General features: G+C 30.5%; 4 protein-coding genes and 1 long non-coding RNA gene across 5 annotated transcripts; 2 read left to right on the top strand and 3 right to left on the bottom strand.

The window, feature by feature from the left end:
* Nucleotides 1-5,783: 5,783 nt before the first annotated feature.
* LOC130807752 (uncharacterized) lies at nucleotides 5,784-8,449 on the bottom strand. Its single transcript, XR_009040648.1, has 3 exons — nucleotides 8,184-8,449; nucleotides 6,909-6,975; nucleotides 5,784-6,495 (listed from the first exon to the last, which is right to left on the bottom strand). It is a non-coding gene; the product is annotated as an uncharacterized LOC130807752 (long non-coding RNA).
* A 5,343-nt stretch (nucleotides 8,450-13,792) lies between these two features.
* On the bottom strand, nucleotides 13,793-14,660 carry LOC130807751 (classical arabinogalactan protein 4-like). Its single transcript, XM_057673072.1, has one exon. The coding sequence runs from the start codon at nucleotides 14,484-14,486 to the stop codon at nucleotides 14,055-14,057; it is 432 nt and encodes a 143-aa protein (XP_057529055.1). The 5' UTR covers nucleotides 14,487-14,660; the 3' UTR covers nucleotides 13,793-14,054.
* Nucleotides 14,661-18,258: 3,598 nt separating this feature from the next.
* LOC130808494 (transcription factor MYB65-like) lies at nucleotides 18,259-20,122 on the bottom strand. The gene is made up of 2 exons (XM_057673963.1): nucleotides 19,763-20,122; nucleotides 18,259-19,506 (listed from the first exon to the last, which is right to left on the bottom strand). Exons 1-2 carry the CDS (start codon nucleotides 20,120-20,122, stop codon nucleotides 18,259-18,261), a joined length of 1,608 nt encoding a protein of 535 aa, XP_057529946.1.
* Nucleotides 20,123-39,827: 19,705 nt separating this feature from the next.
* On the top strand, nucleotides 39,828-49,083 carry LOC130807750 (GLABRA2 expression modulator). The gene is made up of 4 exons (XM_057673071.1): nucleotides 39,828-40,332; nucleotides 40,446-40,547; nucleotides 44,238-44,509; nucleotides 48,296-49,083. The coding sequence occupies exons 1-4, from the start codon at nucleotides 40,026-40,028 to the stop codon at nucleotides 48,482-48,484; spliced, it is 870 nt and encodes a 289-aa protein (XP_057529054.1). The 5' UTR covers nucleotides 39,828-40,025; the 3' UTR covers nucleotides 48,485-49,083.
* A 17,115-nt stretch (nucleotides 49,084-66,198) lies between these two features.
* LOC130807749 (zinc-finger homeodomain protein 1-like) lies at nucleotides 66,199-67,455 on the top strand. The gene has a single exon (XM_057673070.1). It carries the CDS (start codon nucleotides 66,379-66,381, stop codon nucleotides 67,114-67,116), a length of 738 nt encoding a protein of 245 aa, XP_057529053.1. The 5' UTR covers nucleotides 66,199-66,378; the 3' UTR covers nucleotides 67,117-67,455.
* The last annotated feature ends 4,634 nt before the right edge of the window (nucleotides 67,456-72,089 follow it).

Raw genomic sequence — 72,089 nt, 5'->3', positions numbered from 1 at the left:
CACAAAAGTATCACGTAAAATTATCAACTAAACAAATAAATCATACATCGCTTCCCTGGCAACAACGCCAAAAAACTTGATGTGCAAATTATAAATTAACCGCAAGCGCATGGTGTACATTTAGCTATATAAGTCGAACTTAGGGAAGCGAGTTAACAAATTCGTTTTGTTTATAACTACAAGATACGGATTAACAATATAACCGGTTTGAGAATCTAACACTAATATGAACAAAAATCAAAATGATGCAAATGAAACTAATAAATAAAGCTAAGACAATAATTAATATGAAGACGATGATAATAAAGCAAATCTAGGATGTCGGGAATCATCTAATTCTAACATGGGAGTCAATTACTCTCATAATTGTAAGAAATTGAGTCTTTGGGATGATTAAACGTGATCTAATTAATCTCAAGTTTTCGTTCTATTGATCAATATTGGTTTAAGACCTTACTAGTATTAATCCTCAAACTTTCGTTTTATTGGTTAAACTAATAGGAATTTAACTTAAATATACCTCAATCCTAAATTAATCCTAGTCACAAACTTCCGTTTTATTGAAAAAGTTAATAAAGATGTTTAAACTAACATAGGTTTAATCATAGGCCCAAATTTCACACAACTAATCGATCAAATATCATTCCATGCTTTGAATTAGGGTCAATCTCTTAATCCTAGAAGGAAAATCTACTCACTAAACATAATAACTAACATGAAATTAACAATAAGCAAAACCCTAATTAAGATTGTGAACATGATGAAAATAATAAATAAAAGACAATTTAATGAATAATTAAAGGAGAAGATAGAGTAACTGTAACGCATGCGATTTTTAGCTCCTAAATTACCGTTTTAAGCTAAAATTATTATAATTAATCAACAATATTAACTTTTTGAAATTTTGTAAATGTTTTAAAGATTTTATTCAAATAAACTAATAGATTTTATATGATTTGAATAATTCGGGGAAGTTATATTGTGTTTATTTATAAAGTTCATCCACCCCAAACTTCTTATTCTGAAGTAGTATGATACACTTCATTCCCACCATCTTCAAAATCCATCAGACCAGCCAGATGAGCGGCCCCTCCGCCGTTTTCGTCACCAACGAATTGCGGTCAACCGTACTGCCGCCAAGTGTCAACCTAACCATGGCTTCTTTTACTCGACCAACACACAAATTGTTAGTCTCTTCTCCATTAGTAAGATTGAAGAGAAGAAGATGATGTGAAGGAATTAGTCATGAAATTTGAAAGAGTTGTATGTTTGAGGTACACTCCTACTCAAACAAATTTAATTGCTTGATTTTAAAATCTTTAATAGGTGAAATTTTATGCTTTATATTTGAATTATGTGGAAACTATAGAAACTAGGTCAATTATTAATTGTTGGGTTTTAATTTGTTAGATTGAAGATGAAGACAAGTTAAATTAGCAATCGGTGAACTAAATCCAAAGAGTATGAATTGATATTTGTGGTACACAGCTTTATTTGTATGTGTAGATAAAAAAAAAATGTTGTAAATTGTTGAGAGGTGATATTATTGGCATTAAACTATAAATGGATGAATGTTATTTGAAAGTTGAGATTTTAGTTGGTCTTTTTTTAGTTTAGGTTTATTTAGAATTGTTAGAAGAAATGGGGAAACAAAATTCAGTTGTTCATGATTAGAGCTAATCGTAGAGGATTATTCAATATTAAATTGATTTTTGATGCAAATTGAGTTTTTACGTGTTTGCCTTTAAACGATTATAAATTGAAGTATAGAAGTACTTCTTGTTGTTGTCGGTCTATTGAAGAATAATGTTGAATTGGGTATAATTTAAGAGACAGTGAGTTGATTAGAAATGGAATTATGAACAACAGTTGAAAATGAATTGTACTTGTAATTGTTTAAGAAGTGGAAAGAGTTGGAGTTAGATTTAATATGGATAAGCATTAAAGATTAAATAAATAAGTATGAATCAATTGCTATGAGTTGGTTTATTGTGTCAATGACGATTAGCATTTTCTGGTTAGGTTTTTATGGGTTGATTTCATTAGTTGTGGTTATGAGGTGATTTGTTTAGTTGAGTCATGTATTGATCTTGTTTAGTTAAGCATTAGGTGATTAAATTCGTAAGTTAAGATAATGAGTTTGGGTGGCTAGTTTGGATTTATAAATTATTTTTTTGTTCAGATATGAGTTGATTTTATTTAGTTTGAACAATGAGTTGATTATCGGTTAGTATTGTGAAGTAAACTATAAAGTTAGTCATATGGTTAAAATTAAGTTAAGTTGTAGAAATGAATACAAATTGTATGTTAATTGACTAAATTAAATAAATGTTATCCCCACATTGTTCATAAGTTTAATCTTGTTTACGAGTATGTATATAATATTATTGATTATATATTAATCAAAATGATTAGAAGAACATTGAATCAAGAACTAAGAAAAGGTGATGCTCGAGTTAAAGGGGAATTGGTTGTTTCAGTAAATAAGATATATGGATTTTTTTATCTTAAAGTTTAAAAAGTTGTTGTTTTATAATCAAAGTTCAGCAAAGCTTATTAGCAAGTTAAGTCAAATTTATTGTTAGTCATTGTTAAACAATATATGTTTATATTGAAGATTTCGATTTCATTGAGAAACCGTATTGACTTCTTACTGTAATCGAAAAGGTTGAATTTTTTTTTACTCAAATCTTTAATAGTTACGAAAAAGGATTACAAAGGTATGTGCTTCACTTGAGGTGAGATTGATTTTAATATAGGGAAATGTTCTTTCTAATATAGAAAGTTATTTTTTTCCAACCTTGAATTCGTAGAATAGTTACAGGACGGATATAGATGGTTCAATGTTTTGAGACGGTTGGGATTACCTCTGTGGTGTCTCAAGGAATTGGAACCTCGTCGAGATTATATCGACACTACATAATAGTTGGGGGTATGTTGATCAGTACCTCGGACTTAGATCTTCTACTATGGTTTGGGGGTATGTTGATCAGTACCTCGGACTTAGATCTTCTACTATGGTTTGGCCGTATTGGGGGTGTGCATACTAGGAATCTTTGTCTAATAGTTACTCGGAGGGCCTAGCTAACCCGATGGAAAAGAAAGTTTGTTCCATTCCATAGATTTATGATTTAAAAACTTCAAAAGGAAAAGTTTTAGTAAAGAAATTAGAAAAGAAAGTTCTATCCATTGAATGGTGATTTCTAATCTTGAAAGAAAATGTTTTGGCCAAGAAAGTGGAAAGATATTTGATTTATAAAAACAAATAAATAAAAAATAAAGAAGAATGTTTTATAATGTATTTATATAGTGTTCTGTTTGCAAAAATAAATGTTTTGAAGGATATGATTAATAAATTCTACATACAAATATATTCAGATTTATAGTATGGTATCTAGCTCAGTCCGTTTAGCTAATACTACATGCCGGTACATGACCTACCTGAAGGATTGAGTTGTTGTACAGTCAGAAAGCAGTGCCCAATCATTTTGTGTAAATATAGTTATAAGATTTCTTTTTCGCTATATGTTATATATAATCAGTATTTTGGTTGGGTTGTGGAGAGGATTTAAACTATGTTAAATGCTACTGAACATAAGCTGACTATGTGGTTTTGTTCTTTGAACCTGTCTTGGTGGGGGGGACAGATTTTGAGAAAATTAAGAGTGACGAAATCAATGGCAGGTGAAAGCGTAAAGATTAGTAATCAACAAAGTAATCTCAACCAATCACATAAACGATGTATGTAAAGGAAGTCTTTTATTTAAAATTATTTTAGCACTTATTTTGAATTTTTGGAGAAAAGATTCCACCCTACTAGTTGATGTGATTTCGGAATGTTTGGCTGGTTGTTATTACAATGTTGGTTTTGAACTTGCAGGGTGACTTTAAGTCAAAAGGAAAAATTTTAGTTTATCCTATTTACAAACGATACTCTGTCGAATTTTCTGCAGAAATTCATATATTTTAAATCGTTTCAAATAATTCTTATAATGTAATTTCCTTACATCTTTCAAATGTTGTGAACTCTAATATTTTAATTTTTTCGATATATGTCTAGTAAATAATATAATCAGTTGAGTAATTGATTATATTATCAACGTAATAGCCCAATATAAGTATTAAGCTTGCGCATTAGTTTAAATCTTGTTTAATCAGCTGATTAATTTCGGGTTGTTATAGAAACTTACAAATTGGAACTTAAACAAATCATAGAATGCATAAATAATTTCCAATGAAAACATTATTAAAAAAAAAAAAAAAAAAAAAAAAAAAAAAAAAAAAAACTAAGCTTAATAAACTAAAAATTGAAAACTAGAGCTTTAGGGCATCTAGGCAACTAAAAGCACAAATAAAATGAAATATATTAATGATTATTAATATTAAGGTTACTTGGGGAACAATCTCCCCAAAAATAACCGATTTCTAATAATATAATAAAGCTAAAATAAATAAAACCACTAAAATAGTGAAAAAAAACCAGTCAAATGTGGATATCAGCAGTTGGAGGCAAGTCGTAGCTTTCAGGCGACGACTCGTCGTTTTGCTTCTGACTGGCGAACTTTAAACAGCCGCCATTTCTTGCTCGGTTGTCGAAATGGACATATAATATACTGTTGGAAAGCTCTTCTTTCCGATGCCGCAAACCTTGCATTAATGCGATCTTTCTATCAAAAATTATGACCAAAAGAGTGAGCATGTATCAAATTTCACCTCAAAATTTTTGCATTTTAAACATTTTTCAACTCTTTTGCTCATCTTCATTGTAAAATATCTTCAAACGAGCAATAATTTCCTTAGTAAACTCCATCATTAAAACCATAAAAATTATACTTAAAATGATCAAAACCGTTCAAAATCAACATGAATAACAAAAATGGGTAGAGTAGCATAAATTTTCAAAATTAGCACAAAATTACTAACAATAATCATCACTAGGAATGATATAAATAAGTGCAAATAACTGCACTTGTCAGTGATGATTGGGGAAATATTGAAAGATTCTTAATGAATTAATTATTATGTATGTAGTTATTAACATTTATTGGCGAATATATATAAAATGAAAAAAAAAAAGAAAAAATATATATGCACTATATGCTGCAGTTCTAGGTGAACCACAACATATAGTCTTTTATATGCTGCATATAATATTGTGTCAATGCTATGCTGTCACAAGTGTTGCGGGTCAAAACTGCAACATATAACAAGGATAACCGTAGCATATAAGCTTTTTTCCACTAGTGCTATGACATTTTTAAAAAAAATTTTGAACATTTGTTCTCACACAGTTTGGCCTTTCTATTAAAACTTTTCAATGTGATCACGGGTGAATTTAATAATGGGCCTTTCCCAAATTTTTGTGTTCAAAGTGCCATTAGCAGAATTTTTGAAATTCTTGAGTGAAAAAAAAAAAAATTAATTAAATAAACTAACATTTAAACTTTTTCCAAAAGTAAGCGTCCAAACCCCAAAGCTGTGCTTTGGAGCTGTCCGCAGTTACTAACTGCGAACAGCATATAAGACAAACTAGCTGTTCGCAGTTGGTAACTGCGAATAGTTCAAAAAACACAAAATAGCTGTTCGCAGTTAGACTGCGAACAGCAAAAAGACAAAATAGTTGTTCGCAGTTACTAACTGCGAACAGAAAAAAAAAAAAAAAAATTCTTTTTTTTTTTTTTTTCTATTCGCAGTTAGTAACTGCAAACAGTTATTTTGTCTTTTTTGACCTGTTCGCAGTTAGTTACTAACTGCGAACAGCTCCAAAGCACAGCTTTGGGGTTTGGACGCTTACTTTTAGAAAAAGTTTAAATGTTTGTTTATTTAATTAATTTTTTTTTTTCACTCAAGAATTTCAAAAATTCCCATTAGCATGCATGTCTCTTATCTAGACACTTCCTCACAAAACAACAAATTCAAATGCAAAATTCACTCTATTAATTGTGCCATACTTCTCTTCCTCCTTCTCTTTGGCATCACGCCTTGGAAACTACCACTTACCTTCTTAATATTTTGCCCTCTAAACTATTGGTCAATCTCACCCTGACTCATATCCTCCATCAAAAAGCTCCCACTAATACCCACATACCGGTATGTATAGTTGCAAGTCTACCTCTACTTTTGTGGCTACCACTTAGCAAACTTAGCTTGGTTGTAACAACCCGACTTACCGTTGACTAGGTAAATAGGGTCATCACTAAGTTCGTTTTCTAAGAAACTGAAATCACACTTCCAAAACTCAAGCAAAGGGGTCACAAGCTCTTCAACGTGACTAACTCAGCTAAATCCCAAAACCAACATCTAACTAATACACAAGATAATCATACAATTCTCTACAAGTCCGATATAACCAGCACAGCCAAAACAAATATACATTTATCCAAAATCCTAATACAAATCTACAAATTCCTACTTGCTCAGCTCAATATACATCCTTGGAACGCTATTCAACACCGCTAACCCATCGTTCCCGACCGGTTCCGATCTGTAATCAGACTAAAAGATGGAAACAACAGAGGATCAGATTAAACTGAGTGAGAAGTAACAATCCAAAACAACAAAACACAGTAATTCATATCATGGGTTTAAAAGCAACATCAGTTCTCTAGATCTATGTACGCACAGGGAGTCTAGTTTGAGAGGTGCCCCATAGCTCTAAGGCTATGTCGCTCTCGGGTGAAGCTAGTCAATATCTCAATGACAATTCGCTTCAAAAACAGGGAGTAGGGAACCATGTTCCTCAACTCCGTCAATGACCAGCTCGCAAGCCCGATCCATTGACCATATCAATCTTAGCATAATCATTCATAAACATTTATCACATTCATATAAATTTCACAAACTTTAAATAAACATTTTACAAATGATAGCCTGGCCAGACCCCTTTTTAAGGGACTGTTACTACTCACCAACGATGTCGCTTCAAGGTAACGAATCCAGCTATCAACTAGAAGGGTTCTTTGATGATATCGTCTCCTAGAGCATAACAAGATCACAACATCATTAGAGAGCGTTCGATACTACTACACTAACATATAACTTATTACATCTCCTTCTAAGACCGCAGCTTAACCAAGAGTTATGCTAGCATTCTAACCTTTAAAATCTTACAGTCGATTCAAGAATATCAATTACCCAATAATTTCTTATAAACAACCATGTTCCACCAATTTCGTAAATTCAATATCCATCTATCTCATACTTACATATCAAGATTCACAAGGATTTAAGGTTACACCAAGACCCTTAATCTATTAGAATGTATTTGATTAAACACAAAAGTCATTGTTCTTCCTACAATCAACAAGTCTCAACAGAATCAAATACTTCATCCAAAAATATTTAATTATCCAATTAATTTCCATATCTCTTGATCCCAAGTTAGGAATCCCGTAATGGTTTTAGGACACCTCTTACTAAAACAGGCATAACTCACTCATACGGAAACCAAATGAGACGATTTAAGTGGCTACGCGACCATTACTCAGAGCTCTACTATTCTTATTCAGATACTAAAACCCAGAAACAATTAAAACGATCCCAAAATAGCCAAAACAGAAGGTTCGTTATGGATTTTTAAGACAGCCTGCTAGTATTTCACTATTTTGAACATATCTCTCTCATATAAACTTATTTTGGAGCGATTCAAGTGCCCACGTGATCGCGACTCGAAGCTCTACAAATCTCATGAAGACACCAAAACCCCAAAACGACTCTAACTATTTCAAAAACAGCAACACAAATTCGGACAGCACAAAACGGAACCTCATTGTCGATCTTTATGACAGTCTACTAGTATTTTGGACATAACTTCCTCATACGAACTCATCTCGGGGTGATTCAAGTGTCTACACGACCGCGACTCAAAGTTCTACAAATCTCAAGAAGACATAAGAACTCAAAAACAATCAGAACTATCCCCAAAATAGCCAAAACAGAAAGTTCAGTTTATGAACTGAAATTTCAGAATCCCAATTACTCAATTTGATACTAGAACTCAAATAACCCAAATAACCAATTCTAATCGACACTAAAAACAACTCAATTACTAATTAAACTTATATACTCTAATTAAATTCAAGTTGATGCTTAAATTTGATTTAAAAACCCCAAATTGAATCCACAAATAGCAAACTACTTTAAAACATTCAATTAATACTTAAATAGTATAGCTTGTAGATTACCTCAATCACCATTGAAGGAAGAGGAAAGAGTGTATGGTGGTGTGGTGACACAGGTCAGCCCAACGGACCCGGTGGTGGTCCTAGGCCTAGACGCCTGCTGCTGCCGTGGGAACAGCCACAAAACGCGGCTGCTGCTGCTTGGGGGTCGCGGCTGCTGCAGGGAAGGAGGAGTGTGTGTCTGCGGGTGGCTACGATGGAGGCGTGGCCTGGTGGAGCTGGGGTTGCTACTGAACTGTGAGGGAGATGGAGAATGAGTGAGTCCAGTGTGAGGGAGGAAGAGAAATGGATGAGTATAAGGGTTTATAATTAAGGAGTTAACGTAATGAGTCATGAATTACGTGGCGAAATTACGGTGACTCAACTTCATACTCATATTCACGAAAATATGAGATGGGTAATACATTTATATTTTTCGTCGTATAATTTATTTTTCAATACTTTATTTAAATTTATTTTTATAAAGATAAGATAGTAATCAATTAATAAAATATAATCAAAATATATTTTTATCGAAGTATTCTTTATACAAATTTTATACATTAAATAAAATATCTCTTTCTTGAAAATGTTAACAAATCAAATACTTGAGTCAATATTATCAAAATAATAATATTATTACTCGAATTAACTTACTTAATAACCCCAATCAGCTTAATAAACTTATAATTAAGCTTTATTAAATGTAGTCTATTTCATTGGTGGTGATTCTAGTGCTCCTTATGAAAACCCTGCATTGTATTGATGATGCTTGGTTGGTGTTCTATAGTATCTTACTTTCCTAAACTCAATATTTCTTATGTTGTACAACAGGTTTGCCAATTTATGCATGATCCGAAAATTGAACATATGGTTGCACTTCATCGCATTCTTCGATACCTCAAAGCTGTGATACCCCGAATTAAGCTTTAAACAAGGATTGATAAACTACTCATATCGACAAGGTGAATCTTCTTTTCATGGAAGCTCATTTGTTAAGAAATTTACAGTTAAGCGTGCTTGTTCTGGAGCAATCTTAGGATGGGTGACCTCTTGGGATGTTTTCTCGGGCGCGCATGAGTGAGGCCAAAGTGCGCTGGAAAGACTTGTGTTGGTTTGTGGGCCAGTCTACAGTCTCCATGAGTAGTCACCGGCGGTTCGAAGGGCCGGGGTGTTGCAAAAGCTATCCTTGATCATGGTCTTTAATTGTATAGGTATCCCATTTCTTTCTTACTATCTTATATAGATAATGATTGGGGTGGTTGTCCTGACACTCGTTGCTCCACATCTGGCTATTGTGTTTTTCTTAGGGACATTCCAATCTCTTGGTCCTCCGAATGGAAACCCACCTTGTTTAAGTATAGTGCTAAAGCGGAGTATCGCGGTGGTGCTAATGTTGTTTCTGATACACGTTGCTTCATAATTACTTCTTAAGTGGCTTTGTCCTATTATAAAGGTCACCTTGGTTTAATGTGATAATGTGAGTATTGTCAATCTTTTTGCAATCATGTTCACCACGAAAACTCCAAACACATTGAAATGGATATTCATTTTGTTCAAGAAAAGTTGAAAAAGAGTGAAGTTCGTGTTCTCATGTTCCCTTCCAATATTAGATTCTAGATATTTTTATTACAATGGGGCTTCTTAAGATTTTATTTAATGATTTTCATGCAGGGGGTGTGATAGTAGATATAAATATGTAAATATTTTATCTTGTTTGTATATATACTTTGATAACCCTAGGTTTAGGTTAAACCTTTTATATATATATATATATATATATATATATATATATATATATATATATATATATATATATATATATATATATATATATATATATATATATATATATATATATATATATATATATGTACATATATATATATATATGTACATATATATATATATATGTACATATATAATATATATATGTACATATATATATATATATGTACATATATATATATATATGTACATATATATATATATGTATATACATATATATATATATATATATATATATTATATATGTACATATATATATATATGTATATACATATATATATATATATGTATATACATATATATATATATATATATATATATATATATATATATTAATGAGAATTAATACAAAAGCCAAATATTCTAAAACTTGGTTCATCCATAAGATAAAATCTGATCTCTTTGTCTTCTATTATTTGCGTTTATTGATAAATGTAGACGTATTACTCCCTTTGTTACTTCTTTATTGCCCTATTTAAAATATCTTAAACACGATATTTTTAAATTTTAAAATTTAACCTGATGTATAATATACAAAAAATTATCAAAACTATCTAATAAAATTTTTTATTTTAAATTAACTAATAAAAATCTCTTTGTTAAAAGTTACCAGATGACGATTTTTTTATCCATTGACACAAAAATGAGACTCGACAATCCGCCCGACCTGTTATGTAAATGGAGGTATGATTAATCATTGTTGGTATACTAGAAAATTAAAATTTTAGGAAAAGTTTAAACAAAAAAGAAAATTTTGTCATAAAAATATAAGTGACTTACATAAAGATAGTTACAACCTAAATCATATTAGTATTAAACATTGTTTTTAAGTAACCAATTGTATAAATAACCAAAAAATCCTAATAAAAGTATATTATGTTTTAACCATTTCAAAATATCTAATACACTAAATAATACTCATTTAATAAATAAAATTAAGAAGATTTTATAAATAATTGGAAAAAAAAATTGTATATATTTTTTTAATATATTAAATGATGTGGCATAAAAGATATAGAATTGATCAATATGGATAATATTATAATCATAGTTAGATCATAATAAAATCAAAGATATAAATAGTTGTCATAATATAAAAGACATCACCATTAAGTGTTGGACGAAAAATTAAATATTAATAATATTATCAGTGTTTGATTTTAGTAATAATTAAGATAATTAAGATAGACTCTGTCATTTTCTAATAGGGAAGAGTGTATCATTTATCAACTACCAAGTAACAACTACGGAACAAAGTTTCTCCCAATGGACCCCTCTTTTTAATCTACTACTATAACAACTATGATAAATAAACTTAGCCAACTCAATATTGCAATATTTCCAGCTACGAATCCTTCTATTCTGCTGCCTTAATCATCTTTTCTTGTTTTCATCTTTTGCTCTACTATTCCAACTTTGCCACATCTTTGAATTCCATAATTTTTTATCAACAAAAAAAGGAAATTATTTGACCTGTTGCCTCTTACAATAATGGGATGTATGACAAAAAGTTATTTGTCGTTGGTTGTTAGTTATTTTTATTGGTTTATTTAATTAATTGAAAGTATTGTTTGGCTAAAAAACTATTGACAAGTTAACTGTTCAAAGAGATGTTTAGTAAAATTATATATTAATAGTGTCTATTTATTAAACAGAAAGCAAACCAATAAGCTAACAGCCAATGAAATAAATAACTAAAATAACTTTTTCATTTTAACTTAAAAATCAACTAAAAAAAGTCATTTACTAAATGTTTTTTTTTCTTGTTAACTAACTGCTAAGAACCAAACGTAAACTAAAGAAGACACCCCTAAGCTATCTACCAAACACCCTAGTATGATTAGCTCAATTTAGTTTCTCTTCAATTCAGTTTAATAGTCTTATTTTCTTATTTGGATAATTTATTTTTGAAAAAAAAAAACAACCAACAAAATGTCCAGAAGTTATATAACTTCATCAAATTTCAGTTATATTCGAATTCTCACACATACTCAAGTCTCAAGTGGTTTCAACCATGGCGCAAAATAAATGAAACCAATAAATTAAATGGAAGAAGTATTTTTGAGGAAAAGACTTTTTTTTTTGAGGAATAGACTTTATGACCCTCATTAGTGATATTTCTCATTTATAAGACTTATTAATCAATTATTGACATCAAATTATAATATTTTGATATTTACATGCATAAATTTTTTTTACGACTTACAAATATAACTTTTTTTAAAGGAAATATTGTTACTACCAACTTTACATTTCCTCTCAAAATCTTTTACGACCGTTTGATTAATGATATTAAATGGTGATTATAGGAATAATTTTTAGTATAAAATTTCATCAAAAATTTCATATCATTCCCATTGTAATGAAACTCTAATCATAAAAAAGTTTTTTTGTTTATAAATTTTCATTACCATCTAAAACCATCTCTCTCAATCGTGATGCATTGAAATAAATTTATGAAGAAAATAAGAAGAATAAAATTAGACAAACATAACCATCAAGGTAATAAAGAAATTTTTCAATCAAAATTATACTAATTTTTCATTTCCATTGCTATCGTTTATTACCACGTAACAAATAGACCGTTAATTAATTTTACCACATTGATATACTTCCCGACCAAATATTATACCCAAATCAATCGAACTCCCACTATTGTTTTTGCATTTACGGCCCGTTTGGTTGATGGTAATAAAGTAATGGGAATAAAATGTTGTAGTGGCAATAGTAATGAAAGAATGGATATGAGAATTGGTAATGAAAATTTTTTTGTTTGGTGTGCATGACTAAAAAATGGTAATGGAAGATAATATTCCATTGATTGCATTTGGTTGTTAGTAATAAAAAATGGTAATGACTCTTAGTTTCATTATTGTATATTTGTATTTAAAAGCATTATTGTATCTAAATTATTCTATCTAATGATTCTTTTTTTAATGATAAATATTTTTTTGGATAATTACATACATTACCTTTTTTTTTCTTTATTATTTTTTTCTTCAGCTCGAAACAACATTACTTTATTTTATTACCACAGTAATACTTCATTACCATTACAATCTAATACTAGGTTGTTTGATGGTAATAAAAATGGCCCTTTTTGGTTCATTACCTTATTTTATTACCATCCATTAACATTGAAGGCATCCAAACAACCAAATTTTTTATTACTTAATTTTATTACCATTACCGCCCTCTAATACCATGTACCAAACGGGCTGTCAATGCTAGCGGCTATAATTAGCATGAATATATTTGAATAAAAACAAGGGAAGAAACGAAACATCATGGTTATGTTTATGTATCATCATATTACATGTTTTCCTAACTTAATAACATAATTGCTCACCAATTATAACTTTATTCATTATACATAATCATAATTGTTCACCAAAGTACTTACGTATGGGAAAATAGTTGACTTTTTATTTAAATTTGACTTATTTTATTCTAATTATCTCATACTTTGTGGAAGGTATATTTTCTCATGTTATTGCTAAATCGTAAAACAAGTTTACAAGAATTTAAAATGAAATTTCAAATTTAAAGCAACTTGGAGTTAACAATCTGTATCCTCAAAGAGAAAAAAAAAAAAAAAAAAAAAAAAAAAAAAAAAAAAAAAAAAAAAAAAACCTGATAATTTAAACTCTTAAAATACAATTTGCCAAAATCCAACACAATTCAATGCTTTTCTAGAGTATAATTATTTAATTCTGGATCATTTCAATAATTTTATTTCAAAAGCATAGTTTATTTGTAAATATGTAAAAAAATTTAACAAACTATATTCAGAAGAGTGAAAAAAAATTGAAAGAACAAACAAAATTACTGAAAAAAAAAATATTAAAAAAAAAATATTGAAAAAAAAATGATGAAACTTATTAGAAGTCCATGTACATGGGATTCGTTACAAAAGAATTTCTACATCAGTATTCAGCACCATACAGAATCCATGAATAACAAATATACATCCACTATCAGCTCAAAACCATTATCAGTAAACTTTCAAATTTAATTAAATTAAGAAAAAAAAAAAACCAAAAAAACCGCCAAATTTAAACAAAAAAATGAAGAAAAATGACAAAATGAAAAAAATAAAAATTAAATTTAAATCATCAAAGCAGCAACGTAGCCACCGAATAAAACGGCACCAGCAAAAACAGATCTACCAGCAGCGTTTGATGGGTTATTGTCAGCGGCAGGTCCAGCAGTAGGGCCTGAAACAGGGCCTGCAGCGGATGCGGGACCCTCGGTGGAAGGGACAGTCGGGACAGAGGGAGTTGGAGCAGTGACGGTTGGTGGTTCGACAGGGGATTCAGTTGGTGTAGCGACTGGAGCGGGAGTTGGGGAAACGGTTGGTGTAGCGACGGGGGTGGGAGTTGGAGAGACGGTGGGTGGCGCAACGGGGGAAGGATTGGTGGCCGTAGGAGCAGCCGCAGGTGCGGGAGTTGCGACGGGTGTAGGTGATGGGGCTTGGGCCATACAAGTGGCTACCAAAAGAGAAAGGATGAAGAAAATTTGGGTTTTAGAGAATGCCATTTGTGAGATTTGAGAGAGAAACACGAATTGTAATTTGTAAAATTGTTTAAGAGATTAGAAAGTTGAGTTTGTGTTGGAGTGAAATTCCCAAGGAATGGATTAAAGTATTTATAAAGGGGGAGTAGGAAGGAAGGGGTGGAATGAGTTGGAAATTGCGGTGGCCGGTGAGGTTTGTTTGGGTCATCATTTGTGATTTGTGAACTACTATGACCCAGCCTTGCATTCAATTTTATATTTTTGTTTAAAAATTTGATGGTGGTAATCCTGAGTTTTTAGGTTTTTTAGTAAGTGTTTTTTTAAATTCACGTGGTGACTTTGAAATTTGAATTTTGAACTTTTTCATGCGGTAGATAAAATATTAAATTTTTGGTTAAATTAGTGTTTTTTCGACTGAATTTCGAAATATGTGGTAAATTAGGGTGATCATGACGTTTATTTTTTGAAAAAAGTCATTAGTTGGATAAAAATAGCGTAAAATTTTTTTAAAAAGTTTTCTTTTGTCTATTACGCGAAAAATTTGGAAGGTCAAGGTCATTATGTGGATTAAAAAAAGGTTTGTCTACCACTCAAAAGCCGAAAGTTTAGAGTTACCATATGAAATCTCTTATTTTTATAATATCTTTTACATATTGTGGCTAGTATATTATAAAAGTATAGTGACGCGAGATTTTTTTTTATTTTTTTCGCTGCATATTTTTGTAAAATGAAATTTTTATAATTTTTAGTAATGTAAAATTGTATATATAATCGACATGATAAATGAGAAAAAAAGTAATTGGAGCAACTAAACAAAGGGAGCAAGTAGTATATTTTCTTACAAAATTAATTGAGGGTGTATTTTCTTTCCTTTTATTCTTAGAATTAAAATTGTTCTTATTGTCTTCTTTTCTTCCCTCATTAAATAACAATAATGCACCATTCTTTATTTAGGTTATAATAATAATAATAATAATAATAATAATAATAATAATAATAATAATAATAATAATAATAATATATTTAATTCTTTTATTTTAGGTATGTATCATAATCATAATTTCAAACAATCATACTACCTATTCAAAAGAATGTAATATTCCAAGTGGCACTCATTGGGAGTTTTGCCACATGGATATATAAGATTTGCTAAAATTTAATTATTTGGCAAGTTATTTTTACACTCTGTTATTTTCAATCTATTAAAATAAAAAAAATTAAAATCAAACATCTAATTAGTTATGTTTATATGGAACTAATTCAATAAAATATAGATTTGCTTTTATTATATAACAAATATAATGTATTTAAATAAGGTGTGATAATCAAATAATTTTATTGTAATGAATTTAATTAGTTTCCTATTTACTGTAAATATTTTTAAGAAAATCAAAACATTAACCACCGATTGAATTCTAATATATGTAGCTAAATAAACTAAGTAAGATGTTGTTTTAATTGGTTCCGATTGATTTAAACAATAGTAAATTTTTAACTGATAAGTGTAATTATTTGTACTTATTTATATTATTTTATACGCCTTAATGATGGTCGTTGTTAGTAATTCTGTGCTTATTTTGAAGATTTATGTTACTTTACGTGTTTTGGTTATTCATGCTGATTTTGAGCGGTTTTGATTGTTTTAATCATTATTCTTATGGTTTTAATGATGATGGAGTTTACTAAGGAGATTATTACTTGGTTGAAGATGTTTTATAATGAAGATGGGCAAAAGAGTAGAAAAATGTTTAAAATGCAAAAGTTTTGAGGTGAATTTAATACATTTTCACTCTTTTGGTCATAACTTTTATAGGAAGATTGTATTAATGCAATGTTTACAACATTGAAAAGTAGACTTCAACAGCTTTCCAACGGTATATCATATGTCCAATTCCGAAAACTGAGTAAGAAACAGTTTTCCAACGGTATATCATATGTTCACACATAAGCAAAAATGCGACGAGCCGTCGCCTAAAAGTTGCGACTCGCCGCTTTGTTTCTGAAGCCAATTTTTGCAGGCAGAATGTATGCAACGAGTCGCCTTTCATGAGCTACGATTCGCATTCGAGCCAAAATACGCGTTTTTCTTTGTTAATTTTATATTATATTATTTTAATTTACCTTTATTTAATTAAGCTTATTAGGTTAAATTTAGTTATTTTGAGGAGATTGTTCCCGAAGTAACCATAGAATATAAATAGGTAGTTTTATTTTTAAATTTTAGTTAGGTTTAAATTTATGTTTTATGCCCTAATTTCTTAGTTTTGAGTTCTTAGTTAGCAATTCAGTTTTTTTTTTTGTGTGTGTGTTTCTTATTGCTACTTTCATTATTCTCATGCAATTCATAGTTTTTTTTATGTTCCAATTAGTAAGTTTCTTCATCTTATCCTTTAATTATTTCATTAATTATCTTTAATCATTTATTTTCATCAAATTTAGCATTATAATTAGGTTTTTACTTATTGTTAATTTTATGTTCATCATTATGTCTAGTGAGTAAATTTTCTTTTTAGGATTGAGGGATTGACCCTAATTTGATGTATGGAATGATTTTATTTGATTAATTGTTTGAAATTTGAATATACAATTAAATTTATGCTTAATGAACCTTAGTTTAAATATCTTTATTAACCTTTTGGATAGAACGAAAGTTTGAAATTAGGATTAATTTAGGATTGACGTATATTTAAGTTAAATTTATACTAGTTTAGCCAACAAAACGGAAGTTTGAGGATTACTATTAGTAAGGTCTTAAAAAGATATTAATCTATAAAGAGGAAGCTTGAGATTAATTAGATCACTTTTAATCATGTCAAAGATAATCAGGAGAATAATTGATTTTCATGCTAGAATTAGGTGATTTTCGACATCCTAAATTTGCTTTATCATTGTTATCTTCATATCTAATTATTATCTTTGCTTTATTTATTTGTTTTAATTGCATCATTTTAATTATTTGTCATAGTAGTATTAAATTAAACATCAATTACATTTACTTAGCTTGTTTGGTATCCCGTGATTATTATTTGAACAAATTCATTAACTCACTTCCCTGAGTTCGACTTGTACAACTACATATACACCGTGTGCTTGCGATTAAAATAAAATTTACAATTATTCATATCTTCACTTATAAAATTTATCACAATCACATTGTATCATTATTTTTATATCTATTATTGTATTTCATTTATATATATCTACACATTTATACATCTGTACATTGCACGGGCATATAGTATAAATATGTTTGTCATAAATTGCAACCAAAACAATAAAACCTAAAAATACAATTATATATTTAATTATAAACATGTTTATTCATTGGTCTCGTCCCCCAAAGAGAACGGACGGATAGTGATAAATAAAGTGAACGTATAAGCTAATAACCAAAAGGGTCTTAATGGGATAACTATAGCGGTAATTTCTTTAATTTATTAGTTATGATGATGATGTAATTAAACATGGAAAGTAAATCAATTTATGAAAAAAAGATATTATTAGAAGATGAATCTTTATGCAAATAAAAATGAGTTGAGTATTTCTATAAATATTTTTCCCTATTAATTTTATCATTCAATAAATTAATATCTCTTAACATTTAAAATATCTAACTTTTCTTTATTTCTATAACATTACATCAAATAAAAATGGAGAGAGTATATCAATATGATTCCTTTGTAATTATTATTTTTTCAATTTAACATATATATATATATATATATATATATATATATATATATATATATATATATATATATATATATATATATATATATTGATTAAAATAAAATAATTATAAAATAAAATCTCCTTGGAGTTTAGTTTTGTCAAAATAAAACGACTGGATGCAAGCATCAACATCCTCATGTGAAGGCGACCAGGGTTGAATTGTTGAAGTATTAACATACTGATGTTGGATTGTCGTAGTATCATACTCTTGTGGGATTATTGAAGTATTAACATACTGATGTTGGATCGTCGTAGTATCATACTCTTGTGGGATTGTTGAAGTATTAACATACTGATGTTGGATTGTCGTAGTATCATACTCTTGTGGGATTGTTGAAGTATTAACATACTGATGTTGGATTGTCGTAGTATCATACTCTTGTGGGATTGTTGAAGTATTAACATACTGATGTTGGATTGTCGTAGTATCATACTCTTGTGGGATTGTTGAAGTATTAACATACTGATGTTGGATTGTCGTAGTATCATACTCTTGTGGGATTGTTGAAGTATTAACATACTGATGTTGGATTGTCGTAGTATCATACTCTTGTGGGATTGTTGAAGTATTAACATACTGATGTTGGATTGTCGTAGTATCATACTCTTGTGGGATTGTTGAAGTATTAACATACTGATGTTGGATTGTCGTAGTATCATACTCTTGTGGGATTGTTGAAGTATTAACATACTGATGTTGGATTGTCGTAGTATCATACTCTTGTGGGATTGTTGAAGTATTAACATACTGATGTTGGATTGTCGTAGTATCATACTCTTGTGGGATTGTTGAAGTATTAACATACTGATGTTGGATTGTCGTAGTATCATACTCTTGTGGGATTGTTGAAGTATTAACATACTGATGTTGGATTGTCGTAGTATCATACTCTTGTGGGATTGTTGTAGTATTAACATACTGATGTTGGATTGAAGGGAGCTCATCATGCTTGATGACCTCGAGATTGGGCTTAAAAGAATGATTCATGACTCGTAATATCAACTCATTTATTCTATTACTTGAGCTCGTACCATCAATTTTAAGAATTCTAGATAGATAAGATTTAATTTCTTGATCGGACTGTAAATGTTTGAATTTCAAACGAGGAATATTGGTATCACCATTTATTTGTAAGGCCTCACTGTGGTAATTATCTCCATTTTCGTATGAGATCATTCCATCACGTTGTTGATTCTCAGTCTTTGTTGGTGAACAAATATCAGTGGGAAAAATGGATTCACCAGTGCGTTGTGCCCTCTTGAGTCTTGTGTTCCAAAAGTTCTTTATCTCGTTATCAGTACGTCCAGGCAGCTGAAAGGATGTATTGATAAACAATGAGATAAGTTAGATATTGTAATTAAGTAACCAAAACATAGACGCCAATAATGCAACAATGACAATGCCAAAGCCTCAAACTGAACTTAAATATTAAGTTGCTTTCGACTAGAAAACATACCATACTAACAAGAAAACTACCTTAAGATAAAAACTAATCTTGATCAAAATTCAAGATTTAAAAAAACATGAAAAGAATTCAAGTAAAAAAGAAACATTCAAATAATAGTACCTCAGCTGCTATAAGGGACCACTTGGGTCCCTTTTCATAATATTGTTTTATGATATGATCTTTTTCTTCACTGGTGAAAGGCCCTTTTTTTAGATCGGGGCGCAAGTGGTTGAGCCATCGCAAACGACAGCTTTTTCCACTACGTAAAAGTCTTGTATATTTCTTGACATCCTCCCATTTTATCGCACCAAACTTCAAGACATATGCTTTTAATATTTCATCCTCTGTAGAACTCCATGGTCCTTTTTTAAAGAGAATACCCCCTGAAGAGTTCTCATCACTCGAGACCTCTTCTGTGGCTGGGGATTTTTCTTGACATTCTGCAAATTTTCTTTTCTTAGTGTCACTTGCCATATCCATCGTCTCAAGAACCTGTCATATGTTGAAACAATAATATGTTAAATGAGTCATTCGGTTATTAGTATTGAACATTAAGAATAGTAATGAAAATGTAACGTAATCTTCCTTTTCTTTACAAAATATATTGTTATCTATTAACACTTGGAGAGAATAGGAAATTCAATTTGAGATTCTTATGATATAAACCGTTACAAATGAATATGCAATCTAATAGTCACTCTATGATCCCAGCACAAATTGTTGTTTGCGGATTATTACGACGGTTTCACTGTGAGATACGCTTCATATATGGGTTTAATAACCTAATTCATACTATCATTAATTTGTTATTATATTTTCATATTCTTTTCCTTTCAAAGTTCTCTTTCTAAATTTATATTTGAGTTATTTTTACTTTTCATGTGGATATGTCAATCTGACTCGGTCAATTTGATATATAACAATTCACTTCACCCTACAATTTAGTATAACACTATTTCTTATTCATTATATTGTAATTCCCTTTTGTAACATATTTTATTTTCATCATTCATCATACATTTAAATACTAAGTAAAAAGATTACTTCTATTATTATATTAAGTATCAATGTCAGTCGTTAGTCCTCTTCTTTGGTAAAGGAGTAGCAGTATAGCTAATGAAGCCGAATAAATTTGATGGATAGTTAAATACCTGAAAATAATCAGAATACAATTACATTTATATAGTCCAAATCTTATATAAAAGAGTCCAAGAGCCAAGGGGTAAGGGCGTAAAATATTATATATTTAATATATGAATTGTAATAAAATTATAAATAAAGTAAATAAAAAGTGTTCAGAGAGAAAAAAAAAAGTATTTAGAGAGAAGAGAGGTTATGACTTATTTGTCCAAGTCTCTTTTACTAACTTAACTTATAATTAACTTTTTTTCTATAATTAAATTTTTTCCAAATAAAATATATAATAATTTTTTGTTTCTATAGAAAATATTTTTTATATAGAAATGGTTCAACTATTTTAGTGCTAAAACCAGGGAAAAAAGTGAACTAAACTTATCCCCTTTTTAGTGAACTAAACTTGGAAATCACTACAAATATTAGAAAATTATTGAAATAAAATTAGTGGGAAAAAAGTGTGGACTAAAGTCTTATAAAATGTATCATTAAAATAAATATTTGTCCCCTTTTTATAGGAGAGTTGTACTACCCATTTATTGGATTGATTCTCCCGTATATTGGGTTTTGATATCTCTCTTCGTGAGAGTTTGGGGTTATGAATTTTGAACTCTAGTTGATTTGTTGGTTAAAGATTAATACGATAATGCAGGAGACACTAAAATTGCAATTACTATCAACTATATCAAATTCAATTCTATTTCAAAACTACAACAGATCGAAAGACCCCCTCGTAGAAAGTTGTATCAAACAACGATATAGAAAAGGATATTTAAAATTGTCAGATCTCTACACAACGATTGTAGTTTTGTTAATTTTGAATTATATTTGGTTAAAATTGTTATGTACTTGCTTATTTTTATCTTTGATATAGATGTCGTATGACTCTTTATTAATGAATCAAGTATTATTAAAAAAATATACAAACAATAAACATTAATAAAATATTAAAATGAAAATGACACAAGTTTTATATAATATTTTTTTTAAAAATTACTTTTTAAAATTAATTACGCGCCCAATTTTTCCAAAGTTTTTTTTTCATGAAATATTTTAAACAAAATAACAAAATTTAAAGGTTTGGAATCATTAAACCTTTTTTTTTTTATTGATAACCCTATTTCTTATTCATTGTAAGGTATTTTCGTTTTGATTTATTATTCACTTTTGATATATTATTCAATTTCCAAATCACAAGTTTCAATCCTTCAACCTTATTTAATCCAATTTCAATCAATAGTCTGCAATAAAAAAAAAAGATGGAATTGTTCTTAAAAAATTTAATTTGTTTTCAAATAAAAATCTTATACATATTATAATTCGAGTCAATCTAAATTATTTTCCTTGTTCTTGTTACCGTTCTTTGTTTCTTGTTCTTGTTCCCGTTCTTTATTTTCAAACCGAATAGTTCTAGGTAACAATGATATTAACCCTTTGTAAAATTAAACATATATTCCAAACAACAAAATAAAATATTGTATATATGATTACTACGAATATAATAAATAAAGAAATGATTATAAATAAAAACCCAAGATTAAAAAATGTTTAAAGATTTACCTTTGAAATTGAGTAGTATCACTGTTGAAGCTACGTATGAATCTTAGTTCTTAGATCTACCTTGTGATTATAAAACCTGAATTAATCACAATACCGTTACATTTATTTATTATTTATATAACCCAAGGGGCAAGACCAAGGGTAACGGCTTAAGGCTAAAAGATACAGCTCCGCACCTCCTTTTCCGGGTCTCATGTTTTGGATCCTGGAATTTCGCCTCTTTCTAAATTACTGTGTATGAAATCTATTTTTCCTTAATTAAGTGGGATATTGTTTGATTTTTCTCAATAGAACGATTATTATTATCAAATTTTCATAATTTTTAATTAATTAGAGATATTAAGGATTAAAATGTTATCTCGGCAAATATGAAAAAAAGTAAATAAGACTAATAGGTTGAATAGGAGGGAGCACTGTAACAGGCTCAAATTTCTTAATCTTAATCTTCCGATTAATTATTCCGAAATTTCTTTTCGAATTCCTAATCCTTTGGTTATCTAATTCAAATCACCTTTAATCCCTAAACTTTATTCCGATTTTGTAATTTCTTCCAAATATTAAACTTAAAAATATATATATATTCTTAAATTTCTTTATAAGCACTAAGATATTATTTTATTATTTTATACTACGAAAAGTAAAATTTTAAATATTATATTTACGGTTTTATTAAAACGTTACGTTTCAATTTCGTTTCCTTAAACTAACTTTACTACTTATCATTTTAACTTTACAACTTTGATTTAATTATTTTATACCTAAAAATTAACTATATTTTTCTTATTAACTTTAAGTATAGTTTTAACTAAAATTTTCTAAGTAAACTATCATATTTTCATAATCAAATCTTAATCATACTTTTCCATTAATCTAAAACATTTCACTAGTATAAACTAGAACAAAAATTTAATAAACCAAAACCCTTTCTACATCAATCCATGATGTTCATCACTTACACAAGCTATCACCATTTCCTTACACAAGTTAACCTTCTTCTACACTCCAAACTCTTACACATCCACTTACACACTCCAACTCTTACACATTCACTTATACACTCTAAATCACTTACACAAGTTAACCTCTTTTTCATACAATCTTATGAACTAAAAAGTTGCCCAAAACTCATTATAAATACCCCTCCTTAGCCATGAGATCACTTGCACCCCATCATCAAATTTTTCTACCATTCTTTCTTATATCTTCACTTCATTAACATCTTACTAACTTTATACCCTTTTTATTTGTTGAAGAATCAAATGAAGATGGAGCTTGATCTTATCACTTCTTAAGCCAATAATCATCAACTTTTGAAAAGTCAAGTATTATCTTTTGGAGCTTGGATATCATTTTCTTTTGGGTAATTGAAGATATACTTCTTTGAAGCTTGGAGCCTTGAAGACTTTCTCTTTTGGAGCTTATTTCTTTAAGTTCTTATTTTCCTATTATTATTCTCTTACTTGGTTTAGCACCACCTTCGGAGGAAAATGGTACACATTTTCTTAACTCTCTCGTTATGTGATATTTATTTATGGTTACTCGATAATATAAAAGCATGATCAACATGATTTTATTTTAGTCATTTAAAATTTACATTGTAATATTAAAGTCATATTCAGTTTAGTGATATTTTCGACAAAACAATAATACTTTTGGGAAACTCGAAAAAAAGTCATATATATGGAAATTTTTGATTAATATGATAATATAGATATATATGAATTTTACTAGTTAAATAAACTTATGTGTTTAAAATGATTCCATATCATCTTGGTGTTTTGATAATTTTTTTTTTGTTGGACTCAAGTAATTATAAAGAATTATAAATCGGTTTATCGGTAAAATAGTCAAACAAATTTGTTAAAATGCTTAGCATTGTTTTTCTTGAAAACTCATTTCATATAGATTTTGGACCCTTAATAACTTGTCGGATTATGTTATTTTTATAGTGATGATAGATCCGTTTTATTTACTGGTTATTTGATAAAATATGTTATTAAGTACTTAGAAATATTATCCTTGACTGTTATGATTATTTATGACATAATAATGACTTAGTTTAGCCTCAGGATTCTTAGTATAGCTACGAAAATTTTTTATTTAATTAATATTAATTTATTAGATACTAGTAATTTGTTTCTATTAAAAGGGTAGAATTGTCAAAATTTTGACTAGTGGAAGTTTGACTTATAAGAATGTAAACTATTTCGGTTTAGAGTCTTGTTTGATATTGCATGATATTGATTGTATGACTCTGATAGTAAGGTAACGTCGAACCATGGACCGGCATGTAAAATCCCGGCGTCCGTGTTAGCCAGCACGTAAAATGCGGTGTCAGACAGGGGGTCCGAGAAAAACCCATCCTATGAAGTCTCGAGCATAACAGTATTGAGAGGAGTGACGACTCCCACCACAGTTAGGGTTTAGGACTACGGTCCTCACCTAACCAGACCCTTACATATATCAGTTGTCATTATTGTTGTGATCTTGTGATGTGCTATGATGGTAAAGCTATGAGGCTTAATTGAACTTGATTAAATAAGCATTAAGGTTACCAAGTATTTAGTAGCAGTAATGAACTTCTGCAAGTATTGAGAATGTAACTTAATGGCTTAGTAAAGGTCAATAACGAGTAATAACTTCTATATTGTGCTTGATGATTATTTTGTAAGCATGATTTAACTATCGCATCATAAGCTTGTTGAGAAAATTGTACTCGGCTTTATCGCTGACCGATTTAATCGGCTGTCATCCGTATTATGGATGACAGTATTTTGCAGGAAAAATTAGCTCAGGTTTCGATCCAGGCCGCAACTTTAATTATTCTATCGAGTACTCAGCTTCAATGATTTTACTTGATGACTATATTGTACTTATGTTTTTTTTATCGTATTTAAATAAACCTTATTTTATATTTTCTCAGTTGTAAGATATTTTTTTTACTTATGTTTTGAACGATTTTTAGTTCAAATGGTTTTTAGTAGTTCGGCGTTTTACACTTCCGCATTATTTATCTTAAGTATAATTATTAATGTTAATTATGTATCGAGAGTGCCGCTCCTGCTACAAGTACAATATTCCAAGTGTCATCTTCTGAGGAAACATGACAAATATAAATATTTTAGTAGACATAATTAATTACATGATAATATTCATTTAATTTAGAATTTGATTATTCTTAAAATTAGAGTTAAATCATATATAATACTTAGAGGTGTTCATTCGGGTTATCGGGTCGGTTTCGGACGGGTGTAATTCGGCTCGGTTGGTTTTCGAATCGGTAAATTTTCGGTTGTATACAACAACGGGTCATACTCGGGTCAGATCGGTTGGTTACGGGTCGGTTTAACAACGGGTGTTCGCATTATCGGGTTCAAACCGGTTTGTTATCGGTTGAAATTCGAGTCGCGTGTCAATCGAGCTCGGGTTGTCATCGGTCTTACATTAGTTCAGTTTTTTTGGGCACAAATCGGGTTCGAGCTTTATTTTTCGAGTAGTTATCGGTTACGGAGAACTATCGATCGGGTTGGTATCAGTTCGGGTTAAAAACAGTTCGATTAATAATCGATTCGGGTTCGTATCAGTTCGGGTTAAAAACAATTCGATCTTAATCGGTTTTAGTCAGGTTGCATTCGGTTACGTGCATAATTCGGGTCAGATTTGACTCGGGTCGATTACTGTTCAGTTCGGGTAACATCGGTTAAGCTTTATATGTCGGTTATAAAATTCGGTTGCAGTTCGAGTTCGATTTTGCCCTTTTCGGTTATCAAACGGTTCGAGTGAAGTATCGGTACGGGTAATTGCGGTTCGGTACACCTAAAAAACTTACATTTTTTCGGGTCGAATAATTTTCGGTTCCGGGTCGGATTTTTGGGTCGGGTTTGTTTTGAACAGCTCTAATAATACTATAAAAATATTGGACAAGTGTCATCCTCAAAGGAGGCATGACAAATCGTACGTCATATCATATCATCATACTCATACAATACTATAAAGATGTTGGAAAATTTCAAGTGTTATTCTCTAAGGAGACATGACAAATGTAATTATTTTAGTAGATGATAATTGATTATATGATAATATTTACCTAATTTAAAATTTGATTATTTTTAACATTAGAGCTAAATCATATACAATACAAATATTGGAAAATTTTCAAATGTCATCCTATAGAAGGGCATGGCATACAATACTATAAAAATATTGGAAAATTCTAAATGTTATTCTTTAAGGAGTATGACAAATGTAATTATTTTATTAGATGATAATTAATTACATGTCAATATTTATCTAATTTAGAATTTGATTATTTTTAAAATTACAAGTAGATTAGGTATAGTATACATACAATAATATAAAAATATTAGAAAATTTCAAGTGTCATCCTCTAAGAAGTATGAAAAATGTAATTATTTTATTTGATAATAATTGATTACATGTCAATATTTATCCAATTTAGAATTTGATTATTTTTAAAATTACAGGTAGATTAGGTATAGTATGGAGTATAATTTATTATAGCATTTTATATAACTGACCTGGAATTTGATATAGAAGTATTCAATTGAGTGAAAAAGTGGCGTATTTAATAAATAACTTTAAAAAATCAGTATTTAATTTTTTCTTTAAAAAAGTCATGTATTCGATAAATTTAATCACAATAATAAATACTTACATTATTATTTAAAGTTATTTTTATATATTTCATACTCATAAATTCAATGCAACGTATAACTTTCTATACTAGTATAGAATTATTTTAGGGAAGAATGTAATATTAACTCACTCGTTTTCGTTAATTTTTGAGTTTTAATATCTCAAAATACGTATTAAAATTTTTTTAAATAAATGAATAATCAAAAAAAATATTCCTTTCGTTCTCTATGTTCTTCCCATTTGGAATATTACACCTTAAGGAGAAAGGATTTTGATTGATGTTTTTGACAAATATTTAGAAGATAAAATATATTCCTGTGAGATCTCATTAGATTTGTCTTAATATATACTTTTTTATCACATATTTTTTATAATTTTATTATGTGTATTTAGAGATCTTAAGACTTAAATTTGTTTTGAAAACTATGCAAAAAAGTAAACAAGAAGAACAAAAAAGAACGAAGTAAATATATACATTAAGATGAATCTTATTAAATCTCAAATGAATATAATTTATCTTCTAATTATATCTCAAAAATATTAGTCAAATTTTTGTTTCCTAAAAGGAATATTGTGAAAAAAAAAACATTATAGAAGCAAGTGATATATTTTTATTCATAATATTTACTATCTCTTAATATGCCGTGCTGGTAAACATATCATCATACTCTCATTTACTTGCATAGTTATATATTGTAGAAGTATTTGTTTTGATTCATCGGTCTAATAATATGTCAAAAATCTAAGCATCCGGAGTAAAAATTGAAAATTGTTTAAAGGTCTCATTCAATTTTAAATTTTAATTAAAAAAAAATAGAAATTAATAATTCAACCTTTCACCCATCCGCAGTGAATAATTTCAACTTTGAATTATTTTTAAATAATTCATCTTTTGCCTTTAGTTTGATGTCAGCATACTAATAAGGTATGCTGATAGCAAACTAAGGATAAAGGTTGGATTATTATAAAATAAAAGGGTGTGTTGATAGAAAACTGAGGACAAATGTTGGATTATTAAAAAATAATCTAAAGGTAGGATTATTCTCAGTGGATGGGTGAAAGGTTGGATTATTAATTGTTTAAGTGATTCAAGTTCCTTATTTAATTCATGCATATGAACACATAATGTGAAATGGAAACAGACGAATTTTATGATGATTCAACTCCCACTTCTTAAAAAATTGCTGGAGAAATTAATATATCAAATATTATGAAAAATTTTTTTTATGAAAATAAAAGATAAATGGAAATTTTATGCTACCACAATCTGATCAAATCAAACATGCAATCATAAGAGCACTCACAGTATATACTTTTAAATAGTGCGTACCTGATTCTTTCAATAATTGATTTTTCAATCAAGATTTTTGTGGTTGATCGACTTTTTCAAATTTTCATTTTGTCTTTAAGAATCACATTTATCACTTACTTCAATTCAACTTGATCATGCCCAGTTCTAATCTCATCTTTTCATGTTGTTCCCTTGGGAGCGGCTTTGTCATGATATCAGCTATTAGCTCGTTTGTATTAACATGCTTGACGATAATATTTTTATTTTCAACGTTGTCCTTAAGAAAATGATGCCTAATGTGAATATGTTTTACTCTAGAATGATGCACTGGATCTTTTGATATGCATATGGCACTCGTATTATCACAATAAATAGGAACACATTCAAACTTAATACCAAAATCTCTTAGCTGTTGTTTTATCCAAAGCATTTGGGAACAGCAAGCTGCTGCTGCTACATATTCAGCTTCGGCAGTGGATAGTGCAACAGTGTTTTGTTTCTTGGAACTCTACGAAACTAAACATGAGCCAAGAAATTGTACCATACCTGAAGTACTTTTTCTATTAACTAGATCACCTGCATAATCTGCATCACTAAAACCTTTCAAATCATAAACATCACTTTTAGGATAAAATAAGGACAAGTCGTCTGTTCCCTTCAAGTATCTCAAAATTCGTTTTACTGCTGTGAGATGTGATTCTTTGGGGTTGGACTGAAATCTAGCACATAAACCAACACTAAAAGAAATATCGGGTCTACTAGCAGTTAGATATAACAAAGAACCAATCATGCCTAGATACATGGTTTGATCAATAGTTGTTCCATTTGGGTCTTCATCTAATCTAACATTTGTAGCCATAGGTGTATGGTTGGTTTTAGCATTGTTTAGTCCATATTTCTTAAGAAGTTCTTTGATGTATTTTTGTTGATGAATAAAAATACCATTTTCAGTTTGTTTTATTTGCAACCCAAGGAAGAAGTTTAGTTCTTCCATCATACTCATTTCAAATTCATTGCTCATTAGGTTAGCAAATCCTTTACATAGCAATTCATTCGTGGCTCCAAAAATAATATCATCAACATATATTTGAACAACTAGAATATCAGAACCTTTATTTTTAAAGAATAAGGTTTTATCAATTTTACCTCTAACAAAGTCATTTTGGATTAAAAACTTTGATAGTCTTTCATACCATTGCCTTGGAGCTTGTTTCAAGCAATAGAGAGCTTTATCAAGCTTGTAGACATGATCAAGACATGAGGTATTTTCAAAGCCTGGTGGTTGTTCAACAAAAACTTTTTCATCAAGAAAACCATTTAAGAAAGCACATTTCACGTCCATTTGATATAATTTAAAATTCATGAAAGCAGCAAAAGAAATTAAAATTCTAATAGCCTCTAACCTTGCTACCGGTGCAAATGTCTCGGTATAATCAATACCTTCTTGTTGATTGTATCCTTTGACCACGAGCCTTGCTTTATTTCTAACAATTATTCCATGCTCATCAAGTTTATTCCGATACACCCATTTCAATCCAATTACCTTTTTGTGTTTTGGTTTGGGTTCCAAATGCCATACTTTATTTCTTTCAAATTCATTTAATTCATCTTGCATGGCTATGATTCATTCGGAATCCTTTAGAGCTTCTTCATGATTCTTGGGCTCGAGAGATGATAGAAACGCAAAGTGTGCACAAAAGTTTCTCATTTGAGATCTAGTTTGTGTTCCTTTATTCAAATCACTTATAATCAAATCAAGAGGATGGTATTTTTGATATCTCCAAGGTTTTGGCACAAAATCTCTTGTGGGAACAGTAGCATGTTCTGGTTCATCAGCTTGATTAACATTCTGTTCAGCTCCTGGATTGTTCTGCTCATCTGTGGGAACAGCTGGATTGGGAACAGTCTGCTGTTCCTGATGTTCTGGCAGTTCCTGAACTTGATCAGTACTTTCTGCTTCTGCTGGAACCGGCTGTTCACCAGCTGTTCCTTGATCTTGCTCTTTCAATTCTTCATCATCGTCCTCTAGATTTGCAAGACCTATCTTAAAATTATTTGTATCCTGTTCACTTGACAAAAAGTTAGATTCATCGAAAATTATATGAACGGATTCTTCCACACTCATTGTTCTTTTGTTATAAACTCTGTATGCCTTACTATGTGATGAGTAACCGAGGAATACTGCTTCATCACTTCTTTCATCAAACTTACCTATGTTTCGTTTACCATTCACATGAACAAAACATTTGCATCCAAACACACGAAAATAGGAAATATTTGGTTTAACACCTTTAAGCAATTCATAAGGTGTCTTAGAAGTGATTGGTTTTATTAACACACGATTCAAAATGTAACATGCAGTATTAACAGCCTCGGCCCAAAAATTTCTAGGTAAACCACTAACAATTAACATGGTTCTAGCCATTTCCTCTAAAGTTCTATTTTTCCTTTCTACTACACCATTTTGTTGTGGTGTTCTTGGTGCAGAAAAATTATGACTTATTCCATGTTCACTGCAATAACTCATAAAACTTGAATTTTCAAATTCCTTACCATGATCTGACCTTATGTGAATAATTTGATTATTAGTAGATTTTTGTGTTTTGTTAGCGAAGGAAACAAACTCATTAAAAGCTTCATCTTTACTAACTAAAAATAAAGTCCATGTAAATCTACTATAATCATCAATAATAACAAACACATATCTTTTGCCACTATGGCTTTGTATCTCATAGGTCCACATAGATCCATATGTAATAATTCAAGTGATTTAGTGGTGGTCACAACATTCTTTGATTTAAAAGATGATCTCACTTGTTTTCCTTTGGCACAAGGATCACAAATTTCCTCCTTAAGGAATTTTATAGTTGGTAGTCCTCTAACTAGGTCTTTTGATCTTAATGTATTAATCTATGAATAACTAGCATGACCTAGACGCTTATGCAAAAGAAGTGGGTCGTCTTCTATAACACTTAGACACGTTAGACTGTTTCTGGGAATAGTGTCCAGGTCCACCACATAGGTGTTCCCTTTTCTGATTCCCTCAAGAACGGTGTTTCCTGTGTCATTCCTAGAGATAATGTATCTTTCAGAAGTAAAGTTTACAGAGTTACCTTTATCACAAAATTGAGAAATGCTAAGTAAGTTATGTTTCAAATTCTCGACTAAAAATACATTATCAATGGCATGGGAACAGGACCTTCCAACCTTTCCTTTGGCTATTATCTCACCCTTCATATTGTCACCGAAGGTTACTGTTCCCCCATCATAGGCTTCAAGTGAGAGAAACTTAGATTTGTCATCCGTCATGTGCTTGGAACACCCACTGTCGAGATACCATGAGCTGTTCCCCCTCACTTGGACCTGAAAAAAATTAATGGTTAGTTACAGGAACCCAGACTTTCTTGGGTTCCTTGTCGATTTTGCATGAATCATTTTTCTTAATCTGAATGTTATCGACATAGTTTCTGTTGGAGACAGTGTACTGTTCCCTTTTGGTGCACTGGTCCTTCAGATGACCAGTTCCTCCACAGAAGGAACAGAGCCTGTCGCTAGGGAGATCAACGTAAGCCTTTTTCTTCTTGTTATTCTTAAAATATTTTAGGCCTTTTGAATTTTTACTTTTAGCATCTTGAATCCATTTGGGAGTAATTTTGATTTTTCCTTTTTCTCTTGAATTTAATTCAAGCTTGTCATCATTGTTACGGTCGGATTCCTGATTTAACTTTAAATTTTGAAAATCATAGCATAAATCTTTAATAGATGCATCATTCAATTCTTCATTTAAGCCTAATAATTTGTATTGTGATAACTCAATATTAAGAATAACATTTTCCTTTTTAATTCTCTCCATACTTTCCTTTAGGGTTATGTTTTGATCCAATAAACCGAAAAATCTGTTTTGGACATCATATCTAAATGTGTTTATATAGGAGACATGGTCTTTGCTTATCTTGAGCTCCTTTTCCAATTGGAGACACTTATCATTACCATTTTCAAGTTTAATTTGGGTCTCCTTTAGCAACTTTATTAATTTATTTTTACTCAATTTGGATGGATGGACAGAAAATGAGTTAGAAGAACATACCTGCTTAATGGCAAGGGCATTAATTTCTATCTTTTGAAAATCTTCTTTTTCAAATACGGTTTGAGTTTGGGAGCAATTTCATGATTGGAGTTAGTAATGGTTACCTCAAAATCTCCAATTTCGATGACTCTCCAAACTTGATAATTTTCCGCTTTGATGAAGATCTCCATCCTATTCTTCCAATAAGTGTAGAATTTTCCATTAAACATGGGTGGTCTTTGAGTAGAATACCCTTCTTCCATTCGCTCGTTCATAATTGACATTTTTGGGAACACCAGAATCTGCCCTCAGGATTTCCTGATCTTCTGGAAACAGGGCTCTGATACCAATTGTAGACTCAATTAGGAACGGGAACAGCAACAAGAGGGGGGGTGAATTGTTGTTGTTACTAGTTTAAGCGTTTTTGCCCTGTTTTTGCGGAATTGAATAAAATAAATAAAGCTTAAACTTAGAGCGAAATAATTAAAAGAGACAAACGATTTTTACGTGGAAACCTTCTGGGCCTAAACAGAAGGAAAAACCACGACCCCTTGGGATTTCTAAATTCTCCACTATGTTTAAGGCAACTCGTTACAATTACATTAAACATCTTACTTCACTCGAAGCGCATCAACTAGGCCAACTCTTCTCTCTCAAATTGCTTCACTCAAAGCAACAAACTTAGCTTCACTAAAAGCTAAACTCCACAATAGCTTCACTCAAAGCTATCTAATTTCCCCCTTAGACTCACTCGAGTCTAATTACAAATTTTTTACAAGAATCTGTTTTCTTCGTCCAAATCTTCTTCTTCATCGGTGTCCTCTGATTGTTCAAAAATCCTTGATTGTTCAAAAACACACGTCCCCTCACATGCATTTTATACTCTCTCTCACGTCAAATCCTTCATTTCATCATTAATTGCATTTCACTCCCAAAACCGTCTTCAACCTAGCTTTTCTTTCTCTTGATTTTTCAAATCATCATGAAAACCAAGAATCAAACCCCAAAAAATGAAACAACCCAAACCTCTTCAAGTCATCTATCCAACACTACTCACTCCCAAAACTGAGTCTTCATCAAGAAAGCAACAGGAAACCCCTAATCCTTCTGAAGTGCATGAAAGTTCGAAGCGAAAAGGAGATGCTACAGTGAGGAAATCATCCTCAAAGAGGGCAAAGGTTAATGTTCAGGTATCTGCTGAAGAGATATCAAAAGAAATGATTGTTGGCTTCGGATTGGATAAACAATGGTATGAATCAAACTTTTTTCCTCAATTTCACGCCATCTTGCAAAATCAAGCATGGGAATCTTTAATGAGAAACTATTGCTGTAACCCAATGTATCCCAACTTAATGCGCGAGTTTGCTTTAAATTTTTCTTTTGACCATGGAGTCTGTACTAGTGAAGTAAAGGGGATCAAAATTGAATTTAATAACCTGATTTTAGGAGGATGGTTGGGTGTTCCCTCGACTGGTTTTGATAGATATGTTGTTGGGTCAAAAATTGATTTTTCTGGTATAAATGAGAAGTCAATTTGGAAGTTTTTAGGGTTGAATGAAAAAAGAGGGAAAGTTAGTCATAATGTGCTATCACCAATGCACAAACTGTTGTACAACATAGCAAGAAGATTTATTTTGCCTCACACATCCAAAAGAAGTGAGGTTAGTTTGAGGGATGCTACGTTGATCTACTGTCTGGCAAACCACATCAAGATTAATTTTCCTTCTTTAATGATTTGCCATTTAAATGATTGTATTTTTAAAAGGAATGTGATTGGATATGGAGGTTTGCTGACTTGGACTTTTAGGAAGATAGGTGTTCCATTTGAAGGACTAAACTTTCCCATGGGTCCGAACAATATGATAGGTGCCAAGTGCTTAAATAACTTACACCTTAAATTAAATGAGAATGAGACCCTTGAGAACGTTGTTGAAACAATCAATGTTAATTCTGATAATGAAAAGGAAACCGAAAAGGGCATTCTGAAGAGGAACAGGAGGAAAATTCATGTAAGGGGGAAGTTGAGAAGGAACCTGTGGAGGATGCTGTGGAGGAAGAAGAAGAGAAAGATGAGGAGGAAAATTCATGTAAGGGTTTTTGTAAAAAATTTGTAATTAGACTCGAGTGAGTCTAAGGGGGAAATTAGATAGCTTTGAGTGAAGCTATTGTGGAGTTTAGCTTTTAGTGAAGCTAAGTTTGTTGCTTTGAGTGAAGCAATTTGAGAGAGAAGAGTTGGCCTAGTTGATGCGCTTCGAGTGAAGTAAGATGTTTAATGTAATTGTAACGAGTTGCCTTAAACATAGTGGAGAATTTAGAAATCCCAAGGGGTCGTGGTTTTTCCTTCTGTTTAGGCCCAGAAGGTTTCCACGTAAAAATCGTTTGTCTCTTTTAATTATTTCGCTCTAAGTTTAAGCTTTATTTATTTTATTCAATTCCGCAAAAACAGGGCAAAAACGCTTAAACTAGTAACAACAACAATTCACCCCCCTCTTGTTGCTGTTCCCGTTCCTAATTGAGTCTACATTAATATCAATTTTTTCTTTTACAAATTATGATTTTTTCAAATAATTTTGTATCTTTAAACACTTAACATATATTACGTAATTTAACATTAAGACCCTTAATTTTTAGAGTCGTGTACGATCAAACATGTTTGAACATGCTCAAAACCTGCCGATTAAGCACCCACGTACATGAATTATCAGTAATTAGCATTATCAGCCAACTATGACAAAGTGTGTTTGTTTTATATTGTATATCAGCAGCTACAGGCTCTTTGCAGAAGTCATGTGTCAAGCTCAAAGCTCAAGGTCCAGTCTTAAAGAAGGTGTGGTGGTGTCTTTGATAAGCTACACAACAAGCTACAATGTTTGTTCTCCACTGCACCCAAGACAGCAACTTTGATTCCTTGATTTAGCTTAGATAGGTTTCTGTTAGTAGTTAGTTATTAGTTATAACAAACTCAGAGTTTGTTATATTAGTTGTAACTACCTTTTGTATGTTACTTTTCTTGATTTCTTGGTACTCTCTATATATAGAGCTCACCTATGTGTAAATTTATCAATTGAGATTCAATAAAATCATTTACTTTGTTTTTCTTTTGGCTCAATTATCAAATGGTATCAGAGCAAATGCTTTGAATCCTTATCCTGTTTGCACTTGCAAATCATGTGAGTATGATGTTTCATCCAAGATTCTACAGACTCATTCAATTTCTCATGAAATTAGACTCATTCACTTCACTACTAATATATGCTTTATGCAGGAAAATTTGATGAAGAAGATTTTACCTCTTGGTAGAAGATCTAATGGTCTATACTATGTTCAAAGAAATGTGGAAGTGATTCCAAAAAACAAGTATAACTACTGTGCTCAAGAAGAGCAGCATATGCGTAAAGTTTCTACAGTTCAAGAAGAACTGAATAATTGTAATATGGCCAAACTATGACAACATTTGAGATTAGGGCACTTGCCTTTCAAACAATTGCATTTTCTTTTTTCCAATATTGTTAGCAAAAGGGCAGGACAAGAGATTATATGTACTACTTGTCCTTTAGCCAAATAAACAAAAGGTGTATATCCTAGAAGATCAATAAAATCTAATGAAGCTTTTTCATTGTTGCATATAGATATATGGGGTTCTTTTAAACACCCATCAAGACTAAGCTAATTGTTAGTTGTTGACTGTTTATTAGAGATAAAATAAGCTAAAAGATAAAAACTAATGTAAAAAAGCTACAAAGAGCAGCTTTTTGGTTTTGGCTTGAGCGTTCATTTATTGATCTCACATCTCCTATCTGACTTGAGCGTCGAAGGGGTTTTCCAAGAGATCAATCCCCGAGTAAGGCTAACATGTTGTGTTGCAGGACTTCAGGTTACTTTTGCGAAAGAATTACATCTCACTTCCAATTCGTTGACCGTTAACTTTGATAACGCTTCCACTTCAGATATTCTAAGTGTCTCTTGCACTTCCTCGTTTCATTACTGAAACAGAGTTAAACATATTCAAGGACATAGAGTGTCATATTTATAATTTTCAACCGAACTATTTACCTATTCTGTTGGGGATAATTCAATTTTTAGACTTAGATTATCATTGAAAATTGACTCTCGCCCATAATCCAACAATGCCAACGTAATTAGTAAATTTCATTCAAAATAATAGTTCACAAATCAAGCCAAAAAGATGAGCAAAGCTTAAATTGATTACATAATGAAGATAAACTAGCAAAAACTAAGGACACAAGTCAAGCATAATTGTAATTGAAATCAAATTCAACACCATCATTTATTCTAAGGCTAAGAACAAAGTTAAAAAATGGAAGTAACAAGCTTACAATAGAGATTACCTAATAGAAATTTAATCTAATTAAAGAACTATGATGATAATGATAACATGAATGAATCAAAACCTCATGGAACATAGTTTCACCAAGATCCAATTTAAGAAGTAAGAATAATTAAGCTTCCATTCTCATTTAATCAAATATTTCAAAATCTAAAACTAAGAATTAAAAAGTAATAAAATCATGAGGAAATTAACAATTATTTTAAGTTAGTGAATCTAATGAACAGTTGCAAATATGAAAAGCAGAATTAGTCAAAAAAATAATTTTAAGTATTGTTTATTAGTTTATAATAAACTCCACTATTGAATAACTCAAAATAATCTCGACTATTGAATCTTGCTGCTTATAGACCAACACGACCCCCCTACTCCCTGCAGCCCCTCAAGCACCCCCTCTCAGCCTAACCGCACCCCTTCCCCAGCACCGATAAAAAATCATAGTAGTGAACAATAGGTACGTTTTAAGGTGCGGGGGAGGGTGGTGATGGGGTGGGATAGGTTTTTTTTTTTTTTTTTTTTTTTTGTATTTTCGATCAAATAACCTATTATTATTGGTTAACAGTGGTTAAGTTTATTTTGAGAAGGAAACTATAATAGTTGGGTCTATTTTAAGTTATTCAAGAGAGGTTTATTTTGAATTAGTAGACAATAGTTAGAATTATTTTTAACAATTTTCCGTAATAAAATCATAGTAGTGGACATCAATTATAGCCTAACGTGTGTTTATAAGCACGTAATAAAACCATAATTAAGAACTTTTTAAATTCCTAATATTCTTTAAATCTTATCTAACATTTTTTCGTCCCTACACCCCTAGAACAAAATTAGACGTACATAAATTGATGAACAAGCACAATTCCAAAGAAGCATGGTAAAATTGAAATAATCAAAGATTAACATATAGAAGATATATAGAAAATAATTGAACTTAATAAAAGCTCCAGAATAGGGTGGATTCCAGTAATAAGATTTAACTTTTATAATTTGCCTAAGGCTAACTATACAAAATCCCAAAAATACTACGTTTAAGTCAAAAATAGTGAAAACAACATGTTACCCGATTAGATCAGGAGAACATCTAAGATAAGGAGTTTTTATTGGGTGGCTATACATTCTCATGAGAGAACCTTACAGTTTAGGTAACTACCTTTATCAATCATCCTTGTCAAAAAATTAGTCCATTTGGTTTACATGTACTCTAGTTATAAAAATCACCTGGTGGTTATTTCTATTCTTGAATCATGTGTTAGCAACCAAAAAATCGTATAAGAGTGCACAATTCAAAATGGACTTACTTTATGTATTCATAGCTCCATAGTTAAAACCTCTATAATTGTGTTCATAACAATTGCGACATAACCTTATGTGCCAATTCAAATCATCTCTGATCTAGAACTTCTCATTTATTAGTATGTTTTGCACTATTTTATTGAGATCCTCTTAAATATTTTTATTGATTCCTATATTCTCACTTGTAGCGCATAGGCATTTATGACATTCAAAATCTCTTTACGTGCCTATTCAAAATCTTTTGTAATCCTATTTTTCTTCTTGCATACCTCTACCATAGCCTTAGATATTCGTTTATCCATAATAACAACTTCATTCCGGTTTCTATCTTGTTCCGAGCACTACATTTTATATTCATGCCTTTCATTGGCTATTGTTTTGGCCCTATCTCTACCCTAAACTGTCTCTTGTAGACATAAAATGTTAATCTTCCTCATTTTCATGATATGCACTAGCTCTAAAAACCTACAAGTCAAGCTACCACTTTTCGAAGATTCAATTCTTAACCTAAGGCTCTTGATTTTACTTAACTTCATATGCTCAAATCATATTGCCCTTGCGCATTTGACACCACACTCTGGACATGTGGCGCATCACTTCTGGACGACAACCTAACAACTTTTGCATATTTTTCACTACGCCGAGGCCTAAGAAGTGTAGCGCGTTGCTGAGCAAGAAATACCCTTACGAGAATTGATTTTTTGTTCATGATAATAGGATACGACTAAGTTTTAATAAGCTAGTTAGGTGTTCTTGTTTGGTTTTGTAGGACCATTAATTAAGAGCTTAATCCCCTGATTTATCATTAATCAAGAGTTAATACTGATGCAAGCTTGTCATTGCTATCTTGCCAAGCTATGCTGTAAGATCACCTGAGAAGATGGTTGTGCCTGTAAAATGCAACAAGGGGTTAGTAGAGCCCATTGGGGACCCACTCCGACTCCCAAGTCAGTATTAGTCTGGGACAAATTGCCTAATAGGTCCCTCTAGGAGCACAGTGGCTACAAGGTAGATTATTAATTAGGACTTATTTAAATGTGAGGTCTTTATGTTTATTTAATATCTGACAAATATTCTTTTGAAGATTAATTAGAACAATTGTAATTACTCTCTTAGATTTATCATTGTGCTATTAATGTTCTGCTGAAAATCAATGTGGGTCCTTGAAATTTAGTTGTAATAACTCCTTAATTAGCAATAAATTACTTAGAGTTCTTTGTATCTCTTAATAGTAGAATTTAGTTACATCATTTATGTGCCCCTTGAAGTGTATTTATAGTCCATCATTGTGCATGTAGAACATTCCTTCCGTTATTTCATCAATCCCCAAAATTCCCTTACATGCCACTATTGTTGTCTTTTGATGTGTTGATTTCTCCCTTGTTTTGGTGGTTTTTCCTCTAGTTTAAATGACACTCTTTGCCTCTTTCATAAACACGTGTCTCACTAGCTTGTAATAATCTTCAACAATGGACAAATGTCTTCCAATCGCACGTGACCTTCCCATGCACTAATACTCTTAATGCACGTTCAAACCTTCTTCAATCTTCCAAGGCAAATGCTGCCAAATCTCGTAATCTTATTAATCTCTCCCAACATTAATTTAATATTCAGATAGTTTCCTACCAAAATAACTTATGACTAATATTTTACATACACATTAGACAATAACGACCCACACTCTTTTTTGTAAATTATCATTCAATTATTCAACTTATCTATTTTTTTTCTCATCTAATATTTTTTACCTTTTTCCTCAAGTTTTTGATATATATAAATATATAGTTGTTGCAAAAGTTACGTGAGGGTGGAAGTACATTAGACATGGTGTATTATAGACATATGGTCAACTCTTGTACCAAGGAAAAGAAAGTAGGACCAAATGATAATTGTGCGACAAGATGTTGAAGAAAATTTTACTCAGTGGGAAAGCCAAAGGGAAGAAGCTACTTAAATTCCCCGGTATTCTCATTTCATTTCCCTGCAAATCAACTTAAACCAATTCTCTTGATCCCCAATTTCCAACTCAAATTTCCTCATGGAATCGAATAAATCCGTCGATTCTTCAACTGAACCCGCACCATTAGAGGAAGTATCATTGAATCGAGAGAAGGATCTCGAAGGAGAACCAAAATCTTCTTCAGAAACTACCACCGTCGCCATATCCGACGCTAATGGATCACCGGAAGGGAAAGTGAAAACTCCGAAATCGGTTAAATGGAGCGAACAATTGGTATCTGAGTCTACTTATACGCCTTCAATCGATCCTGATACTTCTACTGGATCTAACCCTTACGTTTCCCATTATACTTCTCCTTCTCTCCCCTCTAACCCCTCTTTTAAAGGTATGATCAGCTTCTTCATGAATATTAATGATTTTTTCTTTCAAGAAATATTTTCTTTTAATTGGTTTTGATTTGAATGATTTTGAGTATTTGATTGTGGTTTATGTTTACAGAAAGGATGGATACTGTTAAAAATGTTCTGGGAAGATGGGGGAGAAATGTCAAGGATGCGGCTAAGAAAGCTGAGGATTATGCTGGAAATACCTGGCAACATTGTGTGATTCTTTCACCCTTTCTTGATTTTTCGTATTTTGCTAGCAAGACCTGCTACATCTTTCCAACTTTACTAAACTAATTAATTTGGTTGTGTTTTATTATCTCTTTTCAAATTGGCATTTACAATAGTGCAAATGATTATGATTGTATGTTAGCGTTGCGGTTAAAAAGAAATGAAGGAACTCGTATAATAAGAGTCAGTTAGTTTAGTAAAGTTGGGTTATTTAAAATATAATAGGATTGAATTTTTGATGCAATGTTTCTTGAATTGATGTGGCGGTGTTGTACGTTTATACCCATCTATTTGATTCAAACTGTGTTGGACCTTTGGTGCTATCTCTTGTGCACTTCATTGGAGCATTCTATTTGGACTGGGATGCATTCTTTGTTAAATGTTTGAGGTAATTGTTTAGTTTTTGGAAGTAGATGGATAGAATTCGTCAAAACTATTATTGGGGTTCATGCACACCTTCTATTTGGAATAGGACTCCGACATTGTTTGAGTTACATTTTGTGTACAAGCCAAAATTCGGAGATTTTAATCTAGATCTTTTACGAAGGATTGTAATTGATAGGAGCACGATTGGTACTTTCTCCAACTTGTCAAATACTTGCACGAATGCTTGGCTTTTAAGAATTTAACAGCAGTTGAAAGATAAATATTGGGAAATAATTTAGGTTGAATTCGAATGTGGATGAGCCATAATTCTGGAACAGATGAAATCTAAATGCAAGTTTTATTAATATGGTTAAGGTGTAATAATAGTGACCTTTATGCAAGGAAAATCTATAGGCTTATAGCATTAAGGTTTTAAGGTCATGTGGCATTTAATATGATTGATTGGAACACCACTGATGAGAATAAGTTTAATTCTTGTAATTTTGTTCTTCTGGAACCAGAATTTTGATGTATCAAAATAAGTAAATGAAATGGACATGTTAGGTTTTAACCGGAAAGGTTTTTTTGGGGTTTCTTAAACCAGAGAGCTTTTCTACAGGCCAATATGTATTGTTGATTGTTTAGGAATATGAAGGAGGTCAAATCTTGCATGAGAATGCTAAACGACACACCCTTTCCAATTGCTTATTTTTTAGTTGTCCATTGAATGAAGTGTCTGGAATGTTTGCACACAACTCACTTGGCAAGCCTTAGTTGAAATGAATTTTTAGACTTTATTATACACAAAGAAATTCTGTTTAGTGTGGAGAGAAGTGGAAACATACTCTTTTTGAAAACTGCAAGCTTCGATAAAGGGATATAGATTTTTGCATGTTCCATTTAGTCTGTCTTGGGATTAAACTCTAGAAGCTTGAAGCAAAGAGACATAAGGCAAGGATGAGGTAAATCTTATGGTTTGGTATTACAAACAACGTGACCCCTAAGAGATCCTTCAAAAGTTTGGTTTGCTACATATCTGGGTGATGCATATATCCCAAATTTAGTTACTCTTATTTGGGTCTTTTATCACAATGGGTTGAAAGCCACTTTTAGTTCAATTTAATATATTTTTTTGGTGGCATTGTTGCTTTCAGATGAAAAGGGAGGGGGAGGGAGAATGTTGGTTGTCAAATTGTTGAATTTACGTAACAGGAGGCCACATAGTTTTTCTAAGCTGAGTGCTTTTTCATTTGCTTAATTTGGCCCCTGTGCTCTGTTTGCCTGTGTGAACAAATAAGCTAGCTTGTGTTCTGTGTGGTAATCGTAAACCGCATCAGCTTGAAGTTGGTCTTAAAGTGAATGTCAACAAAATTTTTTAATAGCCTTTGCTGGCTATGAGTTCCACCTTGAGAAGCATGGAATGTTTATATGATCTGCTTAAAGTTCCTTTTTTTTAACAAAAAGGCAGACCATTTTGTATAGCGAAATAAGTTTGGAAGTTTTGACTCGACTTAATGAACTTTATAGTCCTATTCAGATTCCCTTGAATTATGTGGAACGTCAAAATCCTTTTCTTAAATGATATATATTAAATTTTACATATTAAGCTACTTACGCACATTCTGCAAAAATCACTAAAGAAGTAATGATAGAGAAATCAGGAGTAATACTTTTGTTTTTGTAGATCAAATTTGGTTTTGTACCAGAAAATGTTGATGCTTAAAACAATGCATCATCTTAGGTTTCTGACTTAGCACTCAACAGTATAATAATAAGAGGATCAATCTTATAGTTCTATATTTATTTGGGTTTTAGAAATGACTCAAATGAGTGTTTTACAGTTTTATGGAGCTGTTAAAGGTTGACTGAATCACTTATGAATATTTATGCTGTTACTCAATTTAGTGGTGCATGAAGATATTGTGACTAGCAAAAGTTTACCAAATGGAGCTTACCTTCCTTTTGATTTTTTGTTTAAAAGCATTGAATGTCAATTGTCAATCCATGTAATTATTTTTGACAATTTACAATGTGGCAAAAGATCTAGAATAAAGTGGCACTTCGCTATGTCTTAATTTTTGGATTAGATGATACATTTGAAAACCTAGTTGATTGATAAGTATTAAAGTAAGACACTTGGAAGCATTTTTGGGATTAGGGAGGTCATTGAAAATTTTTTTAAGAGTGTTGTTGAGACAAAAAATCAAGATGTGGCCACAACTATCTATATTGTTAATTACTATTTCTTTGTTCCCACACATTTTTTCTTTGTTATGCCTTAAAAGCTCGCATATTATGAAGACAAATGTAGTAAATGAGTGGGATAGAAGGAGTAGGAGCTAGCTGCTAAGAGACCTTGATAGGATATATTAATATGCTCTCTAAGATTTTTGTATGGGCCCTCAAGCGGAAGACACTCTTTTTATCAATATATTTATGTTTTTATATAGGTGGGGTGCATGTCATAACTCCCTTCCAAGCTTGAGGGTGTACGTTTTTCCCTTTTAGTAGGTTGAAAGGGAACAAAGTGAAGATATTTAGTGGGCTTCTTAACCATAAATGATTTGGATCCAGCGGGTAATGAAGGACATCGCGGGAGAAGATTTTTAGTGAGCTCAAAGTGCGAAAATGTATCGGTTATGTTTGTTGTAATGGTCATGGTGATCGAGTTTGATGTGATTGTCATACCACCAAATATTGGTCGAGATCATTAGATAACCCTTGAGCCAGCCTAAAACACAACTTTTGTAGACCTATATAATGTAGGGACTAGGGAGTATGGATTCAGTGGATTAAATAACGTTTACCAATCGGTCACTATGATAAGATGCGACCTTGTTTTGGATATTAATCAATCTACCTAGATAATTTCAAGCCCTTTGTTTTGTTATTAATGATGATAATCTATATTTGTAGCTGACCCCATATTGTTGGGATTAAGGCTTTGGCATTGTTGTTGATGGTGATCTAGTTTTGGATTTACAACGTTGTTTGAAAACGAGTAATTTGTTTCATTTGCATCCTACATGTATATTTGGTGAACATCTCTAATGAAATCACCTTTGAACTTCTGCCACATAAACATGTTTATGTTTTCTAAAAATCTGAACATTTGGTAATCTTTTATTTCCTGTGACATGAATACATTGACAAAACATCTAGGTATCTTCTTACTTTTAAAGACATATGCGGCAATTTCTTGCTACTCCTCCTCTTCTTAATATATATATCATACATCAAATGCTAAATGCATACTGTCTTAGAAATGCCAGTTCTACCCTGACATTCTGTTTTTTGTGATCTTTGTTAGTGAAAACAAATCCTAGTTTTGCTGATGCGGCTATGGGAAGAATCGTACACAGCACTAAAGTCCTAGCTGAGGGAGGCTATGAAAAGATTTTTCGTCAAACATTTGAGACAGTTCCTGAGGAAGTGCTCCAGGATTCCTATGCTTGTTACTTGTCTACTTCCGCTGGACCAGTGATGGGAACATTATATGTTTCTACAGCCAAGCTGGCCTTTTGCAGTGATAATCCACTTCCTTACAAAAATGACAATCAGACTGACTGGAGTTACTATAAGGTGACTACTAATTTTCCATCATACTGGTTTTTTTTTTACTTCATTTCTTGTATGATTGCTATAATTGTTTTTGCCCTGGGTGGAGGGAAGAGGGTTACGATGGGGGAGATAAAATACTGGTAGAGAAGAGGACAGGTATTGGTTTTTTTGGTAGGAACTAGGAAGTTGCTTCTTGTTAATACGATAAATTGTTGCATAGCAGTACCAAACAATCACTATAAATAAAAAGAATTTTTGTTTGATATGGACTATGGTGCTTACAGCAATGGACAGGACATACAGGTAATTGCATAGGTTACTGGTTGCTAAAGTTGTCTATCGCATATTTTCTAATATAAATCTCGTAGTTCATATGACTTGAGGGATTTAAATCTCTCCATTACACCGAACCCTTATTTGATCCTCTTTTTCTCCTTTAATTTTTAAACTAAAAATCAAGGTAATGAAACCCCAGTTGAATGTTTTAGGAAACGAATCTAATACCGACGAGGGAATGAGAAATATAAAGAATGCAAAGACCATACCATAGAATCACAATCACCTTCATCATCTTCGTCTCCATCCTTTTCCTCCCTTCTTTCTCTTTCCTTTCTTATGTCTTTTTTTCTGATGGAAGAACAAAATATTTCCAACAAAATATTAGAGGAGAGGAGGTGAGAGAATGAGAAAGGAAGAGAATGAGCGAGATAAAGTGAATGACGACTTAAACTTCAGGTTTGTACCTCTTGTGCCTCTATATTTTGCCAAATGGTCACCTAAGCACCATAATAATTAATAATACAAAATTAAGTTAACATGATTATATAAATTAATAATTAAATGTTATAATTAATAATATAAAAGTAAAATAACATATTTATACAAATAAAGAACAATTTCATAAAGGAAAAATGGAAAAAATCAGAAAAAAGAAAATGCTTGAACAATGTGATTCTTTACCATCACGATATTAGTATATACGGAAGATTGGATGAGTTTAAATGAGTTTTTATGATCAAGGATATAGTCAAAAAATTTGAGAAAGAAAGGTGGTTGCAAAATAAAAAGGATGGTTAAATTTAAAAGTTAAATTAAAATATTAAACAAACCAAATGGTAAATGCAGTTCGGTTTGCTTTTTGATTCGTAACCAAATAACTTACATTTGTTATTAACTTACATGTGTTATTGATTGAGAGATAATCATTAGTTAAGGCAAATATTGAAAATTTTACTTTTGATGTTCTTTACTCCCATCAACTTGTGCCCGAGGAAAGTACAGTAGTCAGAGTATGGGATAAACACTTTCTTATAGTTGGATACTTGGATCTTTGATGATATCTTTTTTGTGTATGGGTTTAGACATAATAGTGTAGTCATAATTTTATACGATCAAACAGAAGTTTAGAACTTCATTTTTTCCCAGCTAAGTCAAATTAGAATGATTGTTAGGTATCCATTTCTCTAAATAGTCATCATTTTTAATATTGTATGTATAAATTATGCAATAACAATAAGGCTAAAACCTTAATACTGACAATGTGAGGCTGGATGATGGGACCAAAACAAATCAACGTGGAAAAGCATAGCTAGCAAAGATTATACTATAATTTGCTCTATCTAATACTAATCTGTTAACAATAAAATTAATTTCAATGAACATCTAAATATAGTTTCTTCCATCTGTTGCCATATGTTCATGCGAATTTCAACTCTTCATGTCATTCTTTATATCTAATTTCCATTAGCTACATCATTTTTGGTCTGTCTCTTCCTCTTCGAACCTTCATAACCTTTAACTTATTAATTTTATAGGTGGTGTGTTTTTGGTCTTTGCTCATAATTGAATAAACGTAAACGTTTTTCATTTTGCCTTCAATATGTGCGACTTTGAGACCCTTTATTGTATTTTCGTTTCAAAATCTATCTTTTAGGGTATTTTTCAACGCTTGCTTCCACATCTCTCTAACTTAGCATTACTTCATCTTTGGTTTTTGTCATATGACCTCAGCAGATAACATGCAACATGGAGCTTCTCCATGTATAGGTTAATTTCTTCTAGAACTGCAGAGTACAATGAATTAAGGAGTACAATGAATTTTGAAAGCGCTCCTATGTTTCACTGATATGAAGTATATCAGTATATGTGATGGGACTATAAATATTGTGAGGAGAAAATAGCTTTAAGTTGGTTAAATGTAGGATAGCTTAAAGTTGTTGAAAGTTTTATTCTGAACCTAAATTAATTCTTTTAATGATGCAAAGTAAAGAACTGTTTCTGATATTGCCTTTTTTAGGATTTAGAAACGTTGAATTATCAAATGTACTATTAGCATTTTGCATAGATCTAACTATAAGATTAAGGTAATTTTATTTTAAGATGGTGAAATGGTGGTCATTTTAGTAATCTCAAATGAGATATGCCAATGTGGACTACAATTAGGTCTTGATTGCTTTTATGGATTGTCTGCTTGGTAAGTTGATGAATGAACCGGCTAATGAGCTTGTCAAGACTCTGATATTGATTGCTTCAGTCGCCTACCCATTTTATATGGTGCTGGATAAGTCAAGGGAGTATTTCAAGGCTTTCTAACTTTTGTTTATGAAGTTAATTAATATTGTGAACTTGCTTCTCTCATTTCCTATAGAGCTTATGCGTTTATTACTTGTCATATAGCTTCTCAGTATTTGCATGGATAATGCTGCTTCTGCTACTTGTTATGTTGCATCTGGAGTGGAAAAAGGTGACTCGTATTATAATTATTGTTGATTGCTTCTGTAACTTTATTGGTCAATTGTGACTGAACGGCTGAGGGTGGGATGGATAAATATAGTAACGGTGCAGAGCAGGGCAGGTTAGCTTGCAAATACTAACCAGATGGGATAAGCCAAAGCATGTCTGTTCATGTTTGACTCTATCTGCCTGCCACACACCCCCCCCCCCCCCCCAACCACAACAAACAATGACCTCCACCACACAACTATCAAAAATGTGATAGGAGCTTTTCTATAACAATATTGTATTGCAGTGCATCTAGAAAATCATTGTTACACTGTTCTTATTTCTTAAACCTTCAATGCTCTACCGTTCACCTTGCATGGATCCTGCAACTGACATTTCAGTTGATTTCCTTTTGTCATTTTGCTGTAAATTTTGAAAGTAGAACTTTCACCCTTCTAAGGGAGAATAAAGATAGTGAATTAAAGGAGAACAACATTTTCCAAAAATTATTGTACGCTTTTGCTCTATTCGTGCTTGTTGCTGTAACAATTGGAAATTGCAATCTATATCTTAAAGCAAATAAAATTGTTTTATGGTTTGGTAGGTAGGAGATTGAGAGGAGACTTGTGTCTATACCCTTTGTTTTCTGTTTGAGCTGTGATTGTTTGTTGGTTGTGTGTTTCTAACTTGCATAACGGGTTAATTCATCAAGGGTCGATCCTTGAATAAAAACTTGGTTGGCCTCTTCTAGGTTGAGCAGATTATGGGTTTTAACAGGGCCTTGGTCCGTTGCTGAACTTTGATATTGTCTTAGTAATGGACAACACATATGCATGATGATGATACTTCTAATTTGATTGCTAGTTATGAACCAAGAATATAATATTTTCCATGTTTATGTGTGCTTATTCACACAGCAGTTCAGCATTTAGGTTATCCTGCTTTTTGATGCTCTTAGGGTTCTGAATTTGTTTTTTCATATGCTTTGTTAAATTTTTTTATGCTCTGATAGATGTATATGCTTATTTTGTATAAACCAATGCTAGAAATTGTTGGCTTCAACTGCATTCTGTCTTGTTTGGCTAGGTAATTATCCCATTGCATCAGCTTAAAGCAGTCAACCCTTCTGCGAGCCGAGTAAATCAAGCTGAGAAATATATCCAGATTATATCTGTCGACAATCATGAGTTTTGGTACATGGGTTTCTTGAATTACGATAATGCTGTGGCTATCCTTCAAGGGGCATTAGAGTCCAGGACTATGCAATCTGTATGAGATTTCTCGATTTTAAGAAGCCCTCTCCACATTTGAAGTTGTACTTCAAGTCAAGAGCTCTGCACTGCATTGTTTGAAGAACATCAGGTGACATCTCCAGATAAGTAACAGTTACAGTAGTATCAAAACTTTCTCCCAGACTCTTCTTGTGCTTGTCATTTTAGATTTGACAAAATAGTTTATGTGATTCTTTTGGGATGGTAGAAAATTCAATTGACTATACTTGTTGAGTCCAGATGGTGTGTAATTTTGGGTTGCGCAACTTTCCTGGCCATACTATTGATTAGTATTTGTTACTTCTGCTCATATGTTGCTGCCTGACAGCATAGTAAAAGGCTTAAGATCTTGAATTGGCCTGCTTCATGGAATTCTTATTCTTAGTCCAGCACTTGTAAGAAGCTTGCCAATCCAAGTTCTCAAACTTTTGCTATCCTTACAAGTTGTGAATCTATGATCAATAGAAATTACTCCTTTGCAAATGATTTTATGTTTTGTTATGATCCAACTAGAACTAGTACTTATTTTTCTGCAACATAGGGTGTACTACTTGTTGAATTACGTACTACTGTACCAGTACACTTTGTTTGGTTGGTGTTAAATGATGGAAATAGTAATAAAAATTATTAATTTTTAATCATCCTTTAATACCACCTTTTTAAGTGGTAATGGATGAAAATAAATTTTTGAAGATTAAAAGGAATTAGAATATTGGACATGTATGAACATAAGCATTGTCAAGTAAATTTCCAACAAAATTACATTATATATTTCCATTGGTAAAGAAGAAAATAAAATTTATAGAATTATAACTTTTGATGTGAATTTGTTTTGCTACATTGTTCAACTAAGTTAAAGTCATAGGTATCAACCTAATATCATGCACAAATTAGGGTCCGAGGGAGGGGTAACAAACATATCATACATGATACATGTGTCCCCTTCGAGAGAGGTCAAGGAGAAATATTAGCACTTAATTTATCCCCCAAAAGATAGGTTTAACAACAGTGAGTGACACATAACGCTCTTGAGAAGACACATGCAACTTATAAAATATATTATAATTGTAATTGAGTCATGATAGCAAAAGTAAATAAGAGGATAAAAAGAAAATTAAATAACTGAATAAACTATAGGAAAAAACAAAAAAAAACTAGACAAAAACTAACAAAAGTCTAAAACACGGATACGACACATTTAATTGCTTCAATCTAATTAAGTCATCTAATTAAATGGAATTCAGGAAGGTGGGAAGGGTTTTGTTGTGGATTGAAGACTGTTTTCAAAGAAACCTAGCTCCTATACGTGCATGGCTGTATAGATCTTTAATTATTACTAACATGTATGAATGCAATTACACTTTATTTGAGTGTAGACTCTAGATTAGGGGGATTTTATATACTAAGTTTCTCGATTAATGAACTTAGTTACATACCAATACTAATTTTATTTTTTAAGTTCAAGTCAAACTATTAAATATTGATTGGTTTAGTGGCCAAATTGATCTAAATCCTAATTTTTTTTTAAGATGATGTTAAATTAGACTGAATTTATTGTAAATGACAGTATGTTAATGGGGAGACACGAGGTGCATACACTTTATAAGTCAAGGAGATATATATTATCCTAAAATTATATGGCAATGGGAAGAAGGTCTCCAATAACTTATAAAATATGCACACCATCTTTAATTTATCGATGTGAGTTAAACCATCCTAACACGTAATGGATGGGTTGATTTGTTTTGCACTTCTATTATTATATGAAATTTTCATCTGCCGTCTTGACTTGAAGTTGGTGAGGGAGAGATCTTAAAATTCTATAACCAAATGATTATATGTCACAAATATCAATTATTGTTTTACATTAATTCAATAAATATTCAAATTATTTTCTCCCTTTAAGGCGAAGAAAGGTTCATAAGATCAAGATTTTAAAATTTTTCAATAAATATTACAATTATCCAAAATAAATAAAAATATTTGTTTAATTAGTTCAAATTAAAAAAGTAAATCGAAAAATATTAAAATATTCTAATTCAAAATAAAACATCATCGAGGATAATTATCCGAAAAAACAATTTATTCATATTTTTAACTTTAATTTTTTAACTCTTCAATACAAATATAAAATTTAAATCCGCAATTATAACTCCCTTGCCAAACACCCAAACATGTAACTGAAATGGAGTAGTTACTTTTCATGCTATTTTAACTAAGATTATTCTAAGATTATTCCCTGCCGACAGTGGGCGCTTAGCTAATAAGCATGATTAGGAACGTAGTAAACATAATTAGGTTCTAATAATGATTAACCACGTTGTCTAAGTTCATTTGTTTCTGATTAAATTCATCATTGTCTTTGAAATTTCATACTTAATCATCATTCATATTTTTTCATTCTATTATGTATTATATTTGATATATTTGACTTTTTACATAATTTAATGTGTTATTTTACTTATTTATATATTAAACTATGCATATTTAAATATTATAAAAAATTAATATTATGAAATATACAATTAGACTATTCAAAAAAAAAATCTACTTTCGTATGTATTAACCACAATATATTAAATAAGCTTTAGCAATAAATAATTTCAATAATGATAAAAAAGCAACCATTGAGAGCGGTACTAATTAGCCTATTCAAATCATTTCCCCTAAGTTTTTGTTGGACTCTTTAAGTTTCAATCCTGTTGCACGTGCAAGAATTATTCATAGGAGTTGCTTTTTAGACTTTCTATTTTTGTCTGTCTATTTCACTCTATATTATCCTTATTTCGAGTGATATTTCTATCATATTTAGTTTTTATTCATAAATATTTTCTCTTATATTTTTATTTTTTAATCTTAATTCATAATTTACTTGTCCTTACTTTTTCTTTACATTTGTGCTATTGACTTGTGTTGCAATATAAAGTGGAAAGTGAGTATGTTCGTTTACGTGAAATTGTTTAAGGAAAAAGTGTGGAGATTTATATTTGGTATAACTTAAAATGATAATTTTTTAATTAACAAGAAATAAATAAACTGTTAGATCAGTATAAATACCATGTGTAATTTGTCTTATAACAAATACTTCTTCCTATTCTCCTTAAGTGTCTCATTTAAAATTTTACTATTTTTTAGGTGATTAAATGGAACCACATGTGTAAGAGAAAAGTGTAGAGTTTTTAAATTTTTATAGGTGTAAAGTGAGATTAGTTAGTGTAAAGATGTAAAAAAGTTAAGTTTAGTAGGGATAAATTGGTAACGTTGACTTATTCAAAATCGAAATGAAATATTTAGGGTGACATTCACCTAATAAGACAATTAAACACATAAGATGAATAGGAGGAGTATAATTTTAGTGGTGGTTTGTTTAACATAATTACATTAGAAGTAAATTCTTATGTGAATTGCTAATTCCTAAGAATTGATTTACATTGTTAAATTTATAGGAATTTAGAAAAGTTATTTGCTTGATGATTCAAAAATTCGATAATCAGATATCTGATTCGATTATTAGAATACTAAATTTGAATTCTAGTTCAAATAGGATTTACAGTTTGAAAATTTGAATCTTGAATACGAATGCAGGTATTAGATTTGTGAGATTCGAATTTCCGAATATCTTTTTAATATTTAATATCATATATCAGATATATAATACTGATATCTGCACATTTTAACTGACCCATATTGATAAGCATAATATTATTTTTCTAAAAATTATTTGATCAAATTTAGATTTCAAAAATCCCATTTAAAATTTTTAACTTTTTTCCAGGGGCATCTAACTGTTTATTTTGGATTAAATATCTGACTTTGGTCACCGCTAGTGGTTAAAGTACGTTGATTTCTATAGAATGTAGGAATTTACACTTTCTAGGTATTCTAAATTCCTATGATTATATTTTTTAAATAACATATTTTTTTCGTTTTTTAGTTGCACATTGGAACACTTTCGCACTATTCATCAATTTCACTTAATTTTCATATTATCGTTAATTTATAAATTAAAATATAATCATATGAGATATTATTAAAATCGTCTCCATACGAATTTTATTGATTTTAAATTTTTTATAATTTTTCAATGTGTATAATTAAAGATATTAACGATTTCAATCATTAGAGTGTATGAAAGTTTTCTTAAAGAGAGGAAATATAAAATATCAAATTCCTAGGAAGTCATTGAAATTCCCATTTTATACATTTTGGTGCAAACAAAGTCATTTTGCAGAATACATCATAATCATTAGAACTAAAAAAACACAATACTTCAAATTATGGTAAATCGATTAGTAGTCTAATTTAGAATATCATATAAGAATTTTTATCTGTATTTTATAATGATGTAATAGTCAGAATTTCTAATGAATCCCCGATTGTCGTAGCTAGCTAGTTTCAAGTCTAGTTATTAACTAGTGTTTGTCCACCACCTACTGCAAAAATATACATCTAAATTCATACTTAGTTCTAAATTAATCGAATAACTAATTATTTTTATCTAGCGGATAAAATTGGTCATAAAAACTATTTGTTAGTTTTTTAGGTGTTAAGAGATGACTCGTCGACATGTTGTTGAGAAGTATTGTTCTCCGGTTATCTTCTCGTTCTCTTGGGGGATTAAGTCTCCAATTTTTTTTGTACCATTTGTATCATTAATGGACACATGAGATGAAGTTTTTAAGTCACTAACCTAACTATTTGAAAGTTACAAGTTACTGTATCTCAAATCTCAATCATCAGTTTAAGCATTTAATTGACATCTCAGATTATGTTATATATACTGTAATAGTTATGTTATTGATGAGTAAGTGGTTTAGGAAACTTAAACGCAAACACATTGAGGAACTAATTCAGTAATTCTAAACTACACTACTCCAAAGCCTTATATGGTAAGCAATGCCTACTACCGTACGTATGACGGGATGATGAAGCTAAGTAAAATTGTGTGTAGGGATGAGTAAATTACAATTAATATCTGGTTGAATTCTATGAATTGCATAAGATGCGTTCTTGCCGATGATTGTATAGGATTTAGGAATCATTAATACTTCTACTTGCTAGCTAGCAGCAATTATCTTGAGACCTCATACTGTTTTGCTGTCATTTCCCTACAAATTGGTTATACTTTTTTTTTTTTTTAACCTTTGATTAGAAACAAACAAGTGAATGGAAGATATAAAAGACGAAGGTTTGTTTTTTTCAAATAATTGTTAGCTGGAGCTTCTAACTGAAATCGTTGGTTGGTTTGACAAACTAAAATTATTGGCTAATAAACCAGCTGTTTGTGATATAATTTGTTTAAGCCAATTGTTTCAAATAGTTGTTTAAGTCAGCTGATAAAGAGATTTGTAATTTGGTAAATATATTATTTATTCGTTGTTGGCTATTTATTAGAGAAAAAGTATGCTAAAAACCGATGAAAAAAGCTCATATGACTAGATTTTTTATTTTGGCTAAAAAAATAGCTTTTCAGTTAACTTAAAAGAAAGTCATTTATGAAATGTTTTTTAAACTGTTTGACAAATTAAATAGCCAATAAATAATCTAATTGCCAAACATCATCAAAATGAGAGAAAGTGATAAAAAAATCTCAATCAAATAATATTTGAATGAGAGGAAAAAAAACTTATAAATCAAAATTAGGATAGAAAATAAGGTTTTAATTAGTTTAGCAATATAGCATACTAGTATAAAAATCCAATAATCCAGACAATTTACCTAATTTTTTCAGTATAATAATACATTTAAATTTAAATCAAAGATGTAGAAGTTACTAAACATTTATGTGAATAATATTTTAATATAATTACATTGACTGTTTTAAATCTTTGAACCAAATAAACAATTTATGTGAACTTTGGTTCCATGTAAAAGAATGTTTTTGATAGCCGATATTTTTAAAAAAAAAGATGGGTTTTTTTGAAATGATTTTTTTTTTCCAAATAACTTTTTTAAAATTTTTTTCTTTTCTGCTTGTGTGACCATGTGTAGATTACATGTTATAATTATGTTGGCGTGATATTGATCACATGTTTAAATTTCATTTGAGATGACGAAAGATTATAATATTCTCTAACTCAAGAGTCTAAGATTTGACAGTTGGAATAACAATTAACGCGAATGAAGAGTTAGAAGGTAAAATTATTTTTGACAATTTTCTCGTAGAAAATTTTTCCATTCAGATTCTTTTTGATTCTAAAGTCGACCGATCTTTTATCTCTACCTCTTTTCTTCACAAATTCTTTGTCTTTCAAACCTCAGAAATTCGATCCCCAAATTTGTTCACTTAACGGTTCACCATTCCTATGTGACTGTATCTTTCCTACTTTCCTCTTAAGATTTAGATCATCATCTACTATCGACTTGATAGTGTTTGAATTGGGTACTTATGATATTATTTTGGGTATGGATTTGTAGAGACGTCATCATGTGGAGATTTTTTTTAAAAGGACAAGATTGTTTGGGTTAAAACTCAAGGAGGAGAGTGTTTGATTATGAACAAATATGTGTCCCCTGTTCAAACTATTTATGTCGTTCAAGCCATTGAGATGATTAAGCATAGAGACGAGGGATACATGCATGTGTTTTATCTCTAGTAGTAAGGAGAAAACCAAATTAAGTCTCGATGAAACCCCGATTGTTTGTGAATACCCTAATGTTTATCTTAACGATTTACTTGGTTTACCCCCGAGGAGAGTTGTTGATTTCTATATTGATCTGATTTCTGATGTTATCTCTATGTCCAAGACTCTGTACCATTTTATCATAGTCGAGTTAACTAAATTAAAGAAGTAGTGGATGAGTTACTAAAAAAAAAAGATAGTTTTATTCGCCGTAATATGTCGCCTTAGGGAGCCCCTTTTTTTTTGTTAAAGATGGTACTATGAGGTTGTGCATTGACTATAGGGAGATTTACAAGATTACCATCAAGAACAATTACCCTTTGTTTAGGATAGATGATATTTTAGACTAGTTAGAAGTTAAGAGCTCAAGAGTTTTCTATGATTTATTTGAGGCCTAGGTATCATTAATTAAGGATAACCGAGGACGATATTCCTAAGATTGTGTTCTAGACCTGTTATGGACTTTATGAGTTTTAGTGATGTCGTTTGGGGTAACAAATACGCCAACAACGTTTATGAATTTGATGCAGAGATACATTCGTCCTTATTTGGATAAGTTTATAGTTTTTATGAAATTTTGGTATATTTGAGAAGCATGGAGGAACATGAGGAACATTTGAGGATTATGGTAAAACTTTGAGAAAAAAAAATGGTTAGGAAATTTATTAAGTACGAATTTTGGCTTGAGGAAATAGTTTTTTCGGGGTCGTATTGTGTCTAAGGATGGAATTTTTTTGGTTCTAGAGAAGATTAAGACGATAACCAATTGTCGATTCCGAGGAATGCAACTGAAGTTCGGAGCTTTGTGGGTTTTTCTGGTTACTATAGGAAATATGTTGAGAATTTCTCTAAGGTTACTCGTCCCATGTTTGAGTTGTTGAAGAAAAGAATTCAATTTTAATAAAGTGAGAGGTACATGATTGCTTTTGAGGAATTAAAGAGGAGACTCACTATTGCACATGTATTAATAGTGCATGATTGTAGCAAACGATTCAAGGTCTATTGGGATACTTCATTTAAAGGTTTGGGATGTGTACTTATGCAAGATGTAAATGTCATAGCTTATCCATCGAGGCAGTTGAGGCCACGTGAGGAGAATTACCCTGTGCACGACTTTAAACTTGTTGTAGTAATCCTTGCTCTGAAGTTGTGGAGACATTATTTGTATGGGCTACCGTTTAAGATCTACACGGATCTTTAAAACTTGAGGTATGTCTTCAACCAGAAGGAATTTAACATGCGCCAAAGGCTATGACTTGAGCTATTAGGATTATGTCTTGAAATTTTATACCACCCTAGGAAGGTGAACAAGTTATCTTATGTTTTGAGGAAGAGACAGAGAGTGTCGAATCTGTACCTTGGGAGTTTTACCGTGAAATACAGAGTTTAAGATTAGAGATTGGTAAACAACATGAGGTTAGACGGTATTTGGGAGCAATGACCATTCATACAAACTTTGCTTGACCATATCAATGAGGCACAACTTCAGAATCCGGAGATTATTGAGTTGATCCATAGAATTGAGGGAAATGAGACTAATGTTTTTGAGTTAAAAGAAAGAGGAAAGGTGAGTCTGAAATTTATTAGACCTTTTGAAATTCTAAGAAGAGTTAGACAAGTTATTTATGAGTTGCCTTTACCATCGACTTTGGTAAAAGTTCATTATGTGCTCCAAATTTCACAGTTGAGGGAGTATGTTCATGATCTATCGCATGTGCTAACCCATGAACCCCTTCACATCGATGAGTCCTTAGCCTATGAGGAGAGACCTATCAAATTTTGGATACCCGAGTCAAAGAATTGAGAAACTCTAGGATTCTATTGGTCAAGGTTTTATGGTTAAACCACAAAGTAGAGGAAGCTATTTGGGAGAAGGAGGCAGACATGAGAGAGCGATACCCTAACCTTTTCGGTAAGTTCTAGTTTTAGGACGAAACTATTTTAAGGGGGGAAGAGTTGTAACAGACTCAAAATTCTTATTCATAATCTTCCGATTAATTATTCTGAATTTTCAATTCAAATCTCTAATCCTTTGGTTATCCATTTCAAACTATCTTTAATTCCTAAACATTTTCCAATTTTGTAATTTCTTTCAAATATTAAACTTAAAAAAATATTATTTTGTTTAAAATCTTTTTATAAACACTAAAATATTATTTTATTATTTTATAGTACGAAAAGTAAAATGTTATTATTATGTTCATAGTTTTGTAAAACTTTACGTTTTAACTTTCTTCCTTAAACTAACATTACTACTTATTATTTTAACCTTATAACTTTGATTTTAATTATTTTATATGTAAAAAAGAGTTGTATTTATATTATTAAATTTAAGTATAGTTTAAGCAAAATTTTCTAAGTAAACTACATATTTTCATTATCGAATTTACTCATTATTTTAAAGTATATTTACTTATACATACTAGAACAAAAATTTGATAAACCAAAATCCTTTCTATAGTAACCCATGATTTTCATCACTTACACAAGTTATCACCATTTTCTTACACAAGCCAACCTTCTTCTACACTCCAAACTCTTACACATTCACTTACACAATCTAACTCTTACACATTCACTTACACACTTTAAATCACTTACACAAGTTAACCTTCTTCTGTACTCCTAAAATACATTTTCATACAATCTAATGAACTACAAAGTTGCCCAAACCCATTATGAATACCCCCCTTAGCCATGAGATCACTTACACCACCATCATCAAATCTTTCTAACATTTTTTCTTATATTTTCAATTCATTTAAATCTTACTACCTTAATACCTTTATTATTAGTTGAAGAAATTCAAGAAGATGGAGTTTAGAACACTCTTTATTTAGCTAAATCATCATCATTATGCATCATTATTGGGTTATTACTTTGGGTACTTAATGTATTATTTTTTTTAGAGCTTGGATTTTATTATTTTGGGAGTTTAGAAGATCATCATTATTTTGGGAGTTTGGATTAATTATCTTTGAAGCATTATTATCTATCTTGGAGGACCTTATTTCTTATTATTTTTCTAATTAGTACTTAGTACTAATCCTTGGTGTTAGTATGATATAACTTCTTACCCTACTCTTTTTGTGGAATTTTACATTATATTTACTTTATAATATGCAAAGTATGAAATATGTTGATATGTTTTAGTAGGAAGTTAGTTTAATGAAAGTATAATCAAGATGTATTTTTAGTATGCTAATTTAATAATCTTTGAACAAGTTTAGGAAGTTGGGCGCAAAATTATATTCTAGTGATATTAAGTATGATTTATGTTATAAACTAGTGCTAGTATGTTTATGAGTTAAGTGTTACATTAGAAGTGTTATTATTTTTTTTATCTTAGAATTTTTATTAATATGTTTATGTTAGCCTTCAAACTAGTTAATAAGGTAGTAAGTTATTTTATGAACGTATTTTACTAAGTATGATTATATTAAGAATATTGTTATTATACTTTATTTTGAGATTTAAGTTTATCCTTAAAGTTGTAGTAAATTTCTATGTTGTTGCGTAAAATTTTTATTTTTGTAAATGGTTATGTTAATTATTTAAATCTAGGATTTGGTATGATAAATTAAATTAAGTCGTTCTTTTTATGTGAAAAGGGCCAAGATACTCATAAGCCATTCGACCACAAACATATAATAAAATAAAAAACAGAGTTTGATTTACTATTTTGTGATAATAATAAGATAACAATTTTAAAAGATATTGTTGAAAATTTTTTATAAGTTATTACATATTGAAGTGTTTTTCTTGAATACATGAGATTTCATAATAAAAGTAACTTTTAATCATTATTTAGTACAAAATATTTTATTTGCTAACTATTTGACCAAAATTTATATAAAATGATGTAAAAGTATTTTTAGTAAACATGCCGCTCAAATTATGTGTGAAATGTTGATTTTGTGAAATTACAAGTTTTACTTGTTTTATAATTACAAATATTGACTTTTGTGAAAATTATAAGTTTGACTTGTTTTTAAACTCGAAATATTATTTTTTGTGAAAATATAAGTTTTATTTGTTTTACAATTAGAATGTTAATTTTTGCAAACCTAATAAGTTTACTTATTTTTCTAAACTTGAAATATTGATTTTGGTGAACTTGTAGAATTTTGGAAACTTATCCAATGATGCAATTTTAACTTGGATTTTAATTAGAATATTTGATTTTTTTTTGAAGAGAATAAAGTTTTATTTATTGTAAAGTTGAAAATGTTGATTTTGAAAACTTATTTAAAGAGAAATAGATTTTAGTATCTACTTGTGGAAAATATTAAATTGGAGACTATTGATAGAATATTAAGTTATTAGTGTGAATTTAGCGAGCTATTAAAAATAAAGTTATAAATAAAATTGAATGTGTAAAAATTTAATAATGAATGTATAAAGACATAAAGGTTAACTTTACGTTATGATTTAGAATTTTATTAAATAAAAGAGGTTTTCACCTAAGTTGATCAAAGTCAAAGTCAAAGTCAATGTCAAATTGTAGTAATAAAAATGTGATGTACTTGTGTGAATGACCCTAATAGTAAGGTAATGTCGAACCATGGACCGGCATGTAAAATCTCGGCGCTCGTGTTAGCCGGCACGTAAAATGCGGTGTAAGACAGGGGGTTAGCTACCTATCCTGTAGAGCTCGAGCATAAATTGTATTGGAGGGGTGACGACTCCCACCATTGTTAGGGTTTAGGACTACTGTCCTCACCTAACCAGACCCTTACATATATCAGGTGTCATATTGATGTGCTTGTTGATCAGTGATAAACTTGATTAGTGTTGATGCTATGATGCATGGTACAGTTATGAGTATTAACCAAATGAACTTACTTAAGTGTTAAGATTACCGAATTGTATAAGTGGCAGTTAACGTACTTCTGTCAGGATCGAGAATGGTATCTTAATGACTTAAAAGTATGGAATCAAAAAAGAATATGGTAATAACAGTATACGGTGATGTCAATTAATTATAAGTTCGTACGTAAATTATTATTTTGTAAATGTAGTGTATAATTTTCGTATTTTGAGCTGCATAGGAAGTTATGCTCGGCGTAAAGCGCTGACCTATTCAATCGGCTGTCATCCGTATCATGGATGGCAGCATTTTGCAGGATTTAGTTCAAGTTTCGATCTAGGCTGCAACAATTACTATTTATCGAGAACTTAGCTGCTTTTTATATCTTTATTTGACTTAATGATGATTTATTTTTTCCATTTTTAGCAAACAATATTTCTTATCAGATGTAATATTTACTTTTGTTTTAAACAGTTTCAGTTGTTATGATTTAAAATTTTTGAGACTTCCGCAATATTCTTGTATTAAACATTATTATTAAATGTTAATTATGTATCGAGATTGCTGCTCCTGTTACATGCTCGCTCGACCAAGCACTAAGGCTCGACCAATCGAGCAGTTTCTCAAAAGCTACAGACTCCTTGCTACATTAAGGCTCGATGAGCAAGCCGTGCTCGATGGGTCGAGCAGCCTTCACCACCTTCTGCTCTTCGTTCCACAAGCTGCCTTGGTCGAGCAATGGTCTCCTTGGTCATTGCCTCGATCAAGGCACAACTTGAACCTCTTCTTGAATGCTTCCTTACCTTCATTAAGACACACCAACTCATCATCATTTATCACTTGATCAAGTGTCCAAACCTTAGCACTCCACTTCCCATGGCACACTTCGCACCACTCTCAAGTGTGCAAGACATGGCATGAGCTACGAGATGCTCAAAGTCATCATCAATGTTGTAGGAATTGGCTCTTGCTTCAACAATCTCCCCCTTAAGACCAATTCCCTTACCATCATCAAATGTCACCTTCTTGAGTGACTTTTAACCATCATCAATGTGGCCTAGGCAACCACCATCAACTAGTAACACATAAAAGTTGGTCTTACTCCTTCTTCCTCTCATGAGCACCATACTCCCCTTAATGACCTTCAACAACCCTCTACTAGCCTTGAAAGTGCATCCTTTAGACTCCAACCTACCAAGTGATATGAGGTTCCTCTCAAGCTTAAGAACATACCTCAAACCACCTAGCCTTCTCTTGACACCATCATGTGTCACAAAAACCACTTCACCAATACCTTCCACCTTCACCCTCTCATCATTAGGCAAGGTGACAAAGCCTCCATCACAAAAGCTAAGATTAGCAAACTTTTCCTTCTCACAACATATGTGGAATGAGCAACCGGAGACAATCACCTATTCCTTACCACGAGTCAGTCCCCCATCAACAAGAAGTGCACCATCATAGTCATCATCATTCACAAAAGCCTAGAGCGGCACTCCCGCTACTTTCACCATCTCTTCTTCCAACCTTCAAATCTTTCATCTTCTTGAGGTCTTTCTTCATCTCTTTGTACATCATTTGAATGTGCCCCTTCTTCTTACAATAGTAACATTCCTTATTACTATATTCATTCCTCCCTTGAGACTTCCCCCTAGCTTGATAACCCTTATCCTTTGCTCTCTCTCTTGAGCCCTCACCAAATAGTGCCTCACTACTCTCCTTCTTCTATTCCCCATCATGTCTCTCCATGAACCTATCGTTTTCCCTCTACGCCGCCAATGCTTGATCAAGTGTGATAGATTCCCTCCAAAGGAGCAATATTTGAACTATATTCTCACAGCTCTTAGGAAGTGAAGCCAAGAGTAGTAGGCTTTCTCTTCATCGGAATGTTTCTCATCGGCATTTAACAATTGGCACACCAATTGATTGAATGTGTTGATATGATCTTGCATGCTTTTATAATCCTCCTTCATGAGTTGATACAACTCTCATCTCAAGCATAACTTGTTAGTAATAGCCCTAAAACATATTAGAAAAACTTAGGACAAAAGGCTTAAAAGCCCACAAAAATCGAAACTAAAACAGGAACCGCATGTTTCCCTCGTTGATGCTCGCTCGACCGAGCACTAAGGCTCGACCACTCAAGCGGTTTCTCAAAAGCTACTGACTCCTTGTTGCATTACGGCTCGATCGAGTAAGCCATGCTCAATGGGTCGAGAAGCCTTCACAGCCTTCTGCTCTTTGTTCAACAAGCTGCCTTGGTCGAGCAATGGTCTCCTTGGTCATTGCCTCGATCAAGGCACAACTTGAACCTCTTCTTGAATGCTTCTTTGCCTTCATTAAGGCACACCAACTCATCATCATTCATCACTTGATCAAGTTACCCAAACCTTAGCACTCCATTTCCCATGGCACACTCTGAACCACTCTCAAGTGTTCAAGACATGGCGTGAGTTACGAGATGCTCAAAGTCATCATCAATGTTGTTTGAATTGGCTCTTGCTTCAACAGTCTATTTTAAAATATAACAAAATGGGTCAAGCTAAAAAATTGAAGTAATGTGGATGAAATATAGAAAGTGAAATACTTTCACTATTATATTTGCTACTGATAGCGATATTTTAACATATCACAATCAATTGCAAGTGTTTCAAAAGAGGTAATATGATACTGATCTATTTGGGTTAGAGTAGATGATTTTTATCACAATACGCAATAAATCAAGTCTCCCAATAATGTATTCTATGTACTTCTATAATACTATATTTATTCTTATCTTAATTATTCTTGGATTTGAAGATGTTATCTCATCTTAATTAATATTTCTCTGTTCTATTTATTTTACATTTTTTAATAAAAAAACCTACACATTGTAATCTAAAATGATGCAAAATAAATTGGACAAAAGAGTAACTAAGTTGGTAACCCCTACCCAATTAACATGAGATTTTGATGGCCTAAAATTGAAACTCATAATATCATATGAGTCATCAATAACAAGTAATAAAAAAAAATCAAAATATTAGGTATAGTCGAGTAAAAGTAAGATGTTAAACATTAATCTTTGCTACAACACTAAAACATAAAAGTATATACATAAAGCAAAATTCAAATGAAAAGTACACTAAAATTGTATTATCTATGTATAAAAAAATTTCTAATTTCCATGTAGAATTGAAAAAGACTATGTTTTCATGCTACTTTATATATATGGTCTTTACACTCAATTAGATGTGGATTTTTTTATTAAGCCTAATAACAAAAATAGATCTACTAGCATAAGTTTTTAATATTTTTACAAATTTTGTTGTGGAAAAGATCATTTTTGTAGAATAATGATGGGATCATGAACTTACTATGTTCTAAAATATGTTCACCTACTTTGTTGTACGATAGGTTTTTCAACTATGTTTGGATGAACGAGGGTCATCTAAATGTTAAGAATTGCAAGTCCTTGTGTTTTTCATAATAAAAATTAAAAAAACTAGGTAATGGGATTCTCATTATGGGAGAATATTTGGACCCCGTTAAACCATGTTCCATAAATGAATTAGGCGGCAGAAATATAATTAGATTGTAAGATGCCTCGACCTTTGGGAAAGTGTTACCGTCATTTCTTATTCACAGTAGCTCTTCAAACTTAAAAATTAACTCGATTATAAACTGATCCGATTTAAAATAGCTCGTATGTAAAAATAAAATTAGAGTATACATAAACATATATAAAATCAAAAATTAAAATTAACCCATTTTAAAATATTATACCTGAGACCTACTCGAACATCTAAAAAGACTATGCCACTTTAAAAAAGACTTCTAATTTGATGATCATTGAAACCAACACTTACCAATAGTGAATTGGTATGGTTGTCCATTCTTCCATAATCTTTTTGGATTTTAAGCTAAATTTTTTGGCTTTGTAATTCCTTCTAATAATGATTGCTTTAGTATAGTGAAGAAATAGGGAGCATCCAATAGTCTATTCTATAAAGTACAATTATAAAGACCTCTCCCCTCCTAATATGGCCTTCAAGCTATAAGTTGCACGCGTAAGGGTCTTTTCAGGGATCATACTCAAGATTTTCGTCGTAAAATAAACTCAAGTGATGTATTCCAAATTAAAAATCATATGCCCCTTGTTTGAGTGGTGATCTCAAATTTGAATTATGAGCTTAAAAATGGTTACTTGAGTTATTTATCCATGAATATTTTCTCTATTTTTTTGAATTTATTTCATTTAACTATAAAAATTCTCATAAATAGTGGTTAAAAAGAGTTAATTCAAAGGGAAGGAGTAGTAGTCCATATTCTTTGCCCGAAGAACATACTCCATATGATAAAAAGTTGTAAATGTATAGTGCTCCTCATTCACCTCAATTTTCAATAACAACTTAATCAAAACCGGAGAACTAAAAGTTTTTTGAATCTAAAACTCAACATCATCCTTTTTAGATAAAAGTTTACCACATTTCACATCTATGAAAACTCTAATCGTTAATCTTTGGAGAGTTGTTTTTGAGAGTTTTTCGAGGCAGACCATATATTTTTTTTATCTTTTATTCTTCATTTGTTTGTAAAGATATTCACTGGACTAGAGGACATAGCTATTAGTACATCGACAGTGATACATATAAATTTGTGTCTTTTTTCTCTTTATTATTTATTACAATATAATTATTATTCATTTTTGTGATTTGTTTACTATCTTTCGCAATTTACAGCACATGTGATTTAGATGATTTGACCAAATAAAAGTGAATATTTATTTTGTAATTTTCAAATTTTATCTTACATACAAATTGATGTAATTTGCACCTAATTTTTATTTAAAATTGTCTGACTTACTTTACATTTTTTCAAGTAAGGTCCCTACAATATCCTTTCTATTTCATTCAAGTAAGTTAGTCGATTTTTTAATTCTAATTCATTTATTTCTTCACTGTGCTTGTTATTTCTTATTCATTAGTCGTCTCCGATTACTAATTAGTTTGCATCACTTTTCATTTAAATTGTTTCACTGATTTTGCACTATTTTCTTTTTAGGCAATGGTTTCACTTTCCTTCTTTTTATCTTCTCGACAAATTTATTATACTCCATTTTAACCACTCATTTTTATCCTCCACATGTCTTTTATATATCATTTTCCAACTCAATTTTTTTTTACTACCGGTGAGAAATGCGAGAGATGGAAAAAGTAAGTATTTGACTTGCAGCCTTAAAAGACTTGGCATACGATACTACAAATTGTCCACTGCTACCAGAAATTATTTGCCTCTCCTTTGTATAGGCAAACACAAAATGACCACTAATAGATCGTATACCGACTAGTGCCGGTAAAAAGTAAAGTGTAAGGCCTAATACATGGAGTAAAAAAGGGGCAACAAAGTTCAGGCCAACGCAAGCCTTACATTTATTCGAACAAACCTACCATTCGTGGCACCTAAAAAAAAAAAGTTTAATCTACAATAGTCTTAAAAGAAAATAATAAATAGATTAAAACATGAGATTAACTGAGAAAATGAATTTCTATATAAAATTAAAAGAAAAAATAATAAGTAAAATTGACTGCAGTCCCAATGAGTTTCTATCATAAAATCAATTGGTATTAAAAGCAATAGCCCATTAAGTATTTAGTCAACTTTTAACTAGTTTTTAGTCTAAAATCAATTAGTATTAAGAGGAGTAGTCTATCAGACTATTAAATACTTATATATGTTAATCAACAATTTTCTAATTCCTCGATGTAAAATTACATGCAGATTATTTTCCAACAAAAAAATGTGAGATTGATTTGAAATAAAAAAGATAAAAGTCATTGGAAACTAAATAGAAATATCTGCAAAATCATAAAAATGGAGGTAATAATTTTTATTAATATACTCATTTTTTTAATTAATTGATTTTAAAATTCTCAATATTTTTTATGTACTCTAATTATAAAATTTTTAATTTTGTATTTTTATCTAAAAATCCAAACTTTAGGGGTAAATTATTTTAAAACAATCAATTAACCTATTGTGACCACTTTAAGTATAAGGATATTGGTCCTATAAATCTATGTATATATTTATCTTTTGAATTTTTAAAACAACTAGAATTTTAAACAATATTTTAAAGTTAAAATTTTTAGAATAAAATAATTAACTCTGAAAGGTATAATTTTTAAACAATATTTTAAAATTAAAACTTTTTAAATTTTTTAACTTTAAAAGTTTTTTATTTAGCAATAAATTCAGTAATTCACCCCTTTTATATAAGATAAATTCCCATTCGTTAGTATTTCTAATCTTTATCTACTCACTCACTCTAGTCTTTTCTTTCACATCTCCTCTCTAAAATAATCCTCCTCTATTCTCTTCATCTCCAAATCTTTCCCCATTTTTTCCCAACAAAATTGATTAATTATAATTGTATTTACAAATTAAACTAACCATCTTTCTAATTATTTAAACTAAATAAAAAAAATGATGGAGTTCGAACATTCAGAAGACCACGAAGAGGAGGAAATGGAAGAAGAAGAAGAAGAAGACGAAGAATCAGAAATGGCAACAATAACTCCAACTTTAAAAAAACATCAAGTAACGCCGTTAGCCGCCGTTAGATATCGCGAGTGCTTAAAAAACCATGCCGTCGGAATAGGAGGTCACGCCGTTGACGGTTGTGGTGAGTTTATGCCAGGTGGAATAGAAGGCAGTTTAGATGCGTTAAGATGCGCAGCTTGTAACTGCCACCGTAACTTCCACCGTAAAGAGTTGTTCTCACCAGACAACAACAACCAACTCACACTTTACTCTCCTACTCATCCTAGGCCCCACCACCCTCAACAAATCTACCAATTTTACCCTTATAACAGGACAACACCACCTGCATATCACGTGATAGGGGGACAGAGACCTTTAGCTTTACCTTCTCCGACAACAATGGCGGCGCCGACCAACAACGTTAACAACATCAACCGGCAACAAGAGATTATCGGAAGTGGGGAAGGAGGGTCCAATTCTTCTGGAAAAAAGAGGTTTAGGACAAAATTTACACAAGATCAAAAGGATAAGATGTTGAGTTTAGCGGAGAGATTAGATTGGAAGATACAAAAACAAGATGATGTTGTGGTGCACCAATTCTGTAATGAAACTGGGGTTAAAAGACATGTTCTTAAGGTTTGGATGCATAATAACAAACATACCCTTGGTAAGAAACCCTAGTTTAGCTAGCTTAGCTAATTATTAATTTATTGTCCTTTTTTTAATTTTAATTAATAAATTAATGTACTTCTTTATTTGTCTGTTTATTGTACGTAATTAAGATAATGGGGTTTTGTTGTGTTATATTTTTAGTATTAGTGTTATGATCATATGTTAGTGTTATTACTAAAAATGGAATTGGGGTTGCAAATTCATTCTAGCTACCACTTTCTATTCTAAATTTAGAGGTCTAGCTTAGCTTTTACTATGTCTTTGTGCTTATTTTTGTATCTTTGATTTGTTAATGAATTAGTGATTAATTATCTTATTATCAAATGAAGCTATGGATTTAGCTTTTCGGACAATCAACCAAAAACTTAAGCTAAGTATCTATTAGATGAATCAGTTCAACTAAAATTTTAAATTTAAGGTTTTGAATCAAAGCTTTTGACTAATTATTGTATAATTGTAATTTCCTTAAATTCTACCACGATGTTAAAGTGAATAAATTAGAGAAATTCTACAAAGAAGTGAGTATTATTTAGTGTAATTAGTTTACTACGCTACATTTTCTCAATTTCTTTTTATATTATATGTCTCTTGGTAGTAAATTTTCAGAATGTAACAAATTTAAAAAGACGGTTTGAGGTAGTAATTACGAGCTAATTGCATTATTGTGTCTTACATGGAATCGGAGTTAGAAATACAAAAGTATGTGTGTTTTGTTATTTCGATGGAGTTTGCATTATTGCATTTGGTCAGATGAAAATCATGTTCTGTAATCTAGAGCATTTTTGCTATCTATTTTATTTTGTTTTTTTTTTTATAACTTAGTCTTTTAATCATGTACTTATGTTTATTTCAATTATTTTTTCTTATTGGTATAAATAATGAAAATGAAAAAATAAACTTGATATAATATAGAAAAGTAGAATTACTTTAAAAAATTAATACTCATGATTTTCTCAGTCTAATTAATTTTCTCCTCAAAATTATCCTTAGCTTGTCAATTATTACCACATACTTAGAAATTTGGTATTAGCTTATAGTGAAAATTTAAAAGTAAAATTCATCTTTAAGATGAGAGCTTTACGGCTATTAGTATGTTACATTAAAACTCTTTACATTATTACTATTTAATATCAATTATCGAACACCAGCATATGTATTAAGAAAATTTATATAGGAGTATGATAAATAAATAAAATAATAAAATTTCCACTTTATTATGATCATTTTTTTAAAGGATAGAACAGCCAACATTGCGAAAATAATATGGTTAAGGGTTTTAAATTGCCATGGATTATAAAAAACATTTTCCAATATTTAGGTTAGAATTTTCAAAATTATATTATGGTTAATGAGTAGATAGAAGGTTGAATCAACAAATTTGGGTCAACATTTATAGATAAAGTTAAGAATTAAGATTGAATATACTAAATTTATTATGTTCTATCATTAGTATCGCAACTATATTTATTTTTTCTTATCAAAATTCACTATGTAAAACAAACAAATATTCAACAAATAATAATCTTGAATCATTTATTTTCAATAATAGTAAGCAATATATTATTCATATAAATATAAATACGTTCTCATCTTAAATATATGTATTCATAAGTAATATCTAAGGATATATTTGGAGAAAATATATTATTTTATAAGAAGTGAATAGTAGTGATTAAATTCATGAGAGTATTTGCATAGGAAGTTAAGTTAGTAACAATAATATCACTAATATTAAGATCAATTACATATTTAGTAAGCAATAATAACAATTCTTATTATTACAATAACATCAAAAACTATTATACATTTGGTAAATAATATAAATAATAATAATAATAATTAATAAGTTTTTCAAAACACATAACAACTTAGAAACATTAATATCATCGGCATTCTATTTAATTTGTTTTATAGAACTATTATTATTGTATATGATTCAATGTTTTTGGGTATTGAATATAAAGTAGTTTACAAAAAAATAAGGAGAAATAGAATATTAATGATGATAGAATGAGAATATTGGTTAAATATAGGATTATTTTGGACAATGCAAGAATTGGAAAATAATGTGGAAGGTATTAGTGGTGATAGGAGTATGATTTACACAGCGCAGCTCTTCTGAAATTACATGGGGAATGCAAGTTAGGTGTTTCATTCAACTTCATTTTAATTAAATTAAATAGTAATAATTAGATAGTACTTCTTCTGTTTTTTAATCTTTTTTTCTGTTACATTTTTCTTGGGAAAGAGGAGCTCTTCTAATTTCCCCTCCTCCAACTAACAAGTAACATCTTCCCCTTTTAAATTAATCCTTTTTATTCTATCATATTAGTTGCACCAAATAAATTTTTGCACAATTCAATGTATTTATTGGATCGTTTATATTTAGAGTTATATAAAAATTATAAAAATTTAATATTTGTGAAAATATATGACAAGACGAATAATACAAGATTCCACATGACTATTTTTTTCTCGTAATAGCCAAAATATGAAAATTATCATAAAATGATAAATATTGCAAAAATTGATTTGGTGCAAGTAATATGTAACGGAATTAGTACATCAAAAAACTCAAATATGTAAAGTAAGACATTAAGAGTTTTTGAATTTTTTAGTACAAAATCAAACGGACAGAGAAATACTGATGATCAAATACTATTGATTAAAGAAAAAAATTATTCTTTAAAAAAATAGAATATATATGAATGTAAATAAAAAAAAAGATTAAATTATGTAAATAAAAAAAGATTTTTAGAATATATGAATGTAATTAAAACCATTATGAATTTACTTTTATATTTAAAAATAATAAAATAAATAAAATAAACTAAAATAATAAATAAGGCAAATTAAGTGGGACAAATAATTACTACACTTCTAAATACAAGTCCCAAATCCAAATGCTCATCATCTTCCGGAAGGTCGATAGATCCGATGCTAATTCTTTTCTTATTAATCATTTCATATCTCATCTTTGTATGTGATGGTCCAAGATTATTAATTTCCTCCATTTTATATTATTAAATTTATTTAAAATTGATCCGATTAATTGAAGATGAGTATGAGTCGATTCGACCCGACCTAAAATAACACATAATCTCTTTATTTCTTAAAGTTGCTTTTATTTGTCATTTTAGTTATTGTTTGTTGTGCTAAATAAATCTTTCTATATTTATATCACAAAATTTAAACATAATTAGTCTTGTTCATATTTATATTTATATTCAATTGATTCTTATGGTCTCTATACATTTTTCAGTAACTTCTTTTTAACATTTTTATAATACTACTACGTTTTTTTTATTTGTCTACTTTAACTTTTTTCACTTTAGGAGAGAAAAATTTAAAATTGATTTTTAGGGTATAGATTAAAAACAAAATATATTCATGTGGAATCTTTTTAGATTCGTCTTGATGGAAAGAATTTTAATATATAATTTTTATAATTTTATAGAATGTGTATTAAGAGATATCTAGACTCAAACTTTGCATTGAAATGCGTTGAAAAAGTAAAGTGAACAAAAAAAAAATGAGGGAGTACTTAAGGTCCTTAAATGTTTTTCCATTAATTTTATCTAAAATTTTTTTGAATAATTGTAGTGCTAATAGTTTTTTTCAATAACTTTATTTAATATTTTTAGTACCGATGGTTTTCACTTTTTCTCAATTAACGTTATCATATGGATATAATACGATAATGTTGGAATAATTTTTTACAATAATCACACCAAATGGTTAACCATGAATAATCTCAACTTTATGGAGTATTTTCCTAGAGTAAACCTGGTAACTGAATGACTTGCTATGGTAATTTTTTTAAAAGATAAATTAAAATAAAATATCGAAAAAAATGTAAAAAAAAATAAAAAAAATTCTGATTTTTTCTTATCATTTAGAATTTTTTATGTAAATTTTCGAAAAAAAATTCTAAATTTTACATTAATTTTCAGTTTACTTTTTTGGTAAATTACTTACTATAGCAGATGATCGAGTTACCTCCTAAAGTTGAGATTATTCATGGTTAATCGATAGGTGGAATTATTGTAAGAAAATCATAAGAAGTCGGATTATTTTAGGTAATTTTTCCAATAATATATTCTCCATTTAAAAAATTCAATTTTTTCTTTATTTGCGTGAAATTCTTTATGAGACCAATAAAAAAAGATGAAAAGCACAATAAAAACCAAATCAAATTATTTTGATATTTTTTTATAAAAAATTTTAATCATTCACAATGGAGTAATTTATAAAACACTACATAAAAACAAAGCAAATATCAATAAAACAAATAAATTAAAATCCGTTAAAATCCACTCATAAAATTTACCGTCATTTACTTAGAGTACTTTTTATACTCACAATCTTGAGAAATACTTGTATAAATTAAGAGGACGATTGGATGTATCATACCCGGAAAATAATGTACACGTCTAAGTATTATTGATAAGCTGAAAAATTTGACAAATTTTTAATCCCTAGATTTCACTCGTCAGTCACATGTTGGTACTTGAAAATTTTAATTATAATGTTTCAAAAATAGAAAATGAGTGCAACTGAACAAGAGTAATGTCACCCGGATAGCAACATTTTTTTTTTTATAAAATTGAAAGAGCAATACCACTACATAAATAGAAAAAGTAGCATAAATTCCCAACAACAACATACAGGTCTAATTCTGGCAGCTTTACTTATTATAATTCGTCTCTAATAAATACTTCTATTGTTTTTCGTGTAGTTTAATTATTTATTTTTAACTTTAAAATTTTTTAAAAAAAAGCTATAAAATTTATAGTATATTTTTGCTCTAACCCTGCAAAATTATATTATGAATTATGAATATGGCCATAATTCTGCTTTTCTTCTTTTAATCTTATTTGCTATCTCCATCTTAATCACTGATTTATATCCTCCACTTATTTATTTGCCTGATTCTTCAATTCAATTTTTTCCACTAAATTCATGCACTTTACCCGTAGGTG

The sequence above is a fragment of the Amaranthus tricolor genome, chromosome 3, assembly GCF_026212465.1.
Source record: "Amaranthus tricolor cultivar Red isolate AtriRed21 chromosome 3, ASM2621246v1, whole genome shotgun sequence".
Classification (NCBI taxonomy): domain Eukaryota; kingdom Viridiplantae; phylum Streptophyta; class Magnoliopsida; order Caryophyllales; family Amaranthaceae; genus Amaranthus; species Amaranthus tricolor.
The sequence above is the reverse complement of the archived record's forward strand: the minus strand, read 5'-3'. Positions and strand labels throughout refer to the sequence as shown.

Excerpts from the sequence above, each read along its gene's own strand:
- LOC130807751 (XM_057673072.1), bottom strand. The coding sequence starts at position 14,486 with ATGGCATTCTCTAAAACCCAAATTTTCTTCATCCTTTCTCTTTTGGTA.
- LOC130808494 (XM_057673963.1), bottom strand. The coding sequence starts at position 20,122 with ATGGATATGGCAAGTGACACTAAGAAAAGAAAATTTGCAGAATGTCAA. Across the intron at positions 19,507-19,762 it reads GGTCCCTTATAGCAGCTGAG|CTGCCTGGACGTACTGATAA; the intron begins GTACTATTATTT and ends ACATCCTTTCAG.
- LOC130807750 (XM_057673071.1), top strand. The coding sequence starts at position 40,026 with ATGGAATCGAATAAATCCGTCGATTCTTCAACTGAACCCGCACCATTA. Across the intron at positions 40,333-40,445 it reads CTCTAACCCCTCTTTTAAAG|AAAGGATGGATACTGTTAAA; the intron begins GTATGATCAGCT and ends TTATGTTTACAG. Across the intron at positions 44,510-48,295 it reads CTGACTGGAGTTACTATAAG|GTAATTATCCCATTGCATCA; the intron begins GTGACTACTAAT and ends TTGTTTGGCTAG.
- LOC130807749 (XM_057673070.1), top strand. The coding sequence starts at position 66,379 with ATGATGGAGTTCGAACATTCAGAAGACCACGAAGAGGAGGAAATGGAA.